The sequence below is a fragment of the Prionailurus viverrinus genome, chromosome B4 (assembly GCF_022837055.1).
Source record: "Prionailurus viverrinus isolate Anna chromosome B4, UM_Priviv_1.0, whole genome shotgun sequence".
Classification (NCBI taxonomy): Eukaryota; Metazoa; Chordata; class Mammalia; order Carnivora; family Felidae; genus Prionailurus; species Prionailurus viverrinus.
In genome coordinates, this window is record NC_062567.1 from 105577351 (window position 1) to 105649439 (window position 72089).

The 72089-nt window shown below is 35.6% G+C and overlaps 1 protein-coding gene across 1 annotated transcript; it reads right to left on the minus strand.

Annotated features, from left to right (window-relative positions):
* Nucleotides 1-23780: 23780 nt before the first annotated feature.
* On the minus strand, nucleotides 23781-54429 carry RASSF9 (Ras association domain family member 9). The gene is made up of 2 exons (XM_047864841.1): nucleotides 54181-54429; nucleotides 23781-27039 (listed from the first exon to the last, which is right to left on the minus strand). The coding sequence occupies exons 1-2, from the start codon at nucleotides 54225-54227 to the stop codon at nucleotides 25779-25781; spliced, it is 1308 nt and encodes a 435-aa protein (XP_047720797.1). The 5' UTR covers nucleotides 54228-54429; the 3' UTR covers nucleotides 23781-25778.
* Nucleotides 54430-72089: the final 17660 nt, after the last annotated feature.

The following is a 72089-nucleotide window of genomic DNA, read 5'->3' on the forward strand; positions in this document are numbered from 1 at the left end:
GAAAGGCAAACAAATTGGAGTATGAAGATCTCAAATACAATCTTTCTTAATAAAATAAATATTTTAAATATTATTTTCAGTGGAATAACAAGTTTCTACAAAAAGTTCTTGGTTACATTAAAATTGTTCTACTCATCCTCTCCAAATAAAGAATCTAGGCATTTTTGAAGGATGGGACGAGCCATAGGAAAGGCTGGCATCGAATTTCTCTAGAACAAAGTGAGTCATATAAATGATTTACTATGTTCTGTAAGATACAGATCATAGGTTGCTGAGATCATCACAGTGGAAAATATTGATTTGCTTATAAGAAAGTAGAAAGTCAGAACTGAGTCAACCCTGAAAGAACAGTAGAGCATGATGCCCTATAAAATCCTACAAAGACAAGCTGCATTGTTATGCAGCCTCCACACAATCTGGTTTTGCAAGATGTCCTTGACTGATGCATAGAGTCAGTTATCCTCAAATCAACACTGTATATTAATAGTGAAGAAATAATTTTGTAATTACTTTTGTTTGTGTCGGTTCCATGGAATCCTCAAGGCAAATTGCATAGTGCAATTTGATGCTCTACTAAAGTGGGATGAACTACTAAATTAGCACCTCAAAGATAACAGTCCATAAGCTATTGATAAGTGGCATGCAATACATGCACTGTGGTTAAAATTTTATATTCTGTAAGTCAATCTAAATAAATATGGCACACACTACGTAACAGACTTGAAAAAAAGGATTTCAACAAGGATATGAATTTGGGGAAGACAGATATACCAAAGAGACATTGTAAAAAATAGAGTCACCATTCCTTCCAAAATAATACTATGGTATTGATTATTAAAGTGTATTCTCCTTAGGATGTCCAAATGGATTAATTGCAATATTAGTCAATAATTTAAAAATAACAGAAGGATTGAAGTAGAAAGATAAGGCAGTCAAAGAATCTATTAGCTGTGCATACATACACATTAAATGATCTTATTTAATTCTAGGTTTTTTTTATGTAAATCTGTCTCAGTGTATGTCTGGTTCCATCTACTTTCATCTGAACACCACACCTATACCTCTGTCAGCTTTGTACCTGTCCTTGGTTAGTGTGAAATCAGCCCCTTTTTTTTTAAATTTCTCTACTTCAGGTTAGGTTTCTGACAAGTGAATATTTGATACAAATGAGATTAGGTGTGGACCTAAGACTCACATATTATCCCTAGAACTCTTTCTACCTACTCACCCTATTTCTCTCTGTTTTGGTCATATTCTCTTGCTCCATTTGGTAGGGAAAATGGACACTGCCAGCACTTAGCATATTTCCTGCACTGGGAATTCAAAAGCAAAGGAGTAATATTTAGCCATCCTAGCAAAGAAAGAATGTCCCAGCCTACTTTAAATCATGTGCCCATCTTTGAAAACAATCACTGTGAACAGGACAAGAGCTAGTCTAAAGGCCTAAATGAGGGCCTAAATCAGGCTCCTCTTACATCTAGGAGTGGTTTGGATGATATGATTGACAGCCTCACATTATCATGAGAAATGGAAATTTAAATATTCCCCAAAGAGGGATGCGTAGGGGGCGGACCAAATCAGGAAATGTTCACTATTGCATGTAGCAGAATAGGCAGATTTGATTTCTGGTAATTTTTGGCTTCCCCACGAAAGTAAGGAGAATTTTAAAAGTTTTCTCCTATTCACACAGGAATAGCTGAGTGTATATAACATTTCCAGCTTGCAAAGTGTTCAAAGATATCATATTTGCTTCAGGCAGTTTAAGGTTTTTGTCACTTATAGTGGAGAGACAGAATTCACAAGGGTGTAGTGGACATAATTTTTCACATTTAATTCAATTAAGTGTAAGTATAATTATTCCAAATGAAATATCTGGGATTTAGAGATGTTTGCCCAGTACTCAAGGTGAATAAGAATTCTCTTTCAGAATTTGAGATCAAAATTTATGTTTTTCTTTTCTTTGTTTTTAAATCTTGATGTAAATCTTTTAAATCTTTGAAGCAGGTCCAATTGTGATTTCACTGCCCTATTTATTAATTTATATTTATTTTAATTCCTATATTATCATTAGCCTGTCTTTTGAGAGCAATTGTGCCCCAAGACAGGTAAGAATCCGAGTGTTGTATTTATTTCAAGGAATAGTTATAAACTACCTTTTGAGGAATTAGAGACAGTGACTCCATTTGCACTATAAGACTTCCTTGTTCTTTTTCTTTTTTAAGTCTATTTATTTTGAGAAAGAGAAAGAGAGGGAGGGAGAGGCAAAGAGAGAGGGTGAGAGTGAATCCAAGTAAGCTCTGTGCTGTCAGTGCAGAGCCTGGCATGGGGATTGATCTCACAAAACCTGAGATCATGACCTGAGTCAAAATCAAAAGTCCAAGTCTTACCCGACTGAGCCACCCAGGCATCCAGCCCTGTAACTTGTTCTTGATTAATTTTCTAATTTGATTCAAAAGAAATAGAAAGTCACAACACTGTTAGGTGAACATATTGCTCAATTTTCTGTTCATTTTTTGGAAGAAAATCAGAATGCCATTAGCCCAAGACTTTATTCAACAAAGCTAGGAATAAGAATGCTCAGTAGGAGCTTAGAGTCCTGAAGAAGGAAAGAGGAATTTTACAGAACTTTAGTAAGAGGGGTTATACAAAATTGAGCTAATCTGGGGAATAGTTGATCAAAATCAGTTCTGGAATATGGCAAAACTTTTCTGCAGATTAGCAGTTATTTGTTGGTCAGTTAAAATGTATCAAGTATGATGACGAGGCAGATTAGGGGCTAAGGCCATGCATAAATAGGTTGAGAGGAAACAGCTTTGGCAACAAGGACAAATGCCACTGTGGAAACGTATCAGTCTTTCAAGGTCCCTTACAATTCTTTTCTAGTTTATGGAAGTATGGACTCCTCTCCACATACTTGTGTTTGGGTAACATTGTCTAGATTGCATATGAATAAAATTCTATTAATGCAGATCCTTATTTATTAACAAGAAGCTCTAGCTTTTAGGATTCTTTTTAAAAAAATAACTTATTGCACTTAATCTGATCAAAGTCTGAAACCTAACCAAACCAAAGCAAAGAATTAAAAACCTTTTTTTTAATTCTTTGTCATTTAAAAATAATTAAATATGCACTTGATAACTTTGATCTGTGTTCTAATGTAACCTACAACTGGATAATAAATGAGTGTGTAGAGCTTGCTTAATATATGAATGTAATATAATATATAATGTAATTTGATAGTTAAAAGGATGAATTAATATCATAATTTGTTGCTAATTCATCTGAAACCTATGTTACCTTTCAAATACATTATTTGGAAGCTAGTATCAATAATTCCATTCAGTGGACATGGTATAATAGGGATCCAGAAAATATATGATAGTTGAATAACGTTCACTTTGGAAATTCATTTTCTAATAATATATCACTGCAGTCCTGTCCATAGTACAATATGCTCAACTCATTTATAGTGTGCTTTCTTGTGTAATAGGATCAGGGTAATACACAGATGATATTTCATTACATGAGCCTAATTTGAAACTACGGATTGCTTTATTTAACAATTTAATGAAAATATGCCCAATCTGTTAGATATTTAAGTGTATTAACATGGTGACAAAAGAGGTTTAACCAATATTTAAAGGTTCCCAGTCATCACCACAAAACAACATGGAAGGAAAAGCAAAGAAACCAAGAGATATCCATCTATGCAGTGTATACATTAGACCAACTTATCTTTGGGTCAGACTGGTTTTGAAAGCAGAGTGTTTGTATGAATAATAAGTACAGTCACCACAACAGAGAACCTCTCTGTTATGAGAATAACAAAAAATTAAAATATGTCAGTTATCTCATTTTTCCCACATTGGACTGAGAAGCATAAATATTTTACCTTGTTAATATTTCATTGTCAATGCATACTTTAAACACCTTTTGTAGACAAACATTAATATAATACTTAGTACCATTGCACCTATAATGCATAGAAATCCATTTCTGTAATTCCAGTAATTAAGGTTTACTCAAACACAACTGTCTGCCATTGGATTATATTTAAAAATCTACAGTAAAATTATCTGAAGTAGTAAGCTTGGGACCAAATAGTCAATTCCTCCTATGAGTGAATTTAAATGTTTCTTCTTTTCTGGCTGAGAGCCTCCCAGGAATAAATGCAGCAGATGAGTAACATTAATTGCTTCATCCAAAAAATAAAAATTTAATATGTGTCAAAGCCACAGGATACCCTAGCACACAGCCTTTCCTGTCCTGCAGAAACCCAGTGGCATTAACCTCTTGCCTGTCCATAGGTAGAATTCCACAGTGGTTATCCATACAGATTCTAGAAATAGCTACCTGGATTCAAACACCGACTCTGACACTCCCTGCCTTGAAGACTTTAGACAAATCTCTTGAAGTATCTACCTTAGTGTACTTACCTTCCAAAACACAGAAATGAGAAGGGAAAAAAACCTACCTCATAGCATTACTGAAATGGTTAAATGGTGGCATATATGCAAAACTTTCTAAAACAGTACCTGGTTCATATTATGAACGGTGTTGTGTTCATAGTGCTTATCCCTATCCTAGGTGCCCAGAGCATCTTTCTTTGAAGGGAGTCTTTTAAATAAAGTTTAAGGCATCAGCCTAAATCAGAGACAAAAAATGTGGGTGACTAATGACTAACTTGACAATCTCAAAGAAGTAGACTTAGCAAGTGTAGTGATTCCCATCAAAACCCAACCTTCCAGGAGCTCGCAAGGAGACAACAATTAAGGACCAGACTTTTATTTTCTTGCTCTTTTTCCTCTTTCCCAACTATTTTTAGAGTATTCTATGGGTCCACTTTCAATGTCTAGTATCAGACCTTAGTCTGCTCCAAGCAAACACAGCTGACTCTTGACCAATGCGGGGATTAGGTGTTCTGACCCCCCTTGCAGTTGAAAATCCACATACAACTTTTCACTCCCTCTGAAGCTAAACTACTAGTAGCCTATGGTTGGCCAGAAGCTTTAGTGATAACATAAACAGCCAACTAACACATATTTTATTTGTTATATGTATTATATACTGTATTCTTACAATAAACTAAACTAAACAAAATGGTGTTAAGAAAATCATAAGAGAAAATACATTTACAACACTGTGCTATGTTTTTTTTTTTTTAAATCATGTGTTAAGTGCCCTATGCAGTCCAAACCTGTGTTGTTTAAGGGTCAACTGTACTCAGAAAGTATTTAAATCTTGAAAGTAATTTTAGTTATCACTCTACAGATAAAATAACTCAATTTAAAATGATTAATTGGTTTTGAGTCATACAATTAATCACAATAGTTAATCCCATATTAGAATCAACTAGTCTTCTGATACCATTTCATACCCTCTTCCCTGTTCTAAGGTTTTGAGTAGTAAAACTCAGAGATTGAAATATTTCCATTTGGAATCCTACTATATCAAACCAGTCAAGGATACATTCAGTAAAAAAATAGTGAAATGTGTGAGCTATAGAATATGAAAGAAATTACTACTAAAAACTACCATACTTTCCAAGTTGAAAGCAGAGGGCAAGACTTCTAACCCAAATGCCTAAGAATAATTCATATTCTGAAATCATCAGAACATGTTTTACTAAGTAAATTATGTTTGCTCCTTTGATATTCTCTCAGTGTCAATGGTACCATCCTCTCAATGTGAATAGCAATCTGGGGCTTTATTCTAGATTTTACCTTCTCTCTTGTCCCTATAACTTTGCAAGAAGCCCAATGATTATACTTCAGACTCCCTCTCCATCTCCTCCTTACCCCCTTCCTTCCAAAATCTCTGCATTACCTAAAGCTGTCACCAGCTTTGTGTGGATTGTCTCCTGGCCTCCCTTCTCAATCATCTTGTGTCAAAGTCAGGGAATTCCAAATAGAATGAAATATAAAGGTCTTATATATGTGACCCAATACACATATCCACCCGTATTTCTTTCTTTTTTTAAAGTGTATGGGTTTATTTTGAGAGAGAAAGAGAGAGAGCATATGTGCACGAGAAGGGGAGGAGCAGAGAAAGGGACAGAAAAAGAAACCCAAGCAGGCTCCACACTGTCAGCATGGAGCCCACTGTGGGACTCAAACTCACGAACCATGAGATCATGACCTGAGCCAAAACCAAGAGCTGGACACAACTGACTGAGCCACCCAGGCCGCCCTCTTTTTTTTTTTTTTCATTTTATTTATTTGAGAGAGAGAAAGAGTGTGTAGGGGAGAGGAATAGAGGGAGAGAGAGAGAGAATCTTAGTCTCCACATTCAGTATGGAGCTCAGCACGGGGCTGGATCCCATGACCCTGGGATCATGACTGGGCCAAAACTGAGTCAGATGCTCAACCAACTGAGCCACCCAGGTGTCCCTCCACCCCTATTTCTTACTATTTGTCACCAGCACCCTGCCTTCTTCACTGTAGCCCTTTACAACTTCTTGTTGTACTCTGGCAGTGCTAACATTCTCTCATGTTTCCATACCCTTTTCTTTCTCTTCCTCTTCATTCCTTAAGATTCAAATATTTTCTCCTCTGAAATTGCATATTCTGCATTAGCCACTGGGATAATTATTGTTTTATTCTTGTTTTCTGCTCAGATCCCTTTCTTTACTTCTCACAAGAAAGAGAAAGATGGATGGCACCAAGTTGGCCAGTCACAATACCCCACTTGACCAGCAATGGTTATTGGTCTAGAATGAATTTAGCTTGTCCAATCAGAGTCCCTTTCTGCTGACATTTTTCTTTTGTATTAACAAGGAAACTATTTTTTCTGGCACATATGACAGGAACCATGTGAACCTAGGTCAGACAGTGCCCATATTCTTCATCACATGAAAAAGCCTGTCCGTAGGGTATAGAATGATGTCAAGTAGAAAGAAAACACAGATAGAAAGATAGTATTGGCAGAGTTGAATTCCTCTCTAAACCCGGAGGTGCCCAGAGATATCAAGGCTGCTATAGAACTTCCATTGTAAGAGCTTCTCCTTTAACTTCCCAACATAGTTACTTTTTTTTTTCTACAAGCAAGTGAGTTGCATTTCTTTCCTTGCAACCAGAGTCCTAATAACACTGCCCACCTTGGACCACATGCTATCAGAGCACTTTTGTTTTCTGTTTTATTGTATTTGCTTATTTTATTCCCCCAAAAAGACTGAAAACTGTGGGGGAGGAGGAAGGGAGAAGATGGTGCCTCATATCTGATTCTACAAAATATTAACACAATAAGTAATACATAATAATTGAATAAATATTTCAACAGATGACTTAGAAAAGCTTTTAAAAGAAAGCAATTTAAACATTACATATAATTATAAATTTTGAAATAATAAATTTTTGTAAATATTTAGCTTTTTCCTCATAATAAAATTATGAATTATAGTATTTGATTGCAGTGCATAAATCCCAGTGTAATCATTTTGCAGATGGAGTATATAGGTCCCAAATGATGAAATTTTACCAAGATCACATGGTACCTGACCATCTTCTCAACCTTATACTGGCAAGAGGACCAAAAAAAAAAAAAAAAAAAAAAAGAAAAAAAAGAAAAGGAATATCCAAGTAAAAGTAATTCAAGAAATTGCATAAAATTACTTCATCATCTTTATTAATGTCATTGCTTCCATTTATTCATAGATTCTATTATTTATATTTATTGTTTCTGCTTTTAACAATGCTTCTGCTTTTAGCAATGATCCCAGGAATTAAAATTCTAACCACTATAAAAAATAGATATCTTTCCTTCTATACACTTACGTTTGTCCCACATAAAGTAAATCAAGTGATGAAGAGAGTGAGTCTTTCAATATGACACTCCAGGATACATAAATGATTCTTTAGTTTTTGACATTTACCCTAGTTATATACTATGAGCACCATCCATTGAAACGTTTTAAAGATTTTTTTTCCTTTATTAGAAATAAACAGTGAACATTGATGTGAATCAGCCTTGCAATATTTTCTATGAGCAGTTCACAGAGTACTTAGTGAAAAATGAAATCGTTCAAAAATACGTGTAAATACTTTAAAGTTATAAAGAATTCTAAATCATATGAAGAGTACGTGAAATTTAAAAAGGTAACATTCAGGGGTTTTTTTGAGTAAAAATATTTTTTATTAAAAAACATCTAGTTTAAGCTGTTTTTATGAAAATTCCATCAGCAAAATTAAGTATTAATTTCATCTACTGTATTTAGCATCTGCAAAAAAAAATAGCAACAACAACAAAAAAATCCCCTCTTTATTTAACTCATATACCACGTATAATTTTTCAATAAAAAGTTCACGATAACATCAAAGCATATCCTGTTTGATTAGTCCTTATTTCCTCCATTTCTATCACCTACAGTTAACCATCATTTCTCAGCTGAATTATTTCTTAACTAGTCACTGTGTTTTACTGTCTGATATACCCCACCTCCAGCTTTCTGTTATACATACAGTATCATAGGGATCCTATAAAAAGTAGCTTAGATTTCGTTCCCCCTATGTCTTCTTGGCTTAAAGAAACTGTAGCCTGTATGATGACCTATCATGCCTGCACAATCTAGCAGTTACCTCTCAGATTCCCATGATGCTCTTCACCATCTTCCAACTACCCACTCTTCCTGACTGTTCTGTGAACACATCCGGCATGCCCATAATTCAGGGGATGTACTCTCTCTTCTCTCCAAAATGCTCTGTGACCTGTAATATATCCACCTTGCTTATTTAGTTCCGTCAAATCCTTACGCAAATGTCGCATGTTCAAAGACCTTGACTGACCATCATATATATTAGCCACACTCTTGTAACATGCTCTACTAGCTCATGGCAAGTATCACCAGCTAATATGTTGAAAGTTTATTTGTTTATTTTCTATCTCCATTTGCTACAATATAAGCTGCATGAGGGCAGGGACATTGTTTTGTTCACTGCCATATCCCCAGAAACAAATGAGGGCTCAAAACTATCTACTGAATGAAATAATAAATAAATGAAATAATAAATGAATGGAATAGTAACATCTATACTCTTTACTGAAACATTTAAGAATATCTGTAAGTGTTTCTATCTATTGCCATTACTTCAATCATTCTCATTTCAAAGTTTGCTGTTTTTAATCTAAATAATTTCGACGAATTGTACCATTGGAGTCAGATGTGTGACTTTAAAGTAAATATGACACATATTTGTATTTTTTTCCATTACCAAGTAATAGAAAGTGTATCCTTTCCAATTTGAACTATCAGCCGAGACCACTTTATTTATAGCCTTGTGAGAGCTTCTGAGGGAGGGGTCTAGCTCACCAGGTTGATGACCCACAGAAACGGTGAAGTAATAAACTTGTATTGTTTTTAGGCTGTTAAGTTTTGAGACAATTTGTTCTCCTGCAATCAATAACTAATCAGATGAAGTAAATTTTGCATGAATTTATTTGTGCACAGAACTTGAAAGATACATTTTTTCCTAGTGTTTCCTAAACACTATTTATTTACTTACTTACTTACTTACTTATTTACTTATTTATTTATTAAATTTTTCAGTGCAGGAATTTATCATTAGCAAAGGACAATTTCTTCCAAAATAAATTTTTCTGAACCCTCATAGCCATCATCACTCAGATCTAAGAATAATCAAAGCTTGTTGAAAACACTTTTCTTGGGGCGCCTGGGTGGCGCAGTCGGTTAAGCGTCCGACTTCAGCCAGGTCACGATCTCGCGGTCCGTGAGTTTGAGCCCCGCGTCGGGCTCTGGGCTGATGGCTCAGAGCCTGGAGCCTGTTTCCGATTCTGTGTCTCCCTCTCTCTCTGCCCCTCCCCCGTTCATGCTCTGTCTCTCTCTGTCCCAAAAATAAATAAACGTTAAAAAAAAAAAAAAAGAAAGAAAACACTTTTCTTTTTTTCAGTAGAGGAGATGTTAGATAAATCATTCCATCACATATTACATGTAAAGGTTACATATTCCTTTGAGTTATTTTCTGTGGTCAGTTGGTTTTCCACATAATATATTTCATTGTTTCTAAAAGAAATTGCTTATCTGTGGAACTTTCCATTTCCTATTTCTTCTAGAGCATTTTTGATTGTTTATTTTGTTTTTGGGTTTGCCATATCATTGGGATGAGGCTTTGCCTACAGAATCTCTCATCTAAGTTTATGTTCACTTTTTTTTTCTTTCTGACTCACCATTGTTTTCCTTTGATTTACCGGAATTTTTTTTTTCTCAGAGTGATATATTAACTTTTTTATTTTACTTGATGTAATTAAGGCCTTATATTCCAAATAACAAAAACAACAACATCAACAAAAACAAGCCATTAGACCACTAAGACTTTACATAATGTGATACTTCCATGAAGTCACCTTAGCATATTCATATTAAAACACAATAGTAGGTCATTTGTAAAAACATGAAACTCAAGAGGAGCTTTTCTATGGAGAAAAAGAACAGACTGGAATTGAAGCTAATAGAATTTAGAAGTCACAAAATAAGCATCATTGACCCAGAATTTCTGTATCTAAACCTCCATGAAAGAAGTGGGTGGTAAATATCTTGACTAAAAAGAGCTCATAGGATCAAGTAAAATATACTCAGTTTTCAACAGATGAGGTTTGAAAACGGAGTCTTCAGATTTTAAGATAGTCTCATGCTAGAAAGAAAGCAATTATTGTGCCTCTTCTTCCTACTGATGAGTTACATTTCTATATAATTAAAGTTTTGCTGTAACCTGGAGGAATACCCTTCATCTCATTAAATTCCTGAAAGAAAACTACCATATTTCTTTCCTCCCATGACTTAGTGATATGTCTCCATGTATAACTATACCCTGGAGCGTAATTATGTGTCTTCAATATAATGCAAGTCAAACTATTAATTATTTGTCCTTGGAAGTCCTTACTTTCAGGTATAAGAAAATAGGAGAGAAAAAAACAACAGAATGAATTTTCAATCCTGAACAACAAAATAACAAGTTATTTTCTACACAGGAACTAGCCCCCAATTTAGCAGATATGTTCTATTTCAATGATTAATATCCTGATTTCATGCATGTTCAAGTCTTAGTTTGAGCCAAGTGAGACTGCAAAGTTCTTAAGTAAAAAATGGTTTAATAGCAGTAATTTTATATTGCTGAACCTAGCAGAATACTTGATTTCCAATTATTCTTTTAAGAAACATTAGCCTACATTTGGGTTATCATTCACTTGAAAGGAATATTTGTTTCCCACATTGTTTTTAAAACACCTTGAGCACGTTTGTGTCAGAAGAGATTTCATCTTTTCCAAGCTTAATTATAATCATATTTTTCAGCATATGTCTAGACTTGATGCAACATAATATTATATATAACACCAACTAGACTGCCTCTTGACCGAAGGGTGTGCCTGCAGCTGACACAGGCCCATATTTGTGTTCAGCTGTCTATGATTTTCTATAAGAACATGATTCAGCCTTTTACCAGGACTGAGCTTCTCTTGTGATCAGTGGAACATTTGGCCAACTAGATTTTTTATTTCATTTTTTTTTTATTACAGATATAGCATATTCTCACTGTGGAGAACTGGAACATATAATTGGACCAAATGAAAAAATTAAAACAAGTTTTTACCTAGAACACCTCTGTTACCATTCTGATGTATGTTCTTCTAGTTTTTCCCCTATATTTACATAAATCAATATAGGTGAATGCATTATTTGTGTGTGTGTGTGTGTGTGTGTGTGTGTAGTTGCATAGAAAAAAATGGATGGTTGATGGACATACCTTATGTTAACATGCTCTTTTATGAATTCTTAGTACTGTAGTATCTATCTTTTGCTCCTCTGCATCTATGAACATTTTGGGGCAAACACTAACCTATTAACAATTGCCCCCTTATTTTAGAAATATGAACATCTGTATATCCCTTTGAATCTAGTATGCAAATGTGTTCTTCAACTCATGTAAAATCAAATGTAATGGAAACAAGGCTTTATCTACTGAGTTCAAGGCAAAATAAAATTAGCTGACTACTTAATAAAGTAAAATTAGAAAAAATTAAAGATTCTGGGCTAAATTACTTCTCAATGACTACGAGAAAATAATTGCTAAAACTACATTTTAATTTGGATTAGATAAGCCACTGTTACCTAAAATGTTTCATAAAATGCTATGTCAGTTGGTCTTTTTAGGTGTAACAGAGAAGAAAGGAGTTTAGTAACTAGGTAAGTTTGGACATAGGTATCTTAAGTAAAGGAGTTTATTTGTCATGGTTGTTTCTTAGTGTGTATTTCTTTTGTTCTTAATACAGGCTCTCTAGCTCATTTTCTTGTTTTTTTAAGTTTATTTAGTTTTGAGAGAGAGAATGAGAATAAGCGGGGGAGGAGCAGAGAGAGAAGGAGAGAGACAGAATCCCAAGCAGGCTCCACACTGTCAGTGTGGAGCCCAATGCGGGGCTCAAACTAACGCACCACAAGATCATGTCCTGAGCTGAAATCGAGAGTTGAACGCTCTCCCAACTGAGCCACCCAGACACCCCAGACTCTCTAGATCCTTTAATATGCAAATGTATACTGCAAATGTCCAGTAATGGAAAGTAGGATGCAATAATTCCCCCAAACTTTTGGCCAAGGAACTTCTCCACTCCCTATATTTAGAAAATCTGACTAGTCCTTCAGTGAAAAATTCTTGACATTCTTTTTGTATGCTTGGCACATTCTATTTTGTAGCTTCTATTTAGTGGTCTAAGTTGGACTGTTAGCCTTATACAAATTTTCTAACATGATAACCTCATATGACTAAACTCTTAAATTCAGTAACCTTTACTCGTTAGTCCCCAAGGTATTTCAACATCAATTTCTACTGCTTAATCGTCAACTCTGAGATTTTCTTTTATCACCTCTTCTGTCCCACCTCTCTCACTGCTCTCCTTGATTTGAACAAATTTCCAATCACTAGGCATCACAGTCCATATTTCAATGTACTTCTTTCTTCTTTCTTCCACCTTGGGTTTGTTTATCAATATAAACAATTGGAACTCTTTAAAAAAATGTGTATTCATTTTGAGAGAAAGAGCATACGGTATGTGGGGGGGGGGGGGGGCAGGGAGACAAAGAGGGAGAGAGAGACAATCCCAAGCAGGCTCCGTGCTGTGAGCACAAAGCCAGACAAGGAGCTGGATCTCATGGACTGTGAGATATTGACCTGAGCCAAATCAAGATTGGCTTAGCCAACTGAGCCATCCAAGTGGCCCTGGAACTCTTTTAAAAGTCATCGTAATGAACAGCCTAGATTTAAGGACACTGCTTTGTGTATTTTCTCCTAGTTACAGCAACAACTTTTTCAATTCTAACAATGCCTTAAAATCAGCAAGTCAGAATATTCTATCTTTTTTTTTAATATTTATTTTTGAGAGAGAGAGTGTGTGCATGTGAGCAGAGGAGAGACAGAGAGAGAGGAGAGACAGGATCTGAAGCAGGCTCTGCATGCTGTCAGTGCAGAGCCTAATGAGGGGTTCAAACTCACCAACTCCAAGATCATGACCTGACCAGAAGTGACTGAGAACACTGAAATGACTGAGAATCTTTTTTACCTGTTCTTGATTGTACTGGATCTCAATTGATCTACAATTTTGTATAGCTTTTGTTTCCTTCCTCAACCGTGACTCAAGTTTTCAAACACTTTCTTACACATATTGCTGAACATCTCTCATATCTTTTCCTATATATTCCCAACTGCAGCCACCCTTAAGTGCCTCATCGCCTCCTGCCTATGCTTTTGCAATAGCATCTATGCAGTATACCCTTCACAGTAATAATCTCAAAAAATGTCGTCATGTTATTGCCAATTTATTGCCTATTCAAATCAAATATAAACAAATGAGATACTTTTTAAAATCGCTTTTCCCAAGTACGTTTCCTTTAGCCAGACTAGACTCCACCGATCTCTTGCTTAGTCATTAATCTTCTTATTCCTTTGCTTATGCCTTTTCTCTCTAGTTATAACTTTCCAAGTCTTTCAGGATCCAGAATGAGATTTTTGACTCATGCATTTAGTTTCAAATCTGACATTTTTTTTGTTGTTGTTATCCGTAAGGTTGAGATGATATCTCTCAGGGCTGTGAAACTGAAATGAGACAATGATTGTAAAGTCTCTCGCTAAATCTAGATCCTCAAAATGTTAGCTTCCTTTCCTAACTGATTTTCCTTCCCATATCGGCCTTCTTTAAATTTCTGTTATGTTTCCATTAAAATCATCATTTGATTCCTCAGTAAGCTCTTAGGAGGCTGCACCCCTGCCTTGAGTACTTCTTTTGTATCCACCATAGTACTTAACATGTATTACATTCATTGTTAGGATCATCAAATATTTGTTGAATGGATTTTGCTAAAGAAATTATGAAATCTTCTACTGAAGTACAAATCAAAATCTTGCAAGTTTAAATTGCGAAGAATCTCATGGGAACTCTTAATATGTACATTTAAAAAAAGCCACCTAACTTTTAGTATTTAAAAAGAAAACACAAAAGGAAGAAAGAAGGAAGGAAGGAAGGAAGGAAGAAAGGAAGGAAGGAAGGAAAGAGAGAGGGAGGGAAGGAAGGATTAAAATCTTATTTTTGAAAAGCAAAATATGTATACAGTTTAAGACAAGATACTGACATGAGAAGGTCAAAACTCTGGTTTTATTCTCTGCCTACAACATTAACCACATGGTAATATTGGGAGGAAAATACTCTGGTGTGCCCTAGTTTTAATATCTCTAAAATGTAGGTAAATTCTCTTTTAACTGTCTTTCATGTGAGTCATGGTGATAGGACAATATCAAATACAGAGAAATTTTAAGGCTTTTGTAAAATTTCAAAGAACTACTATACATAAAATGAGATCATCATTGTATATACCATAAATATTGTATAGATGTGTTTCTTCCCAGATTTCTAATATTTGCTTGATTCTTATAATTTCTTATTAGTCATAGTTTTATGTTTACATATCATTCATGACACATGATATGATCTACTTTCCTCCCCTGCCTCCCTTGCTGAATGTGCTACCTCAAGTTGAGGCTCAGCCAAGTTCAGCTTCTTCACCCACCCCTAGGGTTGTATGCATTAAGTTTCAGACTGTGTCTTTATTATGATTAGAGTACAGTAAACTCTCAATTATCTGTGATAATGGGTTACTTGGAGAGCCTAAATAAACAAATTGCTTTGGGGATCTGTCACCTTGAGTAAACTCTCCGATCCCTTGGGAGTGGCAGAAAGGGTAGGGTAGGAGAGGCAGGCCACCTGAGTCCTCACAAGGACCAGAAGCTGCAGAGGGTAGCTTCACAGGTAACTTCTGCAATGTCCCTGGGTCATTCCCTTCTCATGGATGAAAAACCTGACAAAAGTCAGAGCCTCCAGCAGCAAACATTTGTTCAGTGGATGAATAAATGAGATTTACTTCGTGAGGCTTCATGAACGTGAAATAAATAAATACATTTCACAGAAGAAAGATGGTAGTAATTCATACTATTCACTAAGGAGACATTTATCAGAGACATTTATCATTTATCATTTATCAGAGACAATTGTCTCTGAATTTGAGACATTTATCTCAGGGGATCTATCAAATATAGTGACTGCAATAGGGCAACAAACAACAATGAAACATTTTAAAACCAATGCTAGGGGGGCCTGGGTGGCTCAGTCAGTTAACCGTGGACTTTGGCTCAGGTCATGATTTCACCATTCCCGGGTTTGAGTCCCCCCACCCCAAAAGAAAATGACACTAAAGTAAATATTCTTAGAAAATCAGAATTGGAATGCCAAGAGCTACATTAATGCAAAGACTGTGAGGAAGTCCCTTTCCTAGAGACAATATGTGGAAGAAAAGAAAAGGACACTTTTCAGAGTTCAGAGTTCAGAGGCCCGAATCTCAGTCACAATTCCATTATTAACTATTTATAAACCTTCAGTTGTCTGGGACTCTGTTTACTCTTTTATAAGATAAGACATTTGGAGCATACGATCTCTTAAGTTTGTTTCAGACCCCAACTGTACTAAGACCATGATTAAAGAAAGATGGGATTTTTGAGAAATACATGGATGCCAAAAGACAGTGGTATTTGGAAACATTGAATATGAGGATTTAGTAGAGTGGGGAATCTAGGAGATCTTGAGGGTTCCAATTTGGATAGCAGATACCCGGGTAACAGTTTTAGAGACATTAGATCACTGTTACCTCCCTCAAAAAGCAGGCAAAATGAGGAGAAAGCAGCAACCAAGGTGATTCACATGTTTGACAATTAAGCACTGATTGCCTGGGAGAGCTATAACCATTTTTTTTTTCTGTCTCTGACTTGTGTGTTCTTGTTCCACCATTCTAGAAAATTCCCCTGGCATAATGCATAAAAACTCATTACTCACTTAGTATGGAGAAAGCATACACTCTTCAAGCCTCATTTAATCTGTATTTACAAGGAATGATGAATACTAAGCAGGGTCTTGAATTATGATTGTGAGATAGTGGGGTAAAGCATAAAGTAGTGACCACCCATGATCTCAGGTAATGGTGATATTATGTGCAATAAGGTGCAGACAAAGGCTTACACAGCCAGTTTCAGCTGAGCTTCATGGTGACAAAGGCCCACCTAAAATGCTGTAAAAGTCTACATGGAATGGCACGTGACGGCATGAAGGCTTTAATCTTATCACACACTCCGATTCCATTATCTACAAAAAGCTCCTTGTTTATTTGTATGTATATGACAAGTGTGAAATAGTTTAAGTTCAAAATAAGTAGATAATTTTATCTCTTAATAGCCATTTGATAATTTTTCATTCTCACTCATTGTAATTAATATTTGGTTTATATGTAATAGTCATGTGATTTTTCCCCTATGGTATTTTTTTATCCCTTTATCTCCATTACATCTAAAAAATTTTAAGATTTATTTATTTATTTATTTATTTATTTTAAGAGAGAGAAAGAAAGAGAGCAGGGGGGATCAGAGAGAGAGGAAGACAGAGAGAATTCCAAGCAGGCTCTGCACTGTCACTGCATCTCACAAACTGTGAGATCATGACCTGAGCTGAGATCAAGAACTGGATACTTAATCAACTGAGACACCCAAGTGCCCCATCTCCAACATATTAACTGCTAAAACAATATTTTTAAAGCTTTGACATCGAGAAGAAGGTCATATTTGGTCTCTCTCCAATTATATCACACCCACTGTGTAATTCCTTCCAGGCCAAAGTTCACTCACAAATTGTCTTTTCTCTAGCTCAACTAAAGCAAAGTAAATTTAGAGGAAGATGCTTCTTTTGGAAATTGGGATCTTGATAATGTCATTCTTGATGTTATCTGTTATAAAATATTTGTTATAAAATAAAATGTACTATACTTACAATAATGCATATTTGCTCAATGTTTTTTTTTAATTTTTTAATGTTTTATTATTTGTCTTTGAGAGACAGAGAGAAAGTGAGAGAGAGAGGACAGGGGAGGTACAGAAAGAGAGAGAGACAGAATCCAAAGCAGGATCCAGGCTCTGAGCTGTCCGCACAGAGCCTGATGCGGGGCTTGAACTCACAAGCTGTGCCTGAGCCGAAGTAAGACGCTTAACTGACTGAGTCACCCAGGCACCCCAGAAGTGTATCATTTTTAATACACAAGCCATCTTCTTGGCATTTTGGAGGAAAAGAGTATAAGTCACATCAAAAATAGTTGCCATACTCATATGACAATAGTAGTCCCACAACAGCCTAATTTCTTCTATCATTTTCACCTCCGATTAAGAACTATCTAGAAATGAAACAATAACCCTCTGTCCTTGGGCACCCACAGTCTCTAGAGCTGACTTTTAATAAGTTTCCAATTTCAGATTGCCTTTGGCTTGGGACCCTAGAACCTTTTACATCTTTTTCAAAGCCAATGACCTCTCTTGGTCATCTTGAGAATGCTTGCTCTTCACATCCTTTTATTTTAGCTTGATGAAATCTTTAGTCACCAGTTCTACTAGAATCCATAAACCACACTCAAATGGCGTTGCTTTAGAATCATTTGGGTAGCTATTTGAAAACACAAAAGATGGGGCCACATTCCTGACTTCCTTGATCACATTCTCCAGGGTGAAATTCAGGAATCTGTATTTTAAATAGCACTCTTTGTGATTCTGTTGTGGAGACAGGTTTGGGAACTACCACAGAGAGACTCATGGCTCAGGATGGCCTCACACGTAAATATCCAGCTCAAGGATATTTTCCTTTGTGATCTGTCCTCTTTTTAGCTGACAACTGTACATTTTACTGGAAGATGGACTCAGGAGTGGGTAGTGTTATTGGATGCTGATATAGCCTACTTGTTCATTTTTGGGCCCTTTGTCCTTACGGTAATTTAGTTTTTGGTCAATGATCTATACTTGAAAAGCAGAAAAATCATTAGCAATGGCTATACCAAATATCTGCACATAATCAGGGGAGAGTGACTCATGAAAATTTCACATACATAAAAGGTAATGTTGAGAAGCATTTTAAAATCTTAGTTTCAATTCTAAAAAGGTATAAAACTTTTTCCACTCTCTTGTCTGAAGTATGACAAATGCTACTTAGAGTGGGGGGAAAAACCTTTAAAAATAGGACTTGGAATGGAAAAACCTTACTTTGAATATGTACCTGTATGAATGCCAGTGTATTTGTGCTGAATGATAGACACTATAATATGTAGTTTCCAAGATACTTAAATTATAATAAGGAAAGAATGGATTTGCAGGAAGGGAAAGAGGTATGTTCATTTTGAATATAGTTTGTAAGCATATTTTTCTCAAGAATAGAAGTTTCACTGTTCTTTCATTACTTACAATAATAATAGTTAACATTTATAGAACAACTCTTATGTTCCAAAATCTGTGCTAGCCCTCTTGGCAAATACTACGTGCTAATCTCTGTTAGACACTTGGGCAATATAAAAATAAAACAGGTTATTTTCCTCTCCACCTCTATTTCCAGCATAGGGTTTCTGTTGTGGAAACACAAATGGTGTTCTCTTTTTCCTGGCCGTATATTGTTTAGTTAACATAAATGTGACTTTTTTTGTCTATCAAGGTCTGTGCTAATAATGCTATAGTCCCACCCTAAATAATTTGGAAATAAATGAGATAAGAGTGAAAATGTTGGCAGAGACAGAGTTTTGAGTTTTAACTCCCTCTTTTGTCAGTGGGCTATTTCAGTTTAACCATGTGTAAGCTTTACCAGAGATAAAGAGAATAAGGCCAAGAACAATAAGCAAATATCTAGTATTTGTTACGTATGTACCAAACCATTGAATGCATTACCTTATATAATCCAAGCTGAGAAAAACTGTAAGGGTTATCTAATTTGATTTTTTAATTTTTTCTTGTCTTAAAAAACATATATAGTTGGGAATCTGACATTCTGGGATTCAAATGGTTTGCTTACAGCATTTAGGCTTCTAGTTCCCAGTTAGATGATCTTCTCATTACACATCACTCTCTAGCTGTTTGATGTTGTAAAAGGCTCTAAAGAGCCTTAGCAAAGATAGAAGAGGGATATCATACACAGGAAATATTTTTAATGTGTTTAAATTATAAAAGCTCTTTGTAGGTTTTAAATTTTAATTCCAGTATACTTAACATACAGTGTTATATTAGTGTATAGTGTATTAGTATATAACATACAATGTTATACAGTATAGTGATTCAACACCTTCTATACATTACTCAGTGCTCATCATGATCCCCTCTACCTGCTTCACCCATTCCCCCAACCCCGTCCCCTCCCCACCTCCCTTCTGGTAACCATCAGTTCACTTAACCTCTATATTTAAGAGTCTAAATGTTCTATATTTTAAAATATATTTATAATTTTTTTAACATTTATTTATTTTTGAGAAGAGAAAGAGAGAGGTGGGGGGAGGGGCAGAGAGAGGGAGACAGAGGATCTGAAGCAGGTTCCGGGATGTAAATGCAGACCCCGATGTGGGGCTCGAGCTCACAAACTGAGATCATGACCTGGGCAGAAATCAAGAGTTGGCTGCTTAACTGACTGAGCCACCCAGATGTCCCTAAAATATACTTATAGTGAACAGAAATATACTAAGCCCAAATTATCACTTTAATTAAAAACTCTCAGCAAAAATTATGCATTTCCATTTTCATATGTGTTTGCTCTTTGGTATGCATGGGTTTTTTAAAACATAGTTGAAGGGCATCTGGGTGGTTAAGTTTGTTAAGCATCTGACTCTTGGTTTCAGTTTAGGTCATAATCTCAAGGTTCGTGAGTTTGAGCCCTGCATCGAGCTCTGTGCTGACAGTGTGGAGCCTGCTTGGCATTCTCTGTCCCTCTCCCACTCGCATATGCTCTCTCTCTCAAAATAAATAAATAAACTTAAAAAAAAAAGGTGCTCTGTATACATTTTAATTACTTTCTTTTAAACTGGATTACATTATGATATAGTCTCATCAACATCAATATTTACAAATTTCTCACCCAAATAATACTTCAGAACTTAACTAAATTCATGATCGTGCTTTTAATTTACTGTTATACATAAAGCTAGATGAATACCTAAATGCATTTGTTTTCACAAATTCTGAAAGATTTTCTTTCATTTATGATGAATGATAGGAATACTGATTGAAAACTATAATAAGTGTGGATTGTTGATAGATGCCAATATTTCCAAATTACTTTCTAATGATTTATAGCCATCATCATAAGCAAATTTAGGTGACTATTTCATTTATTTTATGTTCCAAGTGGAAAATTCCTCAGTAATCTGAACGGTGGAACTGGTGCCTGGTATCAGCTTGAATCCTAATGATGTCAAGAAGCATAAGAACTAAATACCAGGAACCCTGATAGAAATCAGAGTCACTATGGGTAAATTTAGTAACTGTTGGTTCTTTAATCCTCTACCTTTTTGTTTTTCTTTCTGGCCATTGTCTGGAATCTCAAATAGTAACTTCTGTAAGCAACATTCTCTTATCTCGGAAGAATAACTAGTGTTTGAACCTATTGTCAATCATCCCTATAGATAAGGATTAAACAATACTGAAGGGAAATATGCTTCCCTCCACTGACATTTTTTTTTTGAACTTTGATTTCGTTGTAGCAGAAACTACAGAATAGTCATAATGAGACAGTGGTTTCAAAAACTGGTAACTTGATTAGTGCTTTCTCAAGCATCAGTACCTATGGAAGCATAATAACAAAGTTTTAAAATTCTTGAAATCAACTTGGGCTGGCTGAATTCCTGGCAAATGCAGATGGTGTCAATTATTACAAAAACAATCCTAAATTGGACCCCACCCTCATGTCTACCTCCTTTTTTTAGTGGAATGTTCTATGCATTTGTAGTCAATATGGTTCTTCTTTTATTTTTAAAAGATAAAGGCTGTTTTCTTTTAATAATAATCAAACTCCAATATTACTACCTTGTTTGTAACTAAGGACAATATCACCCTCTCCCAGAGGGGTTAATAAGGGTATTTTTGTTTGTCCCAATGTAGGGTTGGAGGCGCACTACTGACATCCAGCAGAAGGACACAGGGGTGCTAAATGTTCTGCAATTAATGAGTTGCATGCCAAAAACTCCGCTGCCAAAATGCCAAGAGAGCTAATGTTGAGGAACATTGACAGGTTAAGCATTTTTGAGAGAGTACACAAGCAGGGGAGAGGCAGAGGGAGAGAGAGAGATAATCTTTTTTTATTTTAATTTTTTATTTATTTTTGAGAGAGAGGGAGAGAGACAGAGCATAAGCAGGGGAAGGGCAGAGACAGAGGGATGCACAGAATCCAAAGCAGGCTCCAGGCTCTGAGCTGTCAACACAGAGCCTGACGTGGGGCTTGAACCCATGAACCATAAGATCATGACCTGAGCGGTAGTCATACACCAATGGAACCACCAGGCGCCCAAGAGAGGGAGAATCTTAAGCAGGCTCCATGCTTGGCACAGAACCTGATGCGAAGTAAATAATAGCAGGGAAGATTTACAATCAAATATTATTACATTAAAGTGGATTTCATTCTAGAAAGCAAGATATCAGGCCATAAAACCAGCCATCCAATATATAAATGAGGACACTTTTAATGACAAATTGAAACAGAGATGTATGAAACCTAATAAAAAGTTTTATTAGGTCTCATTTGCTAGGTATTCTTATGAAATAATACCTGATCTTAACTTGTGTAAGTTAGGTCAGTAATTATAACTCCAAATAATAGAAAATTTATTTTTAATATGTCATATAACATACTCAGAAAAAACAAACAATATCACATAAAAGGGTATAACTATTTCTTTTATTATTCTGGATTAGTTACATTTGAAGAAATTATATATACTTTATATTTGTCACATCAGATTTTTAAACCAATCAGGTAGTATAAAAAGAAATAGCCTAATATTTTAAAAAATCTATATCTGGATTAAAAGGTATTCCTTTTGTCACTAGAAAAATACATTCTAAACAAAATGATAATTCTACTTTGAAAAACTATAAAATGCAGCCACAGAAATATATTTTGTCATGCACAGTAGATATTTAAATAATATAAAAATAAAATTTTAATGCATTATAATAGCTTCTACACACTGAATGGCCATTTATCTTCTATTTTTTGAATTAGAAAGAGAAAATAAAATAGATATTTCATCTAGGATATTTCAGGGTTTTTTGGTCTACTACTATATTCAGTTCTACAGAATATGTTTTTGCCCTACACGCATACAATGCAGAGGAAAATACCATAATTTAACAATTTAGGGTCTTTTAAAAAGACAATAATTGCATTCCCTTAAATCAGTAACTGTGAATTAAAAATAAAGTTAAAAAAAAAAACCTGCCAATTTATTTTTTTCATAATAACACAAAGACTTAGTGTCTCCCCTAAAGAATCTATAAGTCGGATTACTATTAATGCTTTAAGTCTGCTAAGATGCATATTTATATATAAATGCATGACCATTATTTACCATGTTTTAGAAACAATTTTTAAAATGGTTGCAGCCTTCAAAATTTAGCATTTCAATGCAAAAATTCAGTATGGGCAAGGAGGTAAAGAGGTTGATTGGAGGGAGTATGGTTAACAAGATAGAAGATAAGGTGATAAAATGATAAAAAATACATTGGTAGGGGGAAGTCCATAAATAAATATAAGCTAAGCCGTAATATATGTGCTCCTCTATGAAAAGTACATCTGAAATAGTTTTGGGCTCAGAAATCTCACAACTGATTGAACAGAATAAATGTTTCATAGAAGAAATAACATGTTAAAAAGACAAAATGGGTACGTCTCAATGACAGATGGACAGATGACAGATCGAGGGGAAAAGTGGCATTCCGAGGGGAACGATGAACAAGGTACAGTCTATGAAAATCAAAGTTCCATGAAGGAAGAATAGTCAGCTTTGGTTTGCTACTTCTTAGCTGCATATACCAATTTCATAGTTAACCTGTCAGGTTACTCAATAATTTATAAACACTTTGTTTTAAAGATTCTCTACATGATTAAAACATTAACGTTTCTATCAAGTTCTGTACTTATAATTCAGATTCTCAATTTATAAAGAATAGTTCCGTCTCCAGAGATGAGGGCATTATAGTTTAGTATATTTATTTGTATTATTATTCTAAATTAGAGGTGCACCATGGTGAATCAGAAGCACGGACACATTTGTATAACAAAAGAACAACTAGAAATTCTAAAGTGAATTTAAGTCAATGCTTCTGCTTTCTGACAAGAGTTTTTTAACATAAATTATTGTAGAAATACAGAAGTGTAATTCTTAGAATGTATCACTGTGCTTAACTATATATAAAAGCAGAATTCAAAGATTCTAAAATCTAGTCTAATACTATTTCTTATCAGAACTTCTTTTGAATTCAGACAATTAATTATATTATATAGCAGATAAGTAATGTTCTTTTTATTATTTTCTCAGTGAACAGTAACCCAAAGAAGTGGCTTTCACTTTTGGAGAACAACATTCCAATTGGTTTATCATTGATGATGATCTTCTGAATTTAATCCCCAGTAGTGAACAATGAATATATCAGTAATTTGCCTCATTGCTGAATGATTTAATGGGATTTTTGGAAATTTCTCTTTCTCAGATGACTATTCAATGACCTGTTTTTTTTTCCCCTATTAAACCCGTATTAGCCTTATTACTTACTCTATTATCACTATATTTTCCCTGGAATGGAAACTCGTACTTTCTTTACCCGCCAACTTCAACTAAGGCCTTTAGCATTATCTTGGTGCAAGAAATGATAACACAGATGCTCCCCAAAAGTGAAATACTAAAATATTCTATGTATCTTCCCAAAGATTGGTGAAAAGCCTGGAGGATGGAGTAATAAAAAAGGAGGCTAAGAAACTGAGTTAAACATGCACTACAGTAAGCTTGGGAATAAAAGGGAAGAAATAAGAAATACTGGATCTTCACCAATATCCATATATTCAAACTAAGTAAGATAATGTTCTTACTTACATGTGCACTGACATATAGGAAAAGTGTCAGGTAAAGAAAAAATAAACTGCAATAGTATTTATTTAACAGTACAATAAAACAGTAAACTAATTGTTTCAATATGATTACATCATGTGTTTACTAGCAAGAAGCAAAGAAGGGAGAGAGAGAGAGAAAAAAAAAAATCTTCCCACCTAAAAACCAGGTGAAACCAAACCTAGTCTCGTACTGTAATGAGTGTCCCTGAAGGAAGGATCTAAACAAGCCATTCAATTTGTTGGACATTTACCAGCAACCTTGAGGGAGGAGTGGGGTTAGAACTAGTACTTTTTTTGTTTGTTTGCACCTTAGATGAAGTTCTACAAACATAATCTGAATTCTAGTGTACTAGAATAAAAGACTATTGTCCATGTGAGCTCCTCTCTGTAGGTTCAGAGACAAAATGCTAATACTTATGGCATATAGACCTCTATTTTACCCACACAAAGGACCCCAAGTTGCCTCTCTTTGACTTTTGCAGACAGGGCATAAAGAAACAGAACTGTGGTCCTGTGATTTTCTCAGTAACCCACATCATACCTCACTCACAAAACAAACCTGCAGAGGTTATTTGTTTGATCAGATTTGCTTTGTCAGAGAAAGGCCGTGCATATTTCAATTTTATTAATTTTAGGCTTCTTTAGAAAAACTGCTATTGTAATGCAGCACTTGGCCCTCTCTCATCCAATCCATCCATCCACTGCCAGAATTTGCACATGTCCCAAAGGCAGCCCTTCCCACCTCCTGTCGTCTAGGTCTAAACAAGTAGAGAGGTTCAGAAAGTGAACAGAGATGATGTACATTCTAAGCATCAATGAGAAAAACCAAGACTTGAATTAATACACTTACTATACAATAGCTTTCATGTAGTTTACAGATTTAAAAATTCTGATGATAGCGCTTTGAAAAAATATAGTACAGCACATTTTAATTTGTTCATGTGTACAGTTTCAATATACTGACTGCACTATTAAGAATTAGTTTTGTTTGTATAAATCATTTCCTGCAGAAGCTATAAGATATTATAATTCCCATCAAATCATTTCTGTTATACACCTGCAAGCTATTTGTGTTGCATTCCTAATAAACAACTCATCGTCTAAACTTGTAATCATGAGGTCACTTTGGAAATCTTAAGTCAAAAATAAACTTACAAATTTCTCTAGCTTTTATTAACCTCCGAATACTTAACATGAATTACATCATTTTTCGGAACGTGATGTTTAAAATAAGGTTTCCTATTAAACAACCGTGAACAACGTTGCAGTAGCTCAGAAAGAAGCCATTCAAATTACGTTGACAGAAGCAGCACGTCTCCTACAGCTGTTTCTGAGTCCTGACTATGGTTAGAGCTGATACCAGTGTCTGAGTCTGTGTCATTTGTATACAAGTTAAGTGCTCTCGGAGTAAGGGAAGGACCATCCCCCCCGCTGTTGGGGACCTCAGATTCCTTCCCTCTGTTTTCCTTCAGTTGGCATCCATCTTTGTTGTTAAGATGAAGTGAACTGAACTCCTTGGCCAGGAATTCATATTCTTTTGCTTTCATCTGAAGCAATGAGTCAGTGTATTTAATCTCCTTCTGGATGCCACTCAAGTGAGAGTGGATTTTCAAACCGGCTTTCATGCTTTTCTCCAAATCACACTTAACATTTTCTAAATTAGAGCTTTCAAGTTCACTAGCAGCTGCCCCTTCTGCATCTTCATTTATCTCTGTGCAAACACTTTTTACCTCTTTCTCTATTTCAGCGGAAAGCTTATCAATGAGCATTCTGTAATATGCTAATTGCTCCTCCAGGTGTACAATTCCATCACTTTCGGTCAGGTCGTCTGGAATCTGGTTTTCATTCGAATGCAAGTCCAGTTTTTGCTTGACTTCACTGAAACTGGGCATTAAATATGCATCCTGGACATAATTTTCTCCATCATTTTCTACCCTATCGAGATGGAACTTCGCTTCACACTTTTCAATTTCCAGATCCAGCTCTTTCATTCTCTTGACTTGCTGATGAATAGTATGGTCCTGGGAAATAATCAGATGAACTAATGTCTCCATACTATCTCGCTCATGGGACACAGTGTCCTGCTTAATTTTAGCCAGTTTCCGGAAAGTTTTTCTGACTATTCTCTTTTGTTTATCTGGTGGTAATGTCTTCATGTAATTTGCTGGACTGAGTTCCCACACTTTTTCTGTGTTTTGCACTAATTTGGCTTCTGCTGTTCGCCACAGTGGAACTGGAAGGAAAGCATCTGCTTTAACCAAAACAAATTGCATATTGGGCTGCTCCTCTCCCCAAGCTTTCCAAAGCTTCAGGATTCTAGTGAGTGGAGGAAGAGCCCGTTCTGAGCCTCTCCACTTTTCTATGATGCAGTAATCACTGGGCTTCCCCAGCAGAAATCGTTTCTCTCCAAATGTAGTCTCATGTTCCTCAAGCAAAGCCTGGATGACATCAGCAGAGGTGGTGCGTTTAGTTAGCCCACAGACAATCTTCTCTTCTTGACAAACCCAAACCACAATTTCCTTCTCTTCTGAATCCATGTCTTTAGTGGGAGATCTGAAAGAAAAACAAAGTACATTATATTTCTGTCATCACCTGTGTAAACTCAGAAAGATGGTTTAACTTTAATACCCTTTCTAGATTTTATCCTTAATGAGAGATGCATTTGAGGCTGAGACTACATAAGAATCAGAAGTTTTACTGCAAGAAAAAAAATCAAGGAAAATATCGTAACTTCCTTTTATTTCTTAGTGGGCTCTGAAAAGAGCAGTTGTCATCAAAGACAACTGAGGCCATTTTATCTATAGAATCAGAGGTGATATAACTACAATTAGAACTTCTAGAGTTAAAACGATAATCAAAGTATAAATGAATAAGGGAAGATAAAATAAGATAAGTTTTGTTGGAGCCTTGGGACTAAAGACCATGGAAACATAGCATAGGAAGGAATGGTGGGATGATGCTGAGAATCACAGAGTTAAAAACAGTCCATTATTGAAGCACGTGGGTGGCTCATTCAGTTAAGCATCTGACTTTTGATATCGACTCAGGTCATGATCCCGCAGCTCATGGGTTTGAGCCCCACGTTGCGGTCTGCTCTGACAATGCAGAGCCTACTCTCTCCCTCTCTTTCTTCCCTTCCCCTACTCTCTCTCTCTCTCTCTCAAAAATAAATAAACATTTTTTAAAAAGCCCATTATTGAAAACAGTCATTTTTTCATTCAACAAATGCTTATTATATGCCAACCGTGTGCCAGACAGGTCTGAAAATACTAAAGCAGTACACAAAGGTGAGAACGGGTATAAATGTGTGATCTGTATAATAACAGGTAGTGGTAAATACTAGAAAGAAAATCCAACAGGATGAAGATATAGGGAATCATTTGGAAGAAAGAGAAGTCAATTTTATCCAGAGTATTTGGGAGATACTTCTCTAAGAAGATGACACTCGAACAGAGGCATACATTTTGAGAAGGCAATCAGAGACCTAAGGGAAGAATTCTAGAGTGAACAGAAGTGCAAATGTCACAAGGTACATTCTAGGGACAGAAAGAACAGGAAGGTAGTTGGAGGCTGAGGGTAGTAGAGTCAGGGGTTGTTGCTGGAGGGAAGGAAAGGTCAAGTGATAGGTGATGGGATCTAGCAGAAAGGCATACCCATTATGAGGAATTTGGGTTTTGTTCCAGTTTTAGTGAGAAGCCATGGGAAAATTTTAAGTGTAGGAGGGATATGATCAAATTTATGCTTTAAGTATATCTGGATTGTTTTTGGAATGGACTGTAAAGAAAAAAAGGAGCAAAAGCAGAGGCAGGAAGACTTAGTTGAAAGCCTAGTGCTGACATATAAGAAAGAGAAGAATTGCCTGGACGAGGGTTTTAGCTTCAGAGGTATTAGGATGTGGTCAGAGTTGGGACATACATACAAGTAAAGACTTGCTAATAATTTCCTCTGTAGCAAAGAGGGATGGGGAAAAATCAGTTTTCTGAAGAAAAAAAAAAACCACACACACACAGTAGAAGAAGCAAGAAAGTTCCATGGTTTGTAGGCTACACCTAGTAGAGAATTTCTGCGATGATATTTGCATCATGAATGTAAATCAAATTGACCGTGTCTTTCATTATATCTATTTAAAAGAACGTTAAGAAAAGATGATATAAAGTGAGTTACCATCCAATATGATTTATGGAGACAAGATTTTTGAATAGAATTGGCTTGTTGTGAGTTATGTTACTTTATGTAGCACCCTCAAAGCATATGACTCATGAGGCATGTATGGAAGAAATTTTCCCTGACTTCTAGAATCTTTTAACATTTAGAATTTACACTATTTATGTTTTAATACCAATAGTAACTAATCCTACATTATTATCTTTATTGACTCTCCTGAGGTCATAAGATGAAGGAACAAATCACTGACACCAAATGACAAAGAGTCCCCAGTACAATTTAAATATCCAACTGTATCCAAATTATATAAACAAATATTCAAAAAATCATACTGGGCTATGATTGTTCTCTTATAAAATATTTCACATTTAATGACCCAGCATTGAATAATGTGATATTTGATAATATCTACAACTCATTTAATAATTTGAAGCAGTCAAAAAGTAGGTAGAATTTAGGATAACAGAATTGCTTTCATATTTCAATTAGTATAAAAACAGCACACAAATGCATTCTAAGCAAAAACAAATAATTATTCAAAGTAACTTGATACTAACTACTATCTGGGTCATGGGTCTACAGCACAAATTACCTCTACATTAATCATTACCCTCATCTGTTTTGATCGTGTATATACAATACCCAAAATTAACAAACTTTTTTTTTTTTACTTTATGAAGCTAGAAGTTCACTTAGTAAAATGCATGATTTGAAAAGAAATAAGGCACACTCCATGCACTTACTGTATGTTAAATTATAACTATTTCAATATGTATTTTTTGTAAGTAATGGTAAAAATAACAAAATTGAGTAATTGTAATTATCTACCTCGTCAGATGACGTCAATAGCTATTACATTAAAACTAAGACCGTAGGGCATCTTTATTTTATTTTTTAGTGTTCGTGGTTAAACTCTAAAAACAATCTTACAGGGGCGCCTGGGTGGCGCAGTCGGTTAAGCGACCGACTTCAGCCAGGTCAGGATCTCGCGGTCCCTGAGTTCGAGCCCCGCGTCGGGCTCTGGGCTGATGGCTCAGAGCCTGGAGCCTGTTTCCGATTCTGTGTCTCCCTCTCTCTCTGCCCCTCCCCCGTTCATGCTCTGTCTCTCTCTGTCCCAAAAATAAATAAACGTTAAAAAAAAAATAAAAACAATCTTACTAACAATAAGTAGCACTAATTATAACCATCAGTCAGAAAACATTTAATAAATAAAACTGTTCTAAACTCTTTGCATTTATCGAGTTATTTAATCCTTACAAATCTGTAGGTAGGTAATAATATTGTCACCATTTTACAGATAAAGAAACTGAAGCACAGGGGTTTTTAATGACTTATTTAGTCAGTTAGTGGTGCATTGAGAATTTAAACCCAAGCAAGAAAACAAGCTCTAGAGTATAGGTCTAACCTTGATATTATAAAAACAAGTTTATTGGTTTGATGGTTTTCTTTCTAAGATTTTTTTTAAGTAATCTCTACACCCAACATGGGGATCAAATTTACAACCCTAAGATAAAGAGTCACATGCTCTACTGACAAAGCCAGCCAGGCACGTCTCGTTTGGTGATTTAGATATGTGGATTAAATTGGAAAAAAAAAATCATAAAATAAACTATTTTTTAAAGAACTTTATTATATAAATTTTCCAGAATGGAATGGAACAATGGAACTCTAATTTGCCGTTAGAACACTCAGTTGATCAAGGGAGGGCTTTTCCCAATGGCCAGCTATGGAGAAAAGTGTGTAAGACTATGTTACCTTCTGCACTTTTTCCTTATTAAGCATGTCCCTACTCTGATGCAGTACTAGAGGATTTCTGACAAGTCTGGGCATCTCTGTTGGCTGACAAAACTCATATATATAAGTCCTTACTGCTGTCTTTGAATAGTCCCCATGTCCTGTTCCAGTTTTTGGATGGGAAACATAAGTTCTGGGTCTCTAAGAAAGGATGATACATGACATATAAACTCTTCAGCCCTACACTACAGCTGTGAAGAAGACTGGGAAGCAGAGGTCAGGAAATCCTTTGGTATCCTACCAAGGATAAGAATGATGATGTACATGACAATTCCCCAATACATCCACATCCACATCTACTCCACATCCACATCTACTCCACATCCACATCTACTCCAGTTGGGATCTTTTTTTTCTTTTGGAAGGATGGAATGTTTCTCTATTGTGGCCTCCCCTAGATATCTGCTAATTTTCAGCTCATGTGGATAACGTAACCCTTATGGTCATTTTGCACAATCAAAAAAGATCACATTATTTCCACATTATTAATTCCATATTATTAATTCCGCATTATTTCCACATATGAGAAAATTAGTGCCTTTGTGATAACCTCACATTCTGACTGGTTCCAAACCTTGCTTTTTTGTCGTTTAATATTTATTTCTTTATTTGAGAGAGAGAGCAAGCAGGGTAGGGGCAGAGAGAGAGGAAGAGAGAGAATCTCAAGCAGGCTCTGTGCTGTCAGCCCAGAGCCCAATGTGGGGCTCACTCTTATGACCATGAGCTCATGACCTGAGCTGAGATTAAGAGTCAGACACTTAACCAATTGGGCCACCCAGATAGTTATCTCTAAATATTTAGAGCCAGTTATCTCTAAATATTTTGAGGAATTTTTACAACCATTATTCAAACTTGATAATATTAAAAATTCTGCCTCTTGATTGAACACGTTTAAAAGTAATGACCAGTGAATTTCAGTAATAAACCTTCCAATCCTAGTAGAAGATTCATCATGTTTAAATTCTACTTTTTAGCAGGCTTAAAGTATTTAAAAGTACTGTATTTATTTTATAGTACAGCTCCAATTGAATTTCTATCCATTTATTTAACAAATATTAGCTGACACCTCCTCTGTGCTTAACACAATCATGGAAATGCAGATGACAAAAAGACATGTATAATTTCAAAGGCAGTATTCCTGGCTTATTGCAGGAAACAATGCTAGGGTTGGGAAGGGAATACTTGTCAGTTGTAGTTTTAAGATTATTATTTCATCAGTGGTTTCTAAATGCTAGCCTGATGGCACCCAGCATCAGGCCAATGTAATTTGCCAAAATATTTATAAAATAGATATTAATCAAAATTACACCAATTTAGGAGTCTTAAATAATCACTACCTTGTAGAAATAATTGTTTTCATTTGATCACACACTCAACAGACATAGTCATGTGATATAAAGAATTTAATACTAGGACTAGAACTCTTAAAATATTCCCTTCCCAACTTTTGTGATTTCACCATCTAGTATAAGTAATGACATCTGCAAATACATATGCAACAAAAGGTTAAAAATACAAACTTAGACTAGAAAAACTGGTTTGTTAGCAATATAATGTCACAAACAGTTCTCACCTAGTGATTCAAATCTAGTAGTTGAGACATAATCTCCAATTTTAATGCAAAAGAAATACACAAGTAGCATGCCTAAGAGTGTTGTTTATTTGGTTTTACTTTGTTTCGTTTTTAAAAAAAAAAAAATTAACATGTATTTATTACTGAGAGACAGAGCATGAACATGAGCATGGGAGGGGCAGAGAGAGGCGGAGACACAGAATCCAAAGCAGGCTCCAGGCTCTGAGCTGTAAACAGAGAGCCCGACGCAGGGCTCGAACCCACAAACCACTAGATCATGACCTGAGCTGAAGTCGGACTCTCAACTGACTGAGCCACCCGGGTGCCCCTGTATTGCTTTTGTATATGTTTATTGGGGAAATAAGGGATAAAAATTTTACTGGACCTGAAACTTTACAGAGAACATACGATAACCACACAAAAAGTGAAAGGTAATAGAGCTTTAATTTATAAATGCCTTATTTCAATAATTCATTTCTATTTTCTATTTTTATCGCAGTGCTTTAGTTTCACTTATAAATAGACACATTGTCAATCTGATTAACAATATTTTTTTTCTTTTTCTTCTCAGCTCTCTATACGTTGCCCTTGCTCACTCAAAATTACTTAAGAGCACAAATTATTTTTTTTCCTGTATATTGGAAATGTGTTTGTTAATATTTGGTATTTTTAAACCAACAAAGTTACTTTTATTTTAGGCATTTCTTGACTTGCAGCACCCTTGATTTTTAAGAGCTCATGTGTACTGTAGACAGTAATATCATCCCAATCCTACAGATGAGGGAACTGAGACAAAGAGAAGTTAAGTTACTTGCCAAAACTCACAAAACTAGAAGGTAGAAGTGTTCTTTCCAACTCTGGCTTTTGATATTAACTTATGACTAATCCCTGAAAATAAATTAAAATAGCCATTATGAATACCTACTCACAAATATTTCCTTATTTATGAACTGCTTACATTCTTAAAATTATTTTTAAATTCATTGCTTAAAGCTCAATGCATTTTTCATATAGAATTAATTTTCCACCTAGTATAATCAAACTCCTGGCTTTATTATAAATATACATTTATAAATATAAATTTGCCTTCCTTCAAATCTGTAATTATTTCATTGACTTTCTAGGATAAAAGCAAGTATTGAGAGAGTCTTATGTATCTAAGTGTATAATATGAAAGGAGTAGTGACAAAGGGATTAATGGCAGATGGTAAGGTTAACATGGATGGAGGCTGCAGGAATGATTCTCTCTAGATAGTCTAGGAGGGAGTAACCAACAGGTAGACATCCAGATAAGAGGTTATATAAAAATACCATAACTGCAAGCGTATATTATTCATGTAGTTCAAATGGTTATAAACTGGGGTTTGCTTGGGTTATAGGATTTAAAATTTATAACTTTTAGATTACGTTGTAAAGTAAAAACATTTACTCAAAAATTGTACATGTATAAGAATAAAATAACTACTATGCTCACATTTAATTGACACCAATCTAAATTCTCTGTTATTTTGATAAATGTTCACTCATACAAACTGTAAGAAGATATGAAATTCTATAAACCAGAATTTAGTCAGATCATGGCTTCAAAGTACAGTACTCAGTGGGGCATCTGCCTGGCCCAGTCAGAAGAGCATGTGACTCTTGACTCTTGATCTTGGGGTCATGAGTTCGAACCCCATGTTGGATGTAGAGATTACTGAAAAATATATAAATAAACTTCAAAGTATGGTACTAAACATTCCTCATATCTTATTTTCAATGAAATTTCCTGAATAAATAATATGACCAGGAAGATGTAAATCAGTTATCATATTTTCACATGTATCAAGGTTATTTATGTTATGGTATCCACTTTAAGGAAGCAAAACCAATGAATAAAAAAAAAATTAAATGCCTTACATAAAGTAGTGAACCTCAAATTTTGCTTCTAATTAAAAACAGAAAGATCAATAAAAATTAAGGAATTGTACAATGAAATATATTTGAAAAATTGAATAAGATTATATTGTCTTTTGACTTGAACTCATTAGTCTATTTCAAGAATGATTAATGAGAAATAGAGGCAAATGCTATTAATATATAAATATCTAAGGTCTGTGACTCCCATCAATACAGAACTGCTTCATACAAGCATCTTTTACTATGTTGTACTCACTGGAAACTGAATTAAAACTAAATTGAAATATTCAACAGATTTTACTACATATTCTAAATATATATTACACTATGTCTATAACTATGTAGTATACATGACATTTCTTACTCGCATACTGTTTTTAATTACGTATTTTAATACTTTATTAAATATGATAATATTGCATATACCCCAAGATTCTCATGAAAATATTTTGTTTTCTCACTTACCACACCTCTGGTTAATTTATTTTAAACTAGTTAGAAAATTAGTTATTTATACAGAAGAAAATAACATTTACAGCATTTTATCACATGCTTCAAATTTTTTCCCTCTGAAACATTAATAACATTTATTTGTGAAGATGTGCAAAAAAGTGTAGTGGGAACAAATGGACCTGAAATTTTCAATTTATGATTTCATCTTAGCTATCACTAAGTCATTGTGAATTCCGAGAAATCATTTTTTTTCTAATCTTCTGTACCCTTCACTATAATACTGTAATATCTGACTCACATTTTTCACAATGTTGCTACAAATATCAAATAAGAGAATGAGTAAAAGAGCTTAGAGAATTGTGAAAAAAGTACTGGGTAAATACAGGTTATTAAACTAATAACAAAATTACTGTTATTATTTAATGCAGAGAGGGGCATAGTGTTTTTAGTATGCTTATTCAGCAATCTTACTGACCTTGCTATAGTAGTTAATAATATTATTTTACAAATACTTTCCAACCTGTCTAACAATATTTTTCCACCTGGTTCCAGTTGTCAATTTTTTTTTTTTTTGCATGTGTACTTCCAATATAACTAACTGTTTGGCTAATAAGAAACACTTAAAAACATCATTAATATAATCTGTAGCTCACAGATGATCCAAGAATGCTTTTAATCTTTTTCTCATTTTATAACTCTCTGATTTTGATTAAAATTGTGCTAATGAGTTGCACTACACTAAAATATATATATTATTCTGCAAGAATTTCATTATTCAGTGTGTGCCTTTTTTGGGATATCACCAAAAAATTAAGATTTCTATGCTAAGTAAAATTCTTCAACAGCATGTATTAACTTCACTTACAGGTACTTTTCCATATTCACGCTGAAATAATAATTAAAATTAAATACTGGAATTCTGAATTCACTCTACTGTCAAACCGGAAATTAAAAATATTTCTCCATTGATAATTAATATTAACATCACAAAAACAATTATACAGAATTAAGATGAGTTGGCTTGTAATTACAAATGCAATATTCACACACTCAAGTATTTATTCAATAATTTTATTGAGTAATTATGCACAAAGCATCAGAAAATGAATTGTCTAAATCAGGAAGTTTTAAGATAAAGAATTTACTAAGATACTACAATGCCAACTTGAAGATCTCAGAAAATATATATTTACTGACAAAAAATTCAGTATGAAAGCAGAGAAAAATGAAGATAAATGGATAAACTTTGGCCATTTTTTTTAAGTTTATTTATTTTGAGAGAGAGAGAGAGAGAGAGAGAGAGAGATGGGGAGGAGCAGAGAAACATGAAGAGAAATAGTCCCAAGGAGACACTGTGCTATCAGCGCAAAGCCCGATGCAGGGCTCCAGCTAACCAACTGTGAGATCATGACCTGAACTGAAACCTAGAGTCAGACACTTAAACTCAGCCACCCAGGTGCCCCAAACTTTGGCCATCTTTATTCAGCTATCCAGAGGAAAAGGGCACTGAAGTTGAGGCACAGGAGAATAAATCAAAGAGTAACATTTATTCCTAGTACATAGTAGACATTAAACTTTAATTGAAATTTGACATCTAGGGGCGCCTGGGTGGCGCAGTCGGTTAAGCGTCCGACTTCAGCCAGGTCACGATCTCGCGGTCCCTGAGTTCGAGCCCCGCGTCGGGCTCTGGGCTGATGGCTCAGAGCCTGGAGCCTGTTTCCTATTCTGTGTCTCCCTCTCTCTCTCTGCCCCTCCCCCGTTCATGCTCTGTCTCTCTCTGTCCCAAAAATAAAAAAATAAAAAAATAAAAAAGAAATTTGACATCTAAAACTAATTAGGACTTGGGGCACCTGGGTGGCTCAGTTAGTGAACATGTGCACTCTCTCTCTCAAAAATAAACATTTTTTAAAAATCAAAATAAACAAAGAAATAAATAAATAGATACATAGATAGATATCTGGTCATTTGTGCCGATTGCTGAATACATAGCAAACATTATGAATATTCCCTTCAAATTATCTCTTAAACCTCAAAACACATTTCTAATCCTCAGAAGATAGAGGAGTTAATTTTATTATGATATCACTGTGCAGTTCCATGCCATATCAAGGAACACAACTGGAACTGATACAGTATGAATACATATGTCATTCATTTTTGTGTCCTCTATTCTGATAAATGAAATACAAATAGCAATACAGAAAGAAAAAAAAAAGTTCCTGCAAGGAGATTCTGATCCAGGAGAAAGAAGATTTTAATGCCTCATAATAGATTTTTTTTATAGGTACGATGGATGAGTATGAAGTTATAAAAACCATTCTTAGGCAGTTCTTTTGCAAAACACCGTACCCAAATAAATTATAACTCTCACAGGGTATGAAGTCCCGTCCTTTTAACTCTTCAACATGTAGCTCACTGTATGTGGCACTCATATTAAAAACACATCAGTAAATAACACATAGAGATAGAATAACCCAACAATGAAAGTTTCAGAAATGATGAATAGAAAAGAGAGCCACAAAACAATAATAAGAAAAGAAATTTGATTTCAGTATATTTATCTCAGGCTCAAGTCTGATAATACCTTGTAGGAATTCACATTTCTTTGAATTAAAGCATATAATTCATTAAAGAATAAAAATGGATGATGATAAAAAGCAAGTTTACCAAATTAAGTTCCATACCAAAGGTTATAAACTAATATTTGAGTTTACAAGCTTAACTCCATACCAATGATAAAATTTAAAATGCTGAGGATGCCATAAATAATCAATTTGGTTGCTGAATGTTTAAATTATAAGTCACAGGCTATTTTCAAAATAAAATATCATACTTTCAAATTTAATAGCATCTTTTCCCGATAATCAAAATTATCACAGTACAACTATAACTAGTTTAGCTAATAAGTTACTTAGTTTTATCATTATTATGTTATAGAAAATTTTTATTTTGTATATGATTGGGCAGCTTTGTAATAAGAGTAAAGGAATGACTCAAACACAAACAGAAATCTAGAAACAAAATTGGGTAAAGATAAAGGCTTAAATGTATTTTTAAAAAGGGATGCTTGGGTGACTTTTGGCTCAGGTGATGGCTCCATGCTGGGTGTGGAACCTGTTTAAGATTTCCTCCCCCTCTCCCCCTCTCCCCCTCCCCCTCCTCTTCTCCCCCTCTCCCTCTCCCCCTCCCTCTTCATCTCCCCCTCCCTCTCCCTCTCCTTCTCCTTCTCCCTCTCTCCTTCTTCCTGTCCCCTGCATCCCTTCTTGCACAGGCTCCTGAGTACAAAATCTCTCTCAAAAGAAAAAAAGGTATTAAAAATAAAAAAAGTTCTATATAAATTAACTGAATCCATACCAAGTTAGCTATCCTCCAAATAAGCTGTCCATTCTGAATTATGGTGTATGAGTTTTTATAACTTGCATTTGTCAATGAAACAGTAGTTTTCGCTAATGTGAATAAATGGGGAGGATAAAATGCAAGATAAGATGATCCTTATGTTCAGGAATTTGTCATATAGCTCAGAAGCAGCAAAGATATGCTTACAAAGAGATATTTTGAAAATTCAAGATCATCTTAAACAATATTGAAAATCATGAGATACACTCTGAACGAATATGCTATGGAATTCCAAAACCTAAAAAAAAATAACAAAACTTAAGTCCTATTTAATAAATAATAATAAAAACAGTAATTGACCTCAATGTTTTCAATATATTCTCCACTTCTATAACTCTTTGTAGAAAGTCCGAGTAAATAAAAGAGGTTCAAGAGATTTAATTTGAGCAATATGTTGATTTAGATCTTGTCCATAGGGGTGCTTGGCTGGCTCAGTTGGTGGAGCTTGCAACTGTTGATCTTGGGGTCATGAGTTCAAGCCCTATTTTGGGGGTAGAGTTTACTTAAAAATAAATAAATAAAAATATTTAAGATTTCATCTGTAAAGTAGACCTCACACTTTTTTTTTTAAGTATGTACCCAGTGTGGAGCCCAACAGGGGACTTGAAATCACAACACTGAGATCAAGAACTGAGCTGTGATTAAGAGTCAGATGTTCAACCCACTGAGCTACCTAGGTGCACCAAGAAGATCCTTTCAAATAGTGATTTCACATGATTATGTGTGGACTTGGTAATTGAAAGACAGGTACTTAGAAAATAGTAGAGTGACTGGGGAGAGGTGTGTGTGTGAGAGAGGATACATTGGATAATAGCTCACTTTGTTGAATGCTTAGTACATGTCAGGCATTGTTGTAAGGGCTTTATATATATTAACTCAGTTAATTTTAATAACAACCCTACCATATGGGTGGTATTGTTAAATCTATTTTACAGATTAGGAAACTGAGGCACAGGAGGTTAAAGATACACACAAACACACACACACACGCACACACACACACACACACACAGAAAAAAATCACTAGGTTTATGTTCTAATGCTAGTTTAATTTTCTAGGAAGTAAGCCAAGCATGCGGAGTAAGAAAAGCCCTCTACATAAAATAATTGCAGGGTAGCTATAATACATAATTCCCATAAACAGACAAAAGGGAAAGGAATGTGTAAAGAATGTGTATTGGAGACAATGGGGGTTAAGTAAACCAGGTTCATGGTTCGGATTCCGGAAATTGATTTAATCAAACTATAAATATTTAACATGTAGTATTTACCAGAAGAAATGTTGAGCAAATATCTAATCTCATTGGAAATTCTTATGCTTATTTCCCAGTGTTACCTGTGCCTGGCAAATAACTTAAGTTTCCTTGCTGATTTGTACTTTTCAGAAAAATATTTTATAACAAGAAAGCATATTCATTAAAGGAACATTGCTTAGCCTGAATATTTAGTTTAATGATAGTTGTGGTTCTGTCAACTTTTAACATGAGTTTTCCTGTGGGCAGCTAAGTCCATAATTGGTTTTGCCTACTTGGTGGAAGATATTTCCTGATGATCGTGACTCTTTTAGCTCGCATCTGCCGGCAGCCACCTACTCTTCCCTCTCTAAACGTATTCTGAAATGTGTTGGCATAGCACTAGAGACATGTAAGAATTTGAATTACCCAATAGGATAGCTGAAAACACAAGATGAGACCCTTTATCCCTGATTTCCACTTTCTGAACATATTCTATAATAAAAGGTAATAGCACACAGCTTCCAAATAGAAGCTTCATCTGAAATAATCAGCCCTTCACATTAGTTGCAAATAAATTACCTAAAGGGCAATAACAACTTTACAACGTGTAGAAATATGAACATACCAGGGCCGGTGATGCCATTTTGTTTTAAAAAAGGAGATACTTGAAAATATCGCTGATAAGAGAATTGTTCATCCATGTCAAAAGCATCCTGAATCCGTTTACCTTCCCCAAACCTTAAGTTTTAAATATGCTCTGAATTTTGCTGCCTGCACCTCCTCTAGAACTTTGCTTCAGAATTTATCCCTTCTTAATTTTTTTTTTAATCTTCTACCTTTTCCTCTGGCCCTTCCGACTATCCTGTCATGTTGTAACCACCCTCATTTTGGCCACATATTCCCACCACCTATCTTTTGTTCACAAACTCAAATAGGAATCCACAGTCACTTTCTCCAGTTCTTCATTTTTCAGTAATAGCAACCCACCATAAAGTGACTTCCGCCCCACCCACCCCCAACAGACACATTTCTTCTTAGGCTTATTGGAGATCTCCTAACTGTCAAACCCAGCAGCCATTTCCGGAACTGATCTGACTTGACCTCTTTGTAACATTATGCACCGTGACCTTTCCTTCCCAGGTGAAACCCGCAGAAGAACCACCCCCAGTTCACCCACAGAATCAAGGCATATAAATAAATAAATAAGTAAATAAATGAATAATTAAAAATAACAAAAATAAAAATAAAAAATAATCCAGACAGTGGAAAAAAGGAGAGACGGAAACAAACCGCAAGAGACTCTTGATGATAAGAACAAACTCTGGGTTGACAGAGGGAGGTGGCAGGGGAGGATGGGCTAGATGGGTGATGGGTATTAGAAAGGTACTAGTGACGAGCACTGGATATTGCATGTTAGTGATGAATCACTGAGTTCTACTCCTGAAACCAATATTGCATGATATGTTAACTAAAATTTAAATTAAAAAATATCTCCAAAGAAAAAAAGAATCAAGACAAATAACAAGTTGTCTTCAGCCACTAATTTTTAGGATGTTTTATTATGCAATAGGTAATAGCTGATACAAATAAAATCCCCCAAGTTCCTGTGACTCATTTTTTGTCTCACTGTACACATTTTGTGGGTAGGTCTAATATTGTCCACAACCTTATCAGTCAATTGTATGCTAATAATCCCAAATCTAAATATTTTGCCCTTGAGCTGTGGATCCATATTCTCAACCTCCATTTTTCATGCTTACTTCATATTTATAGTGTATAATCCATAGGAAACTCAAATTTTACTGATCAAAACTAATTCATCATCCTCTCCACTCATATTACAAACTATTCACCTCCTGATTCCCCACCCTACTGACTGTAATCACAATCCCACCACCTTTTCTCTCAAGCTTAAAAACTTGGATCTTTCTAGATTCTTTTCTTTTTTTTAATTTTCTTTTTTTATTTTTAAAAATTTACATCCAAATTAGTTAGCATATAGTGCAACAATGATTTCAGGAGGAGATTCCTTAGTGCCCCTTACCCATTTAGCCCATCCCCGCTCCACAACCCTCAGTTTGTTCTCCATATTTATGAGTCTCTTCTGTTTTGTCCCCCTCCCTGTTTTTATATTATTTTTGTTTCCCTTCCCTTAGATTCTTTTCTCTGTCTCATCCCCCTTTAACAACCAGTCACTAAGTCTGTCTTATTCATTCTCCCAAATGTCTCACATATGCACATTTATGTCAATCACCACTGCTATGATTCAGACAACTCTCAGTTTCACAACGGATTACTAGTAAGTTATTACATATTGTCTTATTACAAACTTTTGCCCACTTCACATTTGTGCTTCACAATATTGCCAGGCTACCCTTTTTAAACTGTAAGTCTACCAGTATACCTTCCTTCATTAAAATCTTTAAATGGTTTCTAAGTCTTTTTTCAATTTCTCTCTCTTCCTCTCCTTGTCCCCGTCTCTCCTGTCTCTGCCCTTCCCCCTCTCTCTCCTGCTTTCTCTCTCTCCTGCCTACTCCTAGGATTCCTTCCGTGATCAGATTCCCCCATATCATAGGCAAGCACTCTTTGATATGCATATTAATATGCACATAACTAGCTACCCCTAACTTCTTCCTGATCTCTCATAGTTCCAAGGGATGCCATATGTATCACCCTATGGATTTCTAGACTGGACTACATCTGCCATGGTTTTGTTTCATTCTGAGATTTTCTATAACCTGTTTCCTTGCCTGAAGCTAACTCTTACTCTTCTTAAATGTCACTTTCACTAGGAAAATTCCCTTACCTTCTCTGAATAACCCCATTCCTGCCACCCCAGATGTAAATGGGTGCTCTTTGTTGATGCGTTCAGTAATAGCATTTTCTACCTTTCTTTTTTCTAGTTTGCCAGGTAGGTCCTGGACTGAATCATTCACCTTTGAAGCCTAAGTGCCTAACACAGTCAATGTTAAATGTTCTTTCTTTTGTTTTGTTTTGGTTTTATTTATTTATTTATTTTTTATTATTATTTTGCAGCAGGGAGGTAGAAGTGTGTTTGGGGGAAGTAAACAAAAAGAAATTTTCAGTCAACTAGGGCCTGGTAGTTACAGTTGTCCCACCACCTGTTTTTGTAAATAAAGTTTTGTTGGTATATAGTCATGCCCATTTAATTATATATTGTCCATGGCTGTTTTCATACTACACTGACGGAGTTGAGTAGTTGGGATGGTGACATTATGGCCCCCAAAACCTAAACCATTGGTTATGTGGCCTTTACACAAAATGTTTGCCAACTCCTGACCTAGATGATTTACCTGCACCCAAAATCTAGATTTTATTTATCTACATACTAAGACATTATTTAAACTCCCATATCTACATAATTCTACATATGACTCTCTTGGGGATATAAAGGTCAATATAACCAAACCTTTAAACAAAAGAAATCTGTAATCCCTTAGAAGTGATGGCCATGCTTGGAAGTAATTTCAACTAAGGTGATAATTAAAGGATCACTAAAAGGATGGGCACTAAATGCTTCCTGGAGATTGAGTAGGTTTGACATAAGATTAGTCAGCTTGAAGGCCCTGACTGGGAAACCAATGTTTTGCCTTTCGAGCTCTGTTCCAGGTGCAGTATGCTCCATATTAATCAGTCCCATATAGATGTCAAGAGGCAGCAGAGTAGGCTGGATGAAAGGCTGCTTTCACAGTCCCAACTCAGGTGTGTTGTGTCCAAACACCAGGTGTTTGGAGGTGGAACATTTGCAAACACACAAATTACACCTTGAATTTTTCACTCTTCATCCTGATGTTCTTCCCTTCCTAAAATTACCTTTGCCATTTTTTCCTGTTCTTTATGATCATACCACTATGTTCCCAGTTACTCAAGCCCAAATTTATAGTTATCATTGATTCTTTGTTTTTCACCCTGATATTGTCTACTGCCCTATCCACTCAGTGTTGAATTCGTATAAATTCTGCCTCCAGGGGTGCCTGGGTGGCTCATTCGGTTAAGCATCCAGCTCTTGGTCTCAGCTCAGGTCCTGATCTAGCGGTTCATGGGATTGAGCCCCACGTCAGGCTCTGCATTGACAACGTGGAGCCTACTTGGGATTCTCTCTCTCCCCCTCACTCTCTGCCCCTCCCCTGCTCACTCTCTGTCTCTCAAAATAAATAAACTAATAAAAATAGTTAAAAAATTCTGCCTCCGTAGTGACTCTCTTAACAATAATCATTATCTGACATGTCTTGTTCATTTATTGTTTGTTTATTGCCTGCCTGTCCACCACTACACCATCAGTTCAAGAGCTGAGATCTTGATTATCTTTCTCACTATTTCATCCCTAACATCTAAAATAACATGTGGCACATATTATAAGGTAAATAAATATTTATCATTGAATATACTTTAAAACACCTGCCTTGTACTTTAATAATTTATGTATGTCTGTGTACCTGCTAACCAGCAAATTCCTTAAAAGCATGATCCATAGCTGATTCCTCTTTGTTCTTTCATCATGCCCCCAAAACGTGTGGTTAATTTAATATTTATGAATTTTTAAAAACCATCAAATAACCATCATCTTGAATCATCACAAAGCAAATATATGTAAGTAGTTGCCAAATCTGACAAAGCAGGATAGTTGATGAATGTTTTGTTTTTAGAAGCTAAGGCAGATAAGTAAGTAGTCTGGTAGTATGCTCAGACTTTGTAAGGTATCATATAACACACTGTCATTTCACTTAATCCTGGAAACTATAATCACGTTAAATTCTCCTAACTAAAGGTAGAACCAGTAAAGATGATCAACATTTTGGGGCGCCTGGGTGGCTCAGTCGGTTAAGTGGCCGACTTCGGCTCAGGTCATGATCTCTCGGTCCGTGAGTTCGAGCCCCGCGTCGGGCTCTGTGCTGACAGCTCAGAGCCTGGAGCCTGTTTCAGATTCTGTGTCTCTCTCTGTCTGACTCTCCCCTGTTCATGCTCTGTCTCTCCTTGTCTCAAAAATAAATAAAACGTTAAAAAAAAAAAGTAACTTAGTCTAAATCTCATGCCTATTATTAATAGCTCTGGGAAGAAATTCTTTGACTTTCACTACAAGAATAGCCCAGGCAGCCAAGAAACCAAGGCTAATACATTGTGGCCCACTGCTAAAAAGTGCCTAACTTCCCACACTATTAAAAAGGATGGAATCTCAAACATCCACTATAGCCTCATAAGTACTTTTCCTAATTGTATACAACTATTTTCTTCATATGAGATTGTGGTTATTGTATGTCTACCCATGGATTTTCAATATCATCTTTCATGGCTTCTAGGCAAATGTAAGATCCTTACGTGCAGATCTGAGGGTGGGTATCCTCAGGCTCTACTATGAAAGACCACGGTCTCCCCAAACTAATGCTCTGCTATTGGATCTTAAGTACCCTCAGTTACCCATAGCTGCAGGGAATTTTTGGAAAGAAAAAAATCAGAGTAAATGAAGAGTAGAGTAACTAGAAGTATTTGAGGTGGCTGTAAAAAATCCTAGTCATTGGTTGAGAACACGCATGTACTGTGCAGTATATCAGGAAGGCTTGGCTACAAAACTCCTGTCAACTGTATACCATAATTAGTGAGCATAAAAACTTGCTAAAGTTGGACCACTATCGCATTAACAAAAATTTAAAATATTTACAAAGCAGAAAAACTCAGTTTTATGAACTGATAAACTGACCAATTTAATATAATTATTAGATTGTAAATCTAATACTGCTATATAGACACATCCTTAAATTTTTTCTGTGCACTTCCTCAATTGTAAATGCTTTCTTTTTACCAACCCCACCAAGATTATGGATTCTTGCCAAACTGACCATATTTCTGTCTGCTTCTCGATCCTTATCTCTTGATTATCCTATCTTAGTCAGTCTTACCATTGTGTGATTCAGCTCCCTCCTACATCTTTTTACACATCTTACTGTGTTCCCTACTCTTGTCCAAGCCTGTCACCTAACTGTGGGAGTTTAATAAATGCTATCTAATTATGATGATGCTCCTTTTATTATTATTTTTTTTCCTCCATGCACTCCTCTTTTACTTACTTCTACTTAGAGGCAATCAAAAACATTTACTGAGCACCTAATGTACCAAGGAACAGCCTTTTTCCACTGCAAGCAAGTATACTCTCATCTTCTTAATTGCATCATAAAGATTGTGATTTTACCTACCCTGTCAAAGACAGTTTCCCATGGAAGGGTGATTTAAAAGAAAGTTCATGCTTGAGATATTTAACTACAGTACTGTTCTCTCAATTAGTTTAATCTCTTAGGAATTAGGTTGTGTCTTTGCATGTCTGGTACAATACCAAATGCAGAGTTTACCAATCCTAAAGAGCTAAAATAAAAAGATAGCTACTCTTAACATTCATATATTTGTTTATTAAACTAAAACTTGTGCATATCAAATAGCAAACACTCAATAATTCTTAGATAGCATAATTTATAAAGTAATCCCATTTTTTTTTATTTTTAAAAAAAAATTTTTTTTCTCAACGTTTTTATTTATTTTTGGGGCAGAGAGAGACAGAGCATGAACGGGGGAGGGGCAGAGAGAGAGGGAGACACAGAATCAGAAACAGGCTCCAGGCTCTGAGCCATCAGCCCAGAGCCTGATGCGGGGCTCGAACTCACGGACCACGAGATCGTGACCTGGCTGAAGTCGGACGCTTAACCGACTGCGCCACCCAGGCGCCCCATTAATCCCATTTTTTTATAAGTGGAAATAAACACTTTTGAGCTTTACCATAAGGCAACATTTTGTGGTAGAGGTTATGTGGCAGTGCATGATGTTTTAGGTAAAATAAAATTATACACACAAAAAAAATCCTTCTTTTAATGCTGTTATTAAAAGTTATCTTTAAAAGGTAAAAGCAAGGCAAGAGAATTAAATTCTACTCTGCAGAGGACATTTTAAAATCATAGAAGTTTAGAAATTAAAGGGATTTAAAAATCTAATTCAATCTTTCATTTTATTAGACAAAGACAAGATAGAAATATTTAAATTATGTATCCTTTCTTTTTATGAAAACTTCTCAAAGACACATAAGGAAACATCCCTTAAACTATGGTATGTTACACCTTGCAAAATCATTAATGGTATCACAATTTGGCTGTAAAGAAGTGTGAGGATTGAACCTAAAAGCTGTTCAAATTCAAATATTACATCAAGCTCTAAAAATAGTTTTGTTTTCGTTTTTTTTTTTTTTAAGCAGGTTTCATGCCCAGCATGGGGCCCAAACTCAGGACCCTGAGATCAAGAGTCAGACTAAACATTTGACTGAGTCATCAACTGAGCTACCCAGGTGCCCCGGCAAAGATAGTTTTGTACAACTTTGGTAAACTCATTTCTAATCATATTCAGTAATTTATAATATACTTATTTGTATCTAAGGAGGAAAAGACATCAGTGGTAATACAGAAGTTCTGAGTTGAGATTTCAAGGCCCAAAATATCATACCATGTGTAAATATTAAAAACTTAAGAGATATAGTTCATAGCATTTCAATCCTACAGGCCTGAACAGGAGTGAATATTTACTGAGATTTCATTACTATCTTAGTACTGTGCTGTCTTTTAAATATAATCAGATTTAGTTTCACACTAGGTGGTTTAGGATTAACACTATTTTATTTATTTATTTATTTATTTTTAAATTTTCATTTTATTTTTCAATTGTTTTCAATTCAGATTGATTACTTTTTCACTTTTCAGATCTAGCTTTTCTTTTTTTTTTTTAATATGAAATTTATTGTCAAACTGGTTTCCATACAACACCCAGTGCTCATCCCAACAGGTGTCCTCTTCAGTGCCCATCACCCACCCTTTCCTCCCTCCTACTCCCCATCAACATTCAGTTTATTCTCAGCTTTTAAGAGTCTCTTATGGTTTGGGTCCCTCCCCTAACTTTTTTTTTCCTTCCCCTCCCCCATGGTCTTCTGTTAAGTTTCTCAGGATCCACATAAGAGTGAAAACATATGGTATCTGTCTTTCTCTGCCTGACTTATTTCACTTAGCATCACACTCTCCAGTTCCATCCACGTTGGTACAAAAGGCCATATTTCATTCTTTCTCATTGCCATGTAGTATTCCATTGTGTATATAAACCACAATTTCTTTATTTTTGGGACAGAGAGAGACAGAGCATGAATGGGGGAGGGGCAGAGAGAGAGGGAGACACAGAATCGGAAACAGGCTCCAGGCTCTGAGCCATCAGCCCAGAGCCTGACGCGGGGCTCGAACTCACAGACCGCGAGATCGTGACCTGGCTGAAGTCGGATGCTTAACCGACTGCGCCACCCAGGCACCCCTAAACCACAATTTCTTTATCCATTCATCAGTTGGTGGACATTTAGGCTCTTTCCATAATTTGGCTATTGTTGAGAGTGCTGCTATAAACATTGGGGTACAAGTGCCCCTCCGCATCAGCACTCCTGTATCCCTTGGGTAAATTCCTAGCAGTCCTATTGCTGGGTCATAGGGTAGGTCTATTTTTAATTTTTTGAGGAACCTCCACACTGTTTTCCAGACTGGCTATACCAGTTTGCATTCCCACCAACAGTGCAAGAGGGTTCCCGTTTCTCCACATCCTCTCCAGCATCTATAGTCTCCTGATTTGTTCATTTTGGACACTCTGGCGTGAGGTGGTATCTCAGTGTGGTTTTCATTTGTATTTCCCTGATGAGGAGCGACGTTGAGCATCTTTTCATGTGCCTGTTGGCCATCTGGATGTCTTCTTTAGAGAAGTGTCTATTCATGTTTTCTGCCCATTTCTTCACTGGATTATTTGTTTTTCAGGTGTGGAGTTTGGTGAGTTCTTTATAGTTTTTGGATACTAGCCCTTTGTCTGATATGTCATTTGCAAAAATCTTCTCCCATTCCGTCAGTTGCCTTTTAGTTTTGTTGATTGTTTTCTTTGCAGTGCAGAAGCTTTTTATCTTCATGAGGTCCCAATAGTTCATTTTTGCTCTTAATTCCCTTGCCTTTAGAGATGTGTCAAGTAAGAAAATGCTGCGGCTGAGGTCAGAGAGGTTTTTTTCCTACTTTCTCCTCTAGGGTTTCGATGGTTTCCTGTCTCATATTCAGGTCCTTTGTCCATTTTGCGTTTATTTTTATGAATGGTGTAAGAAAATGGTCTAGTTTCATTCTTATGCACGTTGCTATCCAGTTCTCCAGTACCATTTGTTAAAGATACTGTCTTTTTTCCATTGGATATTCTTTCCTGCTTTGTCAAAGATTAGTTGGCCATACTTTTGTGGGTCCAATTCTGGAGTCTCTATTCTATTCCATTTGTCTATGAATTAACACTATTTTAGAGATGAGAAAACTAAGTCCTAAATGGGCCATACAGAATAATGGTTAGGTGCATGGATTCGAATCCTGTTTCTGCTACTTATTATTTGTTGCACTGCTCTGTGTCTTAATTGCCTCGAATGGAAAATAGGAAAAATAATAGTACCTTCTTCACAGCATTATTTTAAGTATTATGTAAACCACTCAGAACAGTGGCACATAGTGTTATAAGAAGAGCTAGCAAAGGTGGATTTACCCTGAAGCCAGCTAATGAAGCTTAAACATAAGTGCTGCCTCATTTGCATAGCTGTTTTCCCCAGAATGATCTTAGTAATACTTTTACTCATAATTTATTCTATTAAAGAGCAATCCTCCTCCAATTGTCAAACTTGGATTTTCCTTTGCATGCTATCATTATTGTTGTTCTTGCATTGAAAAGATTAAATATTTGCCCTAAGGCACACAATTAGTAATGGCAAATGGGAGATATAACCCAATGCCTACTGGAATCCTTCCTTCCCTCCTTCCTTTCTTCCCTTTTTCCCTCCCTCCCTTCCTTCCTTCCCTCCTTCCTTCCTTCTTCCCTCCCTTCCCTCCTTCCTCCCTTCTTCCCTCCCTTCCCTCCTTTCTTCCTTATTCCTTCCCTCCCTTCCCTTCTTCCTTCCTTCCCTTCCTCCCTCCTTTCTTTCTTTCTTTCTTTTGAGAAAGCACAAGCAGGAGGAAGGGCAGAGATTCAGGGAGAGAAAATCCCAAGCAGGTTCTAGGAGCCTGATTCGGGCTTGATCTCATGATACCGAGAAATCATGACCTGAGTCCAAATCAAGAGTCAGATATTTAACCAACTGGGCCACTCAGGTGCCCCTGCTGGAATTCTTATTTTTCTGCCTAGTTCTAGAATTTTCCGTTTGTCTCATGAACTACAATTTTCTCATACAAAGAGAATAAATCCTCATATCATGTAAGAAAACAAATAGTTCCCAATCATATTTTCCTGTTATCTCAAGAAGAGGAGGCAATGTTCCACACTTTGCAGTGATATCTATAATAGCCATTCACCATCATCTGCCAAACCTCACCCATATACATACACGGTTGCACTCAAGGAACATGAAGGGAAATAAGAGCTTTTCTTGAGAAGAATGAGTTACCCTGCCACTTGGTTTGTTTTCTATCAGAAGCCTGGTAAAGTCTATTTGTCAAATAGGGCCATTCACCATTTGAAAGAGACGAGCTGAGCCTAGGAGCAGGTATAATGAGAGGGCAACCTTGAATTTAAGGATTCATTCTTTAAGTTATCTATGCGTCCACTCAGTGAAAATGTACTGATGTACTCTGATCCAAGTACTGTATGGGGACCAGCTGTATTTGAAGAGTATATGTTGAATTCATTTATTCAATCAACAGATATTTGAGAACCTATTCACTGATTATCTAGGTCCCTGTTCTTACTGAGTATACTCAACAAGAATTTTTTATAGATCTCTTAAGTCACTTTATTCATAAAAACAGAGGGCATTCTAGCCTGCAGATATAAACCATTGAGGATAATTTCCCTTGTTTGTCAGCATATTTTATCCTCATTGATCATTCTTATTTTTAAAATATGTTGCTTATCACTGCTGAACATGTACCCAAGATTCTATTCTATCTACAGGAAGTAATTACTTTGCCCTTGGGTGACCATTCACATTAATAATTTTTCTTAAATGATAATAAACAAATATGCAAATGTTGTCTAGAAAGTGTATTATTATAACAGGTTACACAGGAATGACAATCACAACCTATTTTTTTAAAAAAGGAAATGTTATATGTGTTGTGTGTCTTTTGCCAAAAACACGTCTTTAAAAACTCCTAAGAAAACATACATTAAAGAATATTAGAGCACAGAAGCATGTTGAACAGTACAGATAACATATTGCCTTGTTTCAGAAACCCAATATGCTAGAGACAAAGAAATTCCCTATCAAAGACTGGTATCCGCATACACCCGGAAGAGGTAAATATATGCCCCTCCTCAACTTTATTCTATTTTCAGAACTAAAATGAAAACAAGAGAGACACACTTTTGTGAATTTTTAGAACTATTATCAGATCTCCTGGAACTGCATACCAATCAAATAACAGCAAAACTTTCTGTAATGTGGTCCAGCTAATAAAGATGTTCTTTAAATCAAAATGTTAACCAGCTATAATTTTAAACATTTTTCTCAAAAAGTCCATTTAAGAACATTTCACCTTGACATGTTTCATGAACTGATACAGTACATAATACAAGATCTTATGTAGAGGATTTTTAAGTTGGCTGATAGTTGTTTGAGCAACGATTCAAGATTTAACCTAGAGCTCAATTTCACTGCCTTCCCTGCTCTCGGTATATTTTTGCCAGGGATAAAGCATTCCAGTCATTGTTCCTAATGGGCTGTCTGTTGCCAACTAAGAACTACTTAAGTTACCAGGTATCATCAGGGGAAATCTCTTTCAGAAACTCCTGGGAACTAAAAAGATGCACATGCTCAAATAGCTGGCATTTCTTAATCCAATTTCAGGAACATTTTAAGTGTTTATTTGAGGTTAGACAAAATAGTACATGATAGCTTTCCATTCTGCTGAATTCACAAATAACCATACTTCTAATTTCAGAGAAAACATCCATCTTGCCAGCAACTTTTATCCTAACCGCAAAACTTATTTCTTCCTTCTGATGAAACATTTGTGGCATTGTTACTACAATTTGAAAATTTAAAAGCTTAATTCTGATTATGAACATCAAGATTTTCTGCTGGCTCCATTTTTGTGTGTCAAAATATAATCATTTGTGATCATACATTATTCTCAAATTCCCAAGAGACTGTTACCTCATTTTTTAAAAAATTTAAATGCTTCTTAAAATTTAGAAAAGATTATCTGGTGGGGTAGGATTAACTTGGTGTCCAAATCTATAAAATTATTTGTGTATTTATTTGGGTTTTAGCTTTTACCCTTTATGAAGTATTCACTTTTATACAATACCTGCTGACCTCAGATGATGAGCACAGAATAAAATAGTAACAAGGTTTTTATAAGGTAATTTATAAAATTATATAAATAACTGTATTACAGATCCATAATATGCCAGGCACTGTCCTACGCACAACACACAATGGTGATTACACAGATATGGCACTGCCCTCTCTAAGCTTTACAGTTTATATTTTCTATAAGATTTTCTGCCTCATGCTTTGAAAAGACAGAAAGAGAACAGATCCGGAAAAGTTCGATACAAAACTTTGCCAAAATTTCATGATCTCAAATTCCTGACATTTCTTCTAGTAATCTGTATTTTTTCCCTGCTGACAAAGATGCATTTATGGTCAAATTGTAGAAATTTTACTTGTAGAAATTTACTTGTAGAAATTATGTATCAGGAGATACACAAACACTGGAATTCTTCCTCTGCATTCTACAAGGAATTCTATACTATATATTTGAGGAATGGCTTATCAGATGAATGTTTTATCACCAATCACATTTGCTATCAAAGGATGAGTCACCTGTCATATAAGGAAAGATATTTAGTTCCTATATGTCCAAGTAAGATTATTTAAGCCATTATGGAATGCAGTAAACAAAATGATAGACTTAATCATGTAACTAAGTTTCACCTGTAGTTTCACCTTTGAAAAGGTTAAAAAAAAACAGAACAAAAAAACACATAAAAATATCTCATCTATAGCAATACTGGACACTGAAAAAATATATATATTTATTCTATCTCAAAACACCACATGGTTTATGTGCTGCTTAGTTTGAGATATCCATATTTTATCTTTCTGACCACTGCTGTGGCTTAAATTTCTCTTAAGGCTTGGAAAAATACAAATTCGTAACAGGAAACACTCAATTATTAGAGCAACTTACACATATCCTATTACCGCTTTCATCAAAACACATTCACAATAAAGCATCACCACTGGGAACACCATTCCATTTCCTCAGAGAAACCTGAAATACTATTAAACTCCTCATTTTTATTCTCCATTTTTCTCACAATTTTGTATAGAAAATATCATATTAAAAACTGTTATACACACCTCCCTGAATGAAAGCTAGTTTAATGGTAGAGGGTACAGTGGCAAAATTGAGATAGCGAAAGTGGACGCACTTCCCTGGGCAAACTCTCAGGGGTGCACACAAGGTGATATTGAACTGTTATTTGGCTTACCATTGACAGAATTCTAGAATTAATAGTAATCAAAATCAAAAACAAAAGCACACACATGCAACAACCCTGAACTACACAGGTAGTTAGTATTCAGAAAGCATGCCAAAAACACAACTTGTTTTATAAAACCACGAACTTTTCCCCAAGTGATTTTTTATATATTTTGATCGCATTTAAACAAACATACTTCACAAACAGTGCTACTAAATAATCACTTAAAAAGCAGGAAGACTTTCTGTTGGCAAGAGAAGCCTTCTGGTATATTTTTTAATGCATTGACAGTAGGAAAATACAAACTTATTTTTCATAGCCATTACTAATATATATTTTTAAATAATCAGACATATTTCTTTGTTGTAACCTACAGTTTCACTAATTACCAGAAATGCCATATTTGTGACACATTACCAAATCATTAGCAAATAAAACTGGTTTAGAAAGTTTTGTAGTACTAATTATTGTTGCTTTAGTTTCTTCAGAAAACTTAACTAAATCATGGATACATTTGGAATAAAAACAGGTAGATATTTAAGCTCAAAGTATGGAGCTTTACTTTAAAACTGTATCACTATATATTATCATGCAGACACCTTAAAATAATTGTATCATTTCCTACCATGTAATTGTATGCTTTTAAGTTTACCCTAAGTAAATTATGACAAGTACAAACACACATGATGGAAAGAAGAGTTATTGAAAAGCCTTTATTCCAAAATAAATACATTTTAAAAGAGTAAAGCCCATGTCTAAAATGATCCTCAAATTGTTTTGGCATAAAAATGTAACATTTGAAGTGTTAATAAAATACTTAATAGGGCTGAAACACACATACTAACTCAATGAAAATCTGTGTGTGTGTGTGTGTGAGAGAGAGAGAGAGAGAGAGAGAGAGAGAGACAGAGACAGAGACAGAGACACAGAGAAAAACAAAGAGAGAAATACATTTTTTTACACATTTACACTATGGGCATTGCAGGCTTGAAATAGCAAAAAAAATCAAACCAAAGTAAAATTCTAATAATGGAGACAAAGGAGGACAGCTGACTGAATCCTCCTTTGGTGCCTACAACCACCTAAAGTTCCCAAAGATACTTGAAAGAATCAGTTCACAAAAAGTTTCTCTACAAAGTATTTTCACTTTGGGAACTTTCCAGGTTTCAGGAATGCCCCACTCAAAGGGGAGCCAAAGCATTGTTTCCGGATTGTATCTACAGCTGTGTTTTTCCTTCTAATTAGTGGCCAATAAATTCTAGTTCTATCTTCATCAAAAATTTAACCCTTCCTATAATATGCTAAAACTCTGAACCAAAATGAAACGTGCCTTCCCACTACTCTCAAATATGCCCCGCAACACAAAGAGAGATTCTGATGATGCTAGTTGTGGAACCAGGACTGGTCAAAGGGGGAACAAAAAGAATATATATGTTTTTTTGTTTTTTGTTTTTTGTTTTTTGTTTTTTGTTTTTCAGTGATCCTTGAGGCCACTGAGATCCCCGTTACTGGAATAATAACCTCACCAGTTGAGTATAAATACAAAACCTTATTCCCTAGAGCTTTCCCCCCTAACAGTTTTCATCATAATCTAATTGCAACAAAACATAACACTTTCACACAGAAGCCCCCGAGGACACACACGCTGAACTTTACCTGTTTTTATGCCGAGTCTTCAGCAAATTTCTTCCAAAGGGAGCCATGGTCCCCCATGCAAGGGAATAGCAAGGACCGTATCTCAGAGTTATCTGGGGTGGGGGGTGGAGATATCTGGATTTCGAATTGGAGGGAGGAGGGCTGGAAGCTTCCTCTTCACCTCCTCAGACGGTCCTGGCTTTCAGCTCATTAGCAGCAGGCTCAGAGAGTTGCTGGTAGTTGTGCAATTGCTGCCTGACTTTGAACTGCTGGATTGTTGTGGCTGCTGCACCTTTGGAGACCTGCCCAGCTTCAGCCTCGAAGAAGGCGTTTGGAAGCAGGAAAAGAGAGAGAGGAGAGAGAGAGAGAGAGAGAGGAAGGGAGGGGGGCTCTATTGTGTTCTGTAGTTATTTGCAGACTTGTTAAACTTTAAGAACTGCCAACCCCACGGGCATGGTAATACCCATGGAATGGGAATTTCACTCCCTTGGGAAACCCCCCTCCCCCGCTTTCCACACCCAACCACACAAGGTGAACTGAACACATATAAAAGGATTAAAAGTAAATACCCCCACCTCCCAACCAGCTCCAGTCTGTGAAAAGTAATCTGATCGTAGCAAGCAAGAGTGGGGGCCAAGAACTTTCTGTCTACCGATTCGACACAAAATTCCCCTGCCCAGAGGAGGGGGGGGAGGGGGTTCAGGGCTCTAAAATGCGTGGAGGAGGAGCGAAGCCGGAGATTGGATCAAGGTGGACTCAGAGGAGCCCCCGAGTTCAAGATTCTAAGAGTTTCCCCCAACCCCACGCATCCACACTTTTCAAGTTCATTTTCCGAAAGTTGAAGGACCTAAAAGACCAAAGCGCTCCAGGGCTGATCACAGCACGGGCAGTCAGAACCAGACGGGATTTGGGGTGTTTACACCGACCCCTGCCGCATCTTTAACATTACTGAGATTTGGGGGCTGTGTGAGTTTGAAGGAAGAGCCAGCCAACTGTGTGCTCCTGCCTCTCAAGTAGTGAACTTGGAGGATTTCGTGGAACTTGAAGCGCGCAGTGAAGGTCTAGCGGTGAGAGGAAGCATCACCTGTTCCCACTCGAAATCGAACCCACGACCCGCGCAACCTGGCAGAGCTGGGCGACTAGATGCGGGTGCGGGAGGCCAAGGTGCAGTGACCACCGAACTCCCTTGCTCCCGCCACGCCGCCGTGGGAAAGCGCCGTCCAGGGGCCAGGGCCCGCATAATTTCCCCAAGGACGTCGACGCTAGGATTTCGGGCCCCCCACCAACTCCTTTCCTGCTGACCCTGGTCCGGCCCCATCACTTCCCCTCCTCCCACCAACGCCAGCTTGGCTTCCCAGGCTAGGGGAGGGAGCCGGGGAAAGGAAGTCTAACGACTGTGGGTTCCCTCTGGCTCACACTTCAAGCTAGCGGATCTCTGGACCTTGGCAAAGAAGCAGGCATACGCTTTCTTTGAATCCTCCTCACCCCCAACAACAGCAACCAAAAGTGATCTTAAATGTTTCTATAAGTTTTATATGCATTGATTTAGACAAGATTTCACAGAGCTCAAAAAAATCATTTTCCCCACAATAGTTACTATCATAATTGCTCTCCAGTTCTCCATATTTTATATGTTATATTTCTACATGTATATAAACACATATGCATTTTATATGACGTTATTTTATTTTAAATTTGTTATGTATTTTTTCTAATTGAACATAAATATTATATATAAATTCCAATTGTTATAAATTTAGAAAACATTACAACAGCTAATCCCTCAATTCAATGACTTTCTCTTCTATTACTGGAAGAATGGATAATTTTAAGAAAATATACCCATCTTTTATTTTATTTTTTAAAGTTTATTCATTTTTGAGAGAGAGAGACAGAGCATGAGCAGGGGAGGGGCAGAAAGACACACACACACACACACACACACACACACAGAATCCAAAGCAGGCTCCAGGCTCTGAGCTATCAGGACAGAGGCCCAACTCACGAACCATGAGATCATGACCGGAGCTAAAGTTGGAGGCTTAACTGACTGATCCACCCAGGCACCCCCAAAATATACTCATCTTTTAAATGGATCTATGGTAGTGTTACCAGAGAAAGCCTTTAAACTACTAAAAACAGAAATGATATGTTTTATTTATACATATATGTTACACACACACACACAAACACACACACACACTTTATATACAACATAAATAATCTTGAGTATTCGTTAGTTTCAGTTTTTTATTTTATTTTACAAACACATCACAAAAACAATGATTTTTAACTATTATGGATGATTGTCCAGTTGTTCTAAATTGTTCAAAATATAATCCCCTAAAGCTATACTGTTTACTTATTAATATAATGATTAATATAGTTACTGATTAATATAATGATTGCAGTCAATTTACAAAGAATTTTGGTTTACAAATATCTCTGTGTTTCCTGTAGTTTCGGTTCTCCACCCTTATTAACATTACTTGTATATGCAGTTTTCATTTTTCATTAAGAGAGTTTTAATGGAACAAGAGGAAACAACATTACATCTTTATTAGCATAATCTTATGTTGAGTTTCAAGTTAGCACAGATGAATCTCATTTAGGATGTTATTATTCTTCACATAAAATATTCTATTAATACTATTATGACAAACCCTTTGATGGGTAAGAATTAAACACAAAGTGTTAATGTCCTTTAGATATTAGAAGCTGAAAGGAATAGAAAACATGGGCACTAATACTTAGATCGAAAAATAAGCAAGTAACAAATTAGAAAAAATAATAAAATCATGTTCTAAAATATGAACTTTAGGGGCACTTGGGTGGCTCAGTCAGTTGAGTGTCCTGCTTCAGCTCAGGTCATGATCTCATGATCTCATGGTTCATGGTTCTTGGGTTCAAACCCACACATTCACACATGGGCTAGATGCTGTCAGCCTGTCAGTGCCCAGCCTGCTTTGGATCCTCTGTCTCCTTCTCTCTGCCCCTCCCCCACTTGTGCTCTCCCCAAAATAAATACATATTAAAAAATAAAGTAGGGGCGCCTGGGTGGCGCAGTCGGTTGAGCGTCCGACTTCAGCCAGGTCACGATCTCGCGGTCCGTGAGTTCGAGCCCCACGTCAGGCTCTGGGCTGATGGCTCAGAGCCTGGAGCCTGTTTCCGATTCTGTGTCTCCCTCTCTCTCTGCCCCTCCCCCGTTCATGCTCTGTCTCTCTCTGTCCCAAAAATAAATAAACGTTGAAAAAAAAATTAAAAAAAAAATAAAGTAAAATAAAATAAAATATCAACTTTATAAGTAATCAGATATTATATGGATAGATTGAAATGAGGTCTTATTTTGCACCCACCAAATTGCATGATTTTTAAAATGATGAGGCCCAACCCTGTCAGTATGATGGTCAGAGTGGACTACTCCTCATGAGTAGTGCAGATAGCCCTATCCCTTGTAGAAATGAATTTGGCTATATGTATCAATAACCTTCAAAATATTCAAAGTCCTTTATCCAAGTTTAATATCATATGAATTTTTCCCAAGGAAATAATCATTTTCATAAAAAACATTATGCTTATTCACATTCATTTGACAACCAAATGATATATTATTTACAAAATGTTGACACATAGTATTAGACAAAGTACTATTTTTTGTACATGGTAGAGAATAGTTTGAAAAATTATCTCAACTTGAAAATAAGGCAAACTAATGAAAGTGTATCCTTTCAGTGATATAGTGGAGCATTGTCTAAGAGTTCCTCCCAAAGATTCTGCAATTCTCTGGAATAACACATTTTTTTAAACTCACTATTTACTATTGATTGGGCCCAGACTCTGTGAGATTAGGTGTTAAATTGCTTTGTTTTGTTTTTAAAGGTATATTGCAAATGAATTTCGTTCAGGTTATGGTTTTGTTGCCCTATAGGATATCAACCAATTTAATTTTTTTTTAATGTTTATTTTTGAAAGAGAGACAAAGACAGAGCACTATCGGGGGGAGGGGCAAAGAGAGAGGGAGACAGAATCTGAAGCAGGCTCCAGGCTGTGAGCTGTCAGCACAGAGCCTGACATGGGGCTCGAACTTGTGAACTGAGAGATCACAACCTGAGGCAAAGTCAGTTGCTCAACCAACTGAGCCACTCAGGTGCCTTGGACATCAACCAAATTTATACCCAACCTATTTTAATTTCAGCATATTTTTATTTTTATTCTTTAAATTTATTTATTTATTGTTGAGAGCAAGAGACCATGTGTGGAGGAGATGGGAAGAGGGAGAAAGAGAGAATCCCAAGTAGGCTCCATGCCCAGCAAGGACCCTTAGGCAGGGCTTGATCCCATGACCCTGGGATCATGACCTAAGTAAGCTGAAACCAAGAGTCAAATGCTCAATTGACTGAGCCACCCAGGCACCCCATACATTTCAGGTTTTTTTGAAAATTATACTTTTAATAACTCTAAGCTTGCATCAGTTTTTTTTTTCTGAACCAATATTAGTTTTCATAGAAGAAAGATGGTTACTTACCTCTGCAATCCCTACTTTTCTTAAAAGGTGTAATGTGTAAAAATGAGTTTTGACGGTAGAGAATAGAATAGTTAGAATGTCCTTGCACTCATCTATGAATATGAAGCTCAGGCAAAATAATGAGCTATTACCTTACATATTTAGATTAATATATGAAAAATCAACAATGGAAGATGGTACATTATATGTAACGAAAGAGTGAATACTCTCCAATCAAAGGAAGATTATGTACTCTGTGGCTGAGTTGATATCAATAGCTAAACAGTATGAGAATATGTATTCTGATGGAAAACCTGTTTTGAAAGAGCAAAGAAAGAAACGAAGAAACAGAAAATAAGTATGTCAACTCTTCGTCTAATAAACCCAGCCTCTCTTTGTATTAGAAAGTTTTTTAAATTGAATTTTTCCCCAGTTGTATAGAGATACAATTGGCATGCATCACTGTTTAAGTTTAAGGCATACAGTGGGGCAGTTGGACTTATAGATATTGTGAAATAATTACCACAATAAGTCTAGTTACCATCCATCAACTCAATAGGTACAATAAGAAGAGAAAGCAAAAAAGAAAAATAAATATTTTTCCTTGTGATGAGAAGTTTGAAGAGTTACTCCCATAACAACTTTCATGTATATTATGCGGCAATGTTAACTAAAATCATCATGCTCTACTTTATATCCCTGGTACCTATTTATCTTGCAACTGGAAGTTTGTACCTCTTGACCACCTTTTTCCAATTCCCCCTTCCTCCACTGCCCCCCACCTCATTTCTCATAACCACATTCAAGGCTTTCTGTTATTATGTGAACTTGTCTGCCTTTTAGCTCTAGCACATATGATTTCATTTAAAGAGTAGTAGATATAGGAATTTAAAAGTCATAAGTTTTGAAGCTACGTCGACAGGGATCCATGTCATAGCTCTGCCACTTTCTGGTAAAGATCATGGATAAATTAATTAACTTAAGCCTCAATTTTCTGATCTCCAAAATGAAAAAAAAATGATAATAATGCATTCTCATTTTCCATTAGATGCAAATTTAAAATAATTTTTTTTCAAAAATACTGTTTTGTGCCAATGTGTTGTATTCTTATTACCAGAAATTTGCTCTTCACATTTTAATGATTACTTTGGCTTACTGGTATAGTTATCATACACATCGGTGCTGGTAAGAGCCAGTTTTCCCCAGGGCCCGTATAAAAAAACAAAAACACAGTAAAGCTGAGATGCTAGATCTTGAGCTCTGAGCTCATTTGTCACCACTTACATGGTAATCTGTGAGGAAATAACACACTACATGGCTTGCTATAATCAATCAGTGTATCTGATTTACTCAAAAGCCCATTCTCAATTAACGGAAAAATAGATATGGAGCCTGTTTTGTTTTTGTTTTTGTTTTTGTTTTTGTTTTTGTTTTTGTTTTTGACAACTGAAGACTCAGAAATAACTAAAACTGACCAGAAGAGTAAAATCAGACCTGGAATGAGAATCTCTGGACTATCAAGACATGGCAAAGGGCACTCTACTCATTAGAGCATTGTTTGTAGTGGAAGGTAGAAAACCACCCCCAAAAGTTAGTAGAGAATAAGTAGCTAAACTGAACTCCAGAGCCATTATTAATATAATTGTGATGGCTCCAATGAGTATCCATCTTCTGAATTTCCCTCTTGTCTTAGTTGTTCCTGATAATAGAAATCATGTTTAAAAATTGGAATGGATGTGACTTTTCTCACTGAATGTTTTGCTTAATGGAGTTGGTGTTATGGGTTGTGAAATAACCTATCTAAAAGATTAGAAATAAGTATCTTGTGTAGTTTAGGAAAAGCCCAGAAGCAGAGATTCCATTTCATCCCTTGAGTTCTATATTCCTTTGCTTCTCCAGAAAAGTTTAGAATGGCACTTCTAAGCTTTTGTAGGACTTATATAATAATGCGTCTAATTAGTCATCCAGCTTCAATAGGCAGCTCCAAGCTTTTAATTAATTAAACAGTATTTGAATAGCTGACTAGTTGGGTGTTGTCCAGATACCTGTGTCCTAAATAAAAGGCCAAATTTCTTCACTTACTAGCCTTGGCTTTTATTAACTCTAATGAGATAAAGTGACAAATCTGTATAAGGGTGGTTGCTACTGGAAATTGCTCAACTTCAAAGTGTTCAAAGTGTTGTGAAACACAGATACTTTAATAAAATTAGATAGGTGCATGTCAACGTATGAACATCCTCAAATATACACTCACTTACTACACAAAATAATAGAATCATTATATCCTGTTGTAGTGCTTTGCACAAATCACGTTTATGCCTGACATCTCATAATTATAATCTGCTCAGTGAAAAGAACATATTATTTCAATTTTATAAATAAGTAAACCAAGGTTTGAGCCATGGGATAAACTGATTTCACTATTGCTCCAAACAAAGAACAGTTAAACTGGAATCAAAAATGATTTTAGGGTAGGTAAGAAACAGATCAACTCTGTTTCAAATCTCTCATTATATAAATGAAGAATTTGAACCTCAGAAAAAATGCTCTTGCTCATGAACATGTGTTAGCATAGAGTAGAACCAAGAATAGAACTTGTGGACTATGTTAGTAACTCAGATACAGGTTTTCAGTTAACATATAAAACAGAACAAGATAAAAATCTAGGGATTTTTGTAAGCAGACCTTACAATTCATCCATTCCAGGACTCATTTTTCTACTAAAGAAAAGGTTTTTGAGTTCAGAAGAGAATAAATGAATATCCAAACTTCACACTTCACACAGTAGTAGGCTTGAAAGACAATTCTCAGTATTCTTTTTAAATTATATAACTGTATATACTCAGTCTCTTTGCAAGTATTTAAATAACATGGGTGTGAATTTCACAGGGCTAAATATCCCCTATTTCCAGTTCTACAAAGAAAGGAAATAGTTGTAATCCATTGATAAGAATTTTCATGAATTCATGAAACATTAGTACAATTAAAAAAAACAGTAAGTCTTATAAAGATATATGATGTGCAAACAAACTAGATATTTGTTCTTTAAATTTTAATGTGTCAAAGACTAATGATTTTAAAATTCATAACTCTCCTTTAACAAATATGGGATAGATAGGGAAAGAAAAGGTATTACCATATGTTTCCAGTTGAGATATTAAATTGAAACATTAGTTAAGATATTAAACCACTAGTTTAAGATATTAAACTACTTTAAGTATTAAGGCCAAGCAAAGGTTGATTCAGAGAATTGGTTGTGAAGGTGTTGTAAAGAATGGAGAAACAGAAGCAGAATACCAAGAAGCTGCTGGCATATTTGTGCTGGAACCCATGAGCCAGCAATGACTTCTTAAGCGCTAGAGAAACTTCTTTGACCTTCCACTCCTGTTAGAAAGTCTGCTCTTTTCAAAAGCCCTGAAGTAGGTACTCCAACAGAGAAGGGCCAATATTTGCATGGTTCTTGGCTCCTCCTGCTTTTAAAACCTCTGCTAATATTTCTCAATGTTAGAATTTAAGGGTAAGTTGTCACTTAATCCTTTAGTTTGGCAAAGTGTCTCTGAAATACAGTTTGTGGACTTCCAACCCTGTTGGCACAGGAGGAAACACAGAAGGATATGGAGCTGAGAATAATTAAATCATGCACAATTTGACATTTGGTAGTTTTGCAATATATTGCTATCTAGAAGATTACAATGACAAAAGACACACCTTGTATGTATGAACTAAGTGAGGATAAAACAATTCAGGACCGTGGTACATACTTCCAAAGGAGAGAGGCTGAATAAAGGCAAAGCTATTGGATATGTCTGATTATATGATTGATGTAAATTGAAAAATATAACAATGGGTGCTCAGAACTTGATAGTAGAAAACTTCCAGTTAATATTCCCTTCCCTCAGGAAAGGAATAAATGTACTAAGAGAATGAACTACTGCCATATGAGGTCATTCCTACTGACTTAGATCATGAGTCCTGGAATCAGACTTATCTGAATTTGAATTTGGCCTCTGTTATTTAGTGGCTCTGTGATATTGGGGCATTGAGTTATTTCAACTCTCTGAACCTTATTTTCCTAACTAACCTCAAATGAATAGAATCCACACCTAATATTATTGTTGTGAAAATTGCAATAGGTTGCATACATAGTACACTTAATACTTGACCAAGTACATAGTACTTGACCAATAAAGTTTAGCTCGATCTCCTGCAGTTCTTGCCACCTTGAGTTTGTATGATTCAGTTTAAGATTATTATGTTAGAATGGATTGTCCCTACACAGAATTAGGATCACTAATTTTCTTTTCTTACCTCTTCAACTATTCACACATGAAAATGCTAGAATTATTATTTGTAAGGAATTAAAGTTGGTGATCAGTCTTCAGGTCTGACTAGGTTATAGATAGCATCAGTAAATATTAAAGACGAGTAAGCATTTTTACAGGGGAAATAATTTAAATATTCTTCAATATAGAGCACTTAAATATGTTACGAAGAATAATCATTTGTTGGTTTAAGACCATGGGGTTTACTTCAAATATTATTAATTCCAAAACAAAAATCTTATATCTGGTTTTCCCCTTTGATATGCATCATGTGAGAGATTAAAATTAATTTGTGGTAATTTGAAGTGAATATTGTGTAATAACAGATGCTAATGATTTTTAAAATTTTTTTTTCAACGTTTTTTATTTATTTTTGGGACAGAGAGAGACAGAGCATGAACGGGGGAGGGGCAGAGAGAGAGGGAGACACAGAATCGGAAACAGGCTCCAGGCTCTGAGCCATCAGCCCAGAGCCTGACGCGGGGCTCGAACTCACGGACCGCGAGATCGTGACCTGGCTGAAGTCGGACGCTTAACTGACTGCGCCACCCAGGCACCCCTAATGATTTTTTAAATGTTTATTTATTTTGAGAGAGAGAGAGAGCACACACACTAGTGGGAGAGGGGCAGAGAGAGAGGGAGAGAGAGAGAGTGCACACTAGTGGGAGAGGGGCAGAGAGAGAGGGAGAGAGAGAGAGAGAGTGCACACTAGTGGGAGAGGGGCAGAGAGAGAGGGAGAGAGAGAATCCCAGCAGGCTTCATACTGTCAGCTCTGAGCAAGCCCGATGTGGGGGTCCATCTCAGAAACCCTGAGATCACGACCTGAGCTGAAATCAAGGGCCAACACTCAACCGACTGAGCCACCCAGGCACCCTTAGATGTTAATGGTTTTTAACAAAGGTTAAAAATAGTTAAATTATTACTGTTGAAAAGATCCAAACATAATCTTAAATTTACCACTCATTACTTCTTACCATGTATTGTTCATGTTTTAAAAAACACATTGACTTGAAGCTAACTAATTATTTGATATAATAAATATTTATTGGATTACTAGAGTATTGGAAGCAACTGATATAAAACCTACTATTCAAAGATGGGAAGGCGCAGTTCCGGCTTTTAAAAAGCTTGACTAGAACAGGAAAAACAATTACAATATAAAGGATCATTGCTTGAATTGAGCTATTCAGAAAGTACAGTGGTGACATGGGAGGGAAGCAATTAAATCTATTAAGGATAGTTGAGAGAAATTTTAGTAAGTCTGAGAAGGAAGTATTAGTATTGCTATTTTATAGATTTGACAACAATAATGGTTTAAAATTATAATACAATTACTCGCCTCGCCTTCGGATTTTTTTTCTTAATTGATAATAAAATATGTATTAATTAGATTTAGGAATGTTTTATTTTTAAACTTATTAAAGCTTGTGTGAGTGCAAGTTTAATTCACTATACCAGCAGCCACCTTTCCTCTGATATGGAGAGCATATTAGCTTCACATGTGTCAAAACACTAATACCAATTGTACCGTGTCCCCCCAAAATTAATATGTTGAAGCTCTGATCCCCAATGTGACTTAATCAAACATAGGGCATTAAGGAATTATCTAAATGAGGTTAAATGAAGTCATAAGGGTGGGGCCTTAATCCCATAGGGCTAGTATCCTTATAAGAAGAGAAAGGGACACAGAGCTCTCTCTCACTGCAAGCACACACAGGAAAGGGTTATATGGACACAGAGAGAAGGTGGGAGTTTACAAGCCAGGATGAGAGTCCTCACTAGAACTGAATTTTCTGTAACATTGATTATGGACTTCTAGCCTCCAGAACCTTGAGAAAATGAATTTCTCTTGCTTGAACCACCCAGTCTGTGATATTTTGTTATGACAGTTCAACCGGACTAATATAACAATAACATGAAGCATATGAACTTGGACTAGGTTTCCTTTAGGAAGAACATCACAGTATCTTTTCCCCTTTGGGAATGTCAAATAGTATTCTGGGAGAAGAGGTGGATGAGTTGGCATCTGGATCTGGGAGCCTCCTGGGCTGTTCAGGGTTCTTGGTTCACACCTTCTTTTTGAGACTCAATGTTATAGACTTTCTCAATGAATAAAAGTGCCATTCTGGACTGAAAGGGTACCAGAGTTGCTAAGAGTGATTCAAATCCGACTGTCAGGAAGTTTGCAGGTTGTATCCTCCTCACTAGAGTACTCTATGCAGCCTTGTAAGGGAAGACTCCTTCTGGAAAAGTTAGACACAGCTGCCATAGCTTTTCGAATTCTAGCTAAGCTTTTTAGTGTAGGTTAGGAAGAAATGTATGATTCTCAAAGTTGCCTTTTCTACATTTTCAGGGATCTGAGCTTGTTTGCAGTGGGAACAGATCTGACTTTGTGGATCCAGTCTTTGAGGCCAAAACTTTGTGAGAGCAAGAGCAACACGGGCAGGTAAAAAGAGCTGCAAGTAAGCTATTCACGTTTTCAAAATTCCCTTCTCAGTATTCTATTAGCAGGTCTGCTTTGTTTTTATAGATGAAGAGGAGGGAAGTGAAGGAAAAGGAGCTGATATTAGATTTCATGATGAATATAGGCATTTACTCAAATGATTAATAGGAGATATATTGAGATGTCGTTCCACTGCTACCCCAGTCTAGTGACTTAGATCTTATAGATTTTCATGTAAGTGTAGGAGAATGTTTAAATAAATGTCACTCCAATTACAGGTAACTCCATGAATATTAAAAATAAAAAGTTAGATATATATACAGTTTGAAGAAATGATAGCAGTAATCACTTTCCTTCCAGTTACCCTATAAATCAAGGATTGCTAAGGAAAATGCCTGAGGTTGTTAAGCACGTGATACTAATGAATATAGTGGCCTGGATAGCTCTAGTGGATCATCACTATGCAGAATGTGGGTCCATTATTTCTATATTTTTTTGATTTTTTTCAAGAGAATTCATGAAAATCTCGATTTTTAAAAAAGTTTTTATTTAAATTCCAGTTAGTTAACATACATGTAATATTCATTTTGGCATATAATATGGTGATTCAACACTTCCATACAACACCCGGTGCTCATCACAAGTGCACTCCTTAACCCCCATCACCCATTTAACCCACCCCCCCCCCCTACTCACCTCCCCTCTGGCAACCATCAGTTTGTTCTCTACAGTTAAGAGTCTGTTTCTTGGTTTGGTTCTCTCTCTCCTTTCCCCCCCACCCCTTTTGCTCATTTGTTTTCTTTCTTAAATTCCACATATAAGTGAATGAATATTGTATTTGTCTTTCTCTGACTGACTTATTTCACTTAGCATAATACGATCTAGCTCCATCCATGTCTTTGCAAATGGAAAAATTTCATTTTTATGGCATATATATATATATATATATATATCAGTGAATGGGCACTAGGGCTGTTTCCATAATTTGGTTATTGTAGATAATACTGCTGTAAATATCAGGATGCATGTGTCCCTTTGAGTTACTATTTTTGTATTCTTTGTGTAAATACCTAGTAGTATAATTGCTGGATCATAGGTCATTCTATTTTTAACTTTTTGAAGAACCTCCATACTCTTTTCCATGGTGGCTGTACCAGTTTGCATTCCCATCTACAGTGTAAGAGGGTTCTTTTTTCTACACATTCTCACCAATACCTATGGTTTCTTGCACTATTGATTTCAGCCATTCTGACAAGTGGTAGGTGATAGCTCATTGTAGTTTTGGTTTGCATTTCCCTTAGGACCAGTAGTGTTGAGAATTGTTTCATGTGTCTATTGCCATCTGTATTCTACTTTGGAAAAATGTCTATTTATGTCTTCTGCCCATTTCTGAAGTGGAATATTTGTTTTTTGGATATTGAGTTTTGTAAGTTCTTTATATATTTTGGATACGAACCCTTGATCAGATATGTCTTTTGCAAATACCTTCTCCCATTCTCTAGGTTGCCTTTTAGTTTTGTTGATTGTTTTCTTCACTGTACAGAAATGTTTTATTTTGAGAAGTCTCAATAGTTTATTTTTGCTTTCGTTCCCCTTTCTTCAGGAGACATATCTGGAAAGAAGTTGTTACAGCCAATGACAAAGAGGTTACTGCCTATGTTCTCCTCTAAAATTTTTAATGGTTTCATGTTTCATATTTAGGTCCTTATTACTTTTGGAATTCATTTTTGTGTCTGGTGTAAGAAAGTGGTCCAGTTTCATTGTTTTGTGTGTTGCTGTCCAGTTTTCCCCACACCATCTGTTGTATTTCTATATACCAATGAAGCAGCAGAAAGAGAAAGTAAGTAATCAATCTCCTTTACAATTGCACCAAAAACAATAGGATGCCTAGGAATAAACTTAATCAAAGAGGTGAAAGACCTGTACTCTGAAAACTATAAAACACTGATGAAAGAAATTGAAGATAACACAAAGAAATGGAAAAACATTCCATGCTCACGGATCGGAAGAACAAATATTGGTAAAATGTCGATACTACCCAAAGCAATCTACACATTTAATGCAATCCTTATCAAAGTATCACCAGCATTTTTCACAGGGCTAGAACAAAGAATCCTAAAATTTGTATGGAAACACAAAAGACCTCAAATAGCTGAAACAACCTTGGAAAAGCAAAGCAAAGCTGGAGGCATCATAATTCTGGACTTCAAGTTATATTACAAAGTTGTAGTGATCAAAAGAATATGGTACTAGCACAAGAATAGATACTTAGATCAATAGAATAGAAAACCCAGAAATGAAACCACAACTATATGGTCAATTAATCTTCAACAAAGCAGGAAAGAATATCCAATGAAATTTTAAAAAATAAGATCTCTTACGGGGCGCCTGGATGGCTCAGTCAGTTAAGCATCCAGCTCCCGTTCTGGTCATGATCTTACGGTTTGTAGGTTTGAGCCCTGTGTCAGTCTCTGTGCTGACAGCTCAGAGCCTGGAGCCTGTTTTGGATTCTGTATCTCCCTCTTTCTGCCTCTTCCCAGCTCGTGCTCTGTCCCTCTGTCTCACTCTCAAAAATAAACATTAAATTTTTTTTTAATATGCCATCTTACCATATTAAATGCATGGCCAAAATTATTATTTTAAATATTCTAAAGCCAAATACAATATTACTGAATGCAGAGACCAACCGGAGTGTTCCAGGTTGAGATCTTACTATAAATTAATAATAATCGATTAAGGAGAGCTATTCAAGGCCACCTGACAAACTTCACTGAAAGAAAATTAAATTCATTATTATATATAAAGAAATAATGACTTAATCAAAGAGACATTAGCCAGCTACTGAAATGTAGAAAAGTAGAAAGAAATGACTTGCCCAAGCAATGTCAATACAAGTACCGCCCATCCCCAAAATGAATATATCAGATCTTGCTATAGTAGACTCTGTATAACCATATAGCTGAGAGATTGAGCGTTTGGGTTTCTGAGCCAATCTCCATATATTTGCATCCTGCTACCATTTACTAGTTATTAAAGCTCTCTGTGCCTCAGTGTCTCTGTGTGAAAAACGAGGATTATTGTGATATGTACATCAAAATGCTGTGAGAAAGTAATGACTTCATAAATATTGGCTATTATTCCTTTAAGGATGAAATATTAGATTACCAGAGCCTGGTGCCAGAAACCATTCTTATTGAATGGTCTTTGTGCTGATTTCATTCTCACAGTACAGTTCCTGATTATAATAGACGTGGTGTGCAGTGAAAGAATCCTTGGCTTGAGCGTGTGAGAGCAAACACTATGGTAGTTAGAGAACTTAGAATAATTTAAGAATTGCTATTCTAATTAAAGTACTTTATTATCTGGTGAGTTCAGTTATTATGAATTAGTTGCCTAGAATTTTATTATATCTGGAACTAAGACATGATCCAGTTCTCTGGACCCTAAACCATGGCAAACTCACGAAGATAGATGCCAACCAAACCGAACTATTGGCATCTAGGGCAGTTAGAATATTCTTTTTTTTAATCAGTAGATTTTTATTTCAGATTTTCTCTTTGCAAACAGTGTAAAAGAACCATCGCTCTTTTATTCACTGTTTAATCTCCAATCTTTAGCTCAGTGCTTGACAAAAAGTAAATTTTCGATAAATATAAATTGAATGTATTAACTAAAACTGAATGATTACTTGAAAAACAGATTCTTTATATCAGTTTGTTTGCTGTTTACATTTATCTAGTTTTGGTCAACATGTTACTTAGAGAGGTATTTCATTGATGGTCCCATTTAACTGAGTTCCAAATATTAAGTATTTTGCTATATTTTGTAATTGGAGCAGGCACTGAAGAGTGGAAGATGAGAACAGGAAAAAGGAAAAGGAACTAGCTTTTTGAGGTAATATCTTTCACTGGGTTGTAGCCTCGCCGGACAAACAGTGGTCCCATTTTGGAACTGCTGAGGCTTTTTGTACTCTGTGGCACACGTTAGCAGAAATGAGAGAGTTGCATAGAGAAAGAGTTTCAGAAATCTGCATATTTCAGACATTTGGCTAAACACAAAACAATGGTACAAGGCTTGACTCCACAGGCCCACCACAGAATAATTGTTGGAAGGATGAGAAAAGAACAGAGATTCTAGAATTAGCCAGGTGTTGGGAGAAATTTGATTTCCAAATCACTAGAGGCCACACTTTAAGAATAAGAACGGTGCCTGAAAGCAGTGGTGTCTCAAGTCTGGTCCTCAGAACAGCAGTGTCAGCATCATATGAAAACATGTTAGAAATGCTAATTCTCTGACTCCAGCCCTATCTACTAAGTCAGAAACTCTGCAAATGGGATCCAGCATTCTATATCAAATTAAAGTTCACAAGAAAACTAGAAAATATTTTTAAATGAATGGTAGTGAGAATACAAATTATCAAAATTAGTGGAAAAATAACTAAAACCATGATTTGATGGAAATTTATAGATTTAAGTGTTTATATTATAAAAGAAAAAAGTCTTGAACTCAATATTCTAAGCCTAACATTAAAGAAAAAAAGAAAAAGAAACAGAAAAGGAATAATCCAAGCCAAAAGTAAATAAAAGAAAATAATAATAAGACTGAAAATCAGTAAAATAAAGAACAAATAATGGAAAAAAATAACATAGCCAAAAGTTGGTCATTGAAAAGATAAATAACACTAAAAATTTTCTAACAAAATTGATCAAAAAAAAAAAAGAAATAAAAACACAAACAATGTCAGCAATGAAGAAGAGAATGTTGCTATACATCCTCCAGTCAATAGGAGATAATAAAGAAATATGAGCAGATATCTAATGAATGCTTGATAATTTAGATAATACAGTAAAATTCATTGAAAGACATTAATCACTAGAACCAGAATAATCCAGCTGGGTTCTATATATGCATTTAAAAACAGAGATATACTTACTGAAGCAACATTTTAAGCTAGCATTGTCCTCAAACTAATATTGACAAATATTGTCAGAATTTGCAGACAATTTCTTAGCATGATCATGATGGAAGACAATTATTGAGATGTGTTAGTCTTAATATTTATGTTCATTTAAACTGTTGATTATCCATGTCTTAAATAATCTGTGGTACTCCTTCAGCCTCTTGCAAACTCACATGAAAGGACTTAAAATAAGCACCAGATGACCTTTCTGTTATCTCCCATGATTAGTTTTAGATAAAGGATAGATTAGATAAGATAAATAGAACATATGAATAAGACGAGATTTGTTTTTTAAAAATTCAAAATTCCACCAGGCCAAAGTATTTTTACTGGCAGATTCTAACGAATGATAAAACAAGAATACAACCTTATACAAACTTATCAGAATATAGAAGAACAAAAATAATTTCCCACCTCATTTTATAAGGTCTGAAAAACCTTAATACTAAAATTAGTCAAATATATTCCAAGAAAACAAACTACAGACCACTATCTCTCATGAAAAGACATGGAAAAATCCTTTAAAAAGTACAAGGAAATTATATTCAATAATATAAAAATATAATGAGAAGACATAGGAAGGTTTATCTCAGTAACAAAATGTTGATTTATTATTTTTAAAAAATCAGTACAAATAATTCATTACATTAATGGAATGAACAAAATCCATATGATCTCTTAATAGATGTGAAAAAAGTGTTTGACAAAATTAAATACCCATTAATGATAAAAACTCTCAGCAAATTAGAAAAACAAGGAAAAACCTGCAATTAGCATAAAAGTTAATTGTAAAATATTGAACTCCTCTCACTTTATATCAAGAATAGTTTAGGTAATTCTGCTCTTGCCACTGTTGCTCAACATTGTACTAGAGATTCTAGCAAATTCAATTTGGGAGAAAAAGAACACAAAGAAGCAAATGACTTAAAGTTTAGAAGGAACACATAAAAATTACTTTAATGATAGATACTATGATTGTTTAAGAAAAACCTAAGAAATATACAAAAAAGCCTGTAGATCTAATAAGTGAATTTAGCATGGTTGCAGGACACAATGACAAAATACAAATATCTATCTGGAGTCTATATGCTAACAATTAACAGTTAGAAGATAAAATTTAACAAAACAGGCCACTAGTCTGAAAACTGCAAAACATTACTGAGAGAAGTTAAATTTAACCCCCCCCCCAAATAAATAAAAAGACCCAAATAAATGGAGAATATGCCATGTGGAAGACTCAATATTTCAAACATATCTATCATCCTCAATTTGGTCTCTAGATTTGCATAAAACCTGATCAAAACAAGGTTTTAAAATTTAAACAAAATCCAATTTTAAAACGATGGGAAAGACACAGAACCTAAAGTAGCAAAAATGATTTGGCAGAAGATAAAGTTGAGGAATTCATACTTGTTGATTTCAAAGCTACTGTAAAGCCACAGTAATCAATAGAGTATGGCATTAGATTTCATCAAACCTACACACTTTTGCTTATTGAAAGACATTCTTATAAAAATAACCAAGTTGCAAACCAGAGTAAAGTATTTGCAATACATATATATGCTCAAAAAATATATATATAACGTAGCAATAAAAAAGACAAGCAATCCAGTTAAACAATGGGTAAAGACCTGAAAAAATACTTCCCAAAGGAAAATATAAAAATGTTTACTATGCACATAAAAGAGTTCCACATCATTA

Excerpts from the sequence above, each read along its gene's own strand:
- RASSF9 (XM_047864841.1), bottom strand. The coding sequence starts at position 54,227 with ATGGCTCCCTTTGGAAGAAATTTGCTGAAGACTCGGCATAAAAACAG. Across the intron at positions 27,040-54,180 it reads AAGACTCGGCATAAAAACAG|ATCTCCCACTAAAGACATGG; the intron begins GTAAAGTTCAGC and ends TTTTTCTTTCAG.